General features: G+C 36.5%; 1 protein-coding gene across 3 annotated transcripts; it reads right to left on the reverse strand.

The window, feature by feature from the left end:
• Positions 1 to 1,649: 1,649 nt before the first annotated feature.
• Positions 1,650 to 41,375, reverse strand: YTHDF3 (YTH N6-methyladenosine RNA binding protein F3). Of its 3 annotated transcripts, XM_028110400.2 has the most exons (6): positions 41,084 to 41,284; positions 40,570 to 40,594; positions 37,121 to 37,266; positions 34,713 to 34,798; positions 23,484 to 25,082; positions 1,650 to 4,751 (listed from the first exon to the last, which is right to left on the reverse strand). In XM_028110400.2, the coding sequence occupies exons 3-6, from the start codon at positions 37,176 to 37,178 to the stop codon at positions 4,728 to 4,730; spliced, it is 1,767 nt and encodes a 588-aa protein (XP_027966201.2). In that variant the 5' UTR covers positions 37,179 to 37,266; positions 40,570 to 40,594; positions 41,084 to 41,284; the 3' UTR covers positions 1,650 to 4,727. The 3 variants fall into 3 exon arrangements, with proteins under 3 accessions (XP_027966201.2, XP_027966211.2, XP_027966205.2); XM_028110410.2 differs by lacking the exon at positions 37,121 to 37,266 and having other exon boundaries at positions 41,192 to 41,375; XM_028110404.2 differs by lacking the exon at positions 37,121 to 37,266.
• Between the last annotated feature and the right edge of the window lie 11,137 nt (positions 41,376 to 52,512).

Below are 52,512 nucleotides of genomic sequence, written 5' to 3' on the forward strand. Positions count from 1 at the left end.
AAAATAAAGGATGACTATTAAAAATTATATTGGTTTCCGAACTTATTTTCAAAAGACCTAATATTCACCATTGCTAGAATAAGTCATAGCGTACAAAGCTATTTAAATCATATATTATAGGGGCACCTGGGTGGCTCAGTCGGTTAAGCATCTGCCTTTGGCTCAGGTCATGATCTCAGGGTCCTGAGATCAAGCCCCACATCAGGTTCCCTGCTCAGCGGGGAGTCTGCTTCTCCCTCTGCCTTTCGTTGTGCTGTCTCAAATAAATAAATTCTTAAAAAATCATAAATTATGAAACTTGAGAACAGCAAAGAACCTTGGATGCATTCTACACCAATCTCTTGGTAAGTGCACTAAAACAAAGGAAATTTGCTCAGTGTCAACCTACCATTTAGAAGTAACTCGAAGTCTGGTCTTTCAAGTTTCAATTCTAAGATCTTCCCCTATATGGTAACTCCATTCTGATTACAGACATGTCAGATAGAGCCAATAATGTTTTTAAATGACATTCAAATATATACATCCTTAGGTGTGTTCTATGTAAGGGTGTTCTTTTGACGGGCAAGTGGGGTGGCAGAAGGGATGAGGAACCCATCAGTGTTACAAATTTCACACTTGTATCTTCCTTGCATTCTAAGTTTTACAAAAATAGTGTTTCATTTACATTTAGTCCCAATGCTGTACAGGTAACTCAAATTAGAGAGTAGACAAATTCCGAACTTAGTGCAGTATTTATAAATAAACTATTTAAACTGCTACTACCATGTGTAGGTGATATATAGTTCTACTTGTCACGAGTACACCAAGAGGAATGAGAAAAGAATACACCTCAAGATTACGCAATTTTAAATACTGTAATTAGAAAGCCTTGGGTTGGTATGTTAACTTCTGACTGCAAGAATATTTTAGTTCCTAAACTAGACTTACTAAACCTAGTATCACTAAGCAAGATAAAGCCAGGCAGGTAAGAATTAGGGTCCCAACAACAAATGCGTAGCCTCAAATATAAATATGCTGATGAGATGCAAACCCTCCCTTTAGGAAATGACCAGTAAAAAGGTGGTTTCTGATGAGGCCAGTGTGGGACACCTGGGGTGATTCTGTTAAACTGTGCCCCGATCACATACCAACAATGCTGTATGCATCTGGAAAGTTTTGACAGCACAAAACTAAACTCTGGTTTGCTTCATCAGAACAAGTGCCTTAGAGCCCAGCCAATAATCAATGCACCAGCCAGATTCATCACGATCTACGTAAGCTCTATCTATCCCAAAGGATAACATACAGACTGTTAGAAAAGCATTCCTTGGTACCAAAAATGGGGGATTAGGGTTATTAGACAGCTGGTACCACCACTTCCTCCTGTTACATGAAAACAAATAGGCCTCTTTCTCGTTTGCTCTAAGTTTAGTATTAAGAGCATGTAATTCAATAAGCTCACTGGAGCGGATAAAGATTAGGATAAACTGTTATGCTCCCTCTCTTTAATTCGCCCACTTAATTTAAATGGCCAACTAAAACAAGTGATACAATCTATTTGTACTTGAGAGAAACGTCAATCAGGAAATCCGTAATAGGACAGACAAAAATGTTGTGTTTTCTGGCAGGCAATACATATTTTTGAAGATAAAATGAAAAAAACACAGATATGAGTGAACAATTTTTATTGAAACCCTCAAAGATTAAAGAGGACCAAATGGTGAGTTTGGGTACCATAACAGAAAATCTCACCTAACTGTACCATCATTCACAGGAATGAACAAACCCAAACACGACAAAATTCAAATTCTCATGTAATTGCTACAAGTGAATGTAAATGAGCTAATCATTTTATCATAACCTTTCTTTAATCATACGAAAAAGGGAATTTACATGGCATAACAAAAGATATGCAAAACTTAATGAAAACACAATTCTCTTAAATTTTTCAAACTTATTTTTATAGGATGCAGAATGCACTTGAAATGATTAAATGACTTAAGCTGATTCTTTTTTTATTGCAAACTGTTTTAACATCAGCTTAACCCCCATGCATGGTATTCAAAAAGAACACAGCTTTTGAATTAGAAAGATCACTCGAGTTAAAATGAGGAATTAAGTATTGAAATTAGGAAAAGGCTGGGGTTTCTTCTGAAAGGAATCTTCAAGTACCAATACGTATAGAGAAAGAATACTAATTTTGGTTACATTTTCCCCCTTACTGTTAAATATACAAACTATAATACCTTTCAAAATAAAATACCCACATAAGATAACTTTAAAAAGAAACATTCAAACCAGATCTTGGAAAAATATTAAGAAGTTTACTGGGCCAATGTCTTAATTTGTGATTATTCCAACATTTGATGATGTGTCTCCTGCTGTAGAGCCCAGGTTCTCTCCCTTTTGGTCCCTACAGTTAAGAAATATTTAGTTAGTTGTGCTATTGAGACAATCTGTAATAATTTCACTTAGAGAAACTTTTTGCCATACACTGACAGACCAAAGAGGAAGAGAAGGTAGGTGCTCTGAAGAAAACTTAAATGAGAAAAAAATTACCAATTTTGAAAAGATAAAAGTTTTTTTGTTTTTGTTTTGTTTTTCCCAAAGGAATGCTGCACCCATTTCACTTAATATTAGAAATCCAGGTTAAAGGCACTGGGATGTACTCCTCACCATGAGCAGACTACTCAACTACATCTGACATCAGAGTCGGCTATTGCAATCAGCCTGCTTGCTGAGTGAGTGACACTTCTTACATAGAAACCTAATGTAAATTAAACAAGTTTGAATCCACTTATAATTTAACTAGTTTTATAAAAATATTCAGAGTTGCTAATAAAGCACCAAGAAAAAGAGAACCTCAGAGAGGACTCAGACCCGTCCTACAAGGTCACCCCTTTATAGTTTTGTCTAATAGGACCTCCAGAGTGACAACAGTCAGCTTTGACATGTCCTACCTATATAGTCTTAGGGATGTAGAACATTGCTATGGTGACTATACCCAAATGCCAATTTTCACTATAAATAGTTAAGAGACATGTTACAAGATTTCATGGCTTACTCTTAAAAAGGTAAAATAGGTGCAATTTTCCTTTAAGAAAGTCTTTATAGTGTAATATACCATTAACATTTTGATGTTCCCTTCAGTAAACACTGATATAACTACACTGGGACTACCAAAGAACTGTGAAGTAGCTACAATTACCTACAAATACTGTATTTTTTTCCACTTGAATACAGTATTTGTACATTTAAGAAAACATTGTACAAAAAAATTATATAAATGAAAGCCTCAAAGAAGTATCTGTCACTAAATTTTTTGAATCGAAGTGACCAAAGACCATAGTAAATGAAAACATTTCTAAACATGATGTAAACATAAATGGAGTAATGCAAAACATCAAGGTATTCAAATCTACTATATTGCTATTTTCACCCTTAATGTATCTTTCTACATAGTTTTCTCCTTTTGGAACAGTAATATAAGGGGCAGTACATTATCTTCATAACCTTATGCCATCAAATCAATTAATACAGATGCTTGACACATTTAATTATACAAAATCAATTTGTTTCAAGTTACAAAATTAATGTTGATATGTAATTAATGAAAAAAAATAAGATGTTAAAAAGATAACTATAAGAATACCCAGATATATGCTGTATTCCCATTTATATAGATCTGATCAATAAAACATCAACACATTCACTTAGATACTGATTTAATCCATGGATCAAGGCCATATTTTCAAAGTATTTTAAGGATGCCAGGACACTGCAAAAGCTGGAGAAAAGAGTTGAGGAACAGTATATGCTTGCTAAACAAGAACTATGTTTATTTAGCTAGTGAATACCTAGAGTAATAAATTTTTACTTCATGATAGCAATCAGGCTCGCAAACACCCAGAAAAGGAATTAAGGGTTTTAAATGTAGTTATAAAGGTCATAAAAAGTCTGATTAGACTGAGGTACATTTACTCAAAATTTTGAGATTCATTAAGTGGTAGCAAACAAAATAATTCCTCAGACAAATGCACATTTTTCAGTATACATATTATTGGGGGAAGGAGGGAAGAAGAATGTGCATTAACTGGTGAAATCCACCAAGCTGCATATCAATATTCTGTTACACCAAACAGTTTGAAGACAAGGGAAATGTTCTAATATAATTTCAGATTATGTTTCATTTGGCTAAAATAGAGCTTAAGGTTGCTTTGCCATATTAAAAGTTTACTACAATAATTTTTCACATAAACATTTAGACTTGAACTCCAGGACTAAATATGGCATGATTATTTTGCTTTTAATCTGTCAAATAGCTAAAAACTGACAATTTAAAAACTACAACAAAGAAAAAGTTGAAGCAGTGTGACTCTTACATCATTGAACCACTTCTAATGGTTAACTGTTAGTATTTAACAAATTCAAAGAGTTAATGAATCCTTGCATTCATTCAGTCTTCTGTGCCTTAGCTAGGATGCATAATTACAAAAGACAGCAGATACTGGTAAAAGCTTCAGGACAGAAAGTGCTTGACAAAGTTACAGTTCTCAAGTGTGTTTGGTGAGGGTATAAGGGCAGATGCGCTGATGAAAACCATTACAAGAAGAGTCAATTCTGTGTTAGAGTTCAAAGATGTCACCTTAAGCAGAAAAAAAGCTTTAATAACGTCTTCTTTGACTTATTAGGCATTTCCAGAGTCTACATCATTAGTGTTGTAATTCTAACAGGACATCTTCATATGGTTATTGTTTGTTTCTATTTCTCTCCTGAAAGAAAAACACAAAGAATTTTAATAATATACTATCATTATTTAAGAATTTAAATTATTTGTACTATAATGCAAACCATCTTCACAAAAACTTCTTCAAATACTAATTGGAGTAATTAAAAAAGATTTACTACTACCCGTACACACCAGAGGGATGACTACCACAAAACATTTTCAAATAAAGCAATCCAAACACAAAGACTTATCTCAGGAGAGTATGGCCCCCTCTAGAGCCCTACTTTCCCACGAGATTTTATTTAAGGTGAGAATATGAAATGTCTCTTTGGCCTTTCAGTGAGTTTTTAATGGTGAGGTATCAAATAGACTAAAAGGCCTCTGAAGCAATTTGAAAACTATTGGCTAGGTAGAGTTAGAAGGAAAGGAGGAGTTGCATTAAATTGCATTCAAGTTGCATTACATTAAGATTCTATTGTTAATTAAAAAATACTATGAATCACAAACTTCCTCTAGATCACACTCTCACATTCATCATATTGTAACTTTTTCGTAACAAGAAACATGATTACTTATTAATTCCTTTAAGAAAGTGGAAATCCCTTGAACAAAAAGTTAACCTGAGTGTTTTCACGAAGTTTATTAACCAAATATTTATCTATAGTACTTCTGTCTGTGAAAAAGGGATGACCAGCATTGTGCATGTCTATCAAGTGAATGCATCATATAGTTTGCTTGCACCATCTTGTTTCATTTTTTTTAAAGATTTTATTTATTTATTTGAGAGAGAGAGAGAGTACAAATGGGGGGGAAGGGCAGAGGGAGAGGGAGAAGCAGACCCCCACCCCCCCCCCACTGAGCAGGGAGCCTGATGAGAAGCTGGATCCCAGGACCCCGGGATCATGACCCAAGCCGAAGGCAGATGCTTAACCAACTGAGCCACCCAAGTGCCCCTAGTAAGTTTGAACTTCTAACAAGTTCACAGGTGATCCAGACACTGCTGGTCCAGAGAACACACTTTGAAAACCACCTGTGTTTAAACAAATTATAAGACTCACTCTCTCTTTTCGTTTTCACTACTCCCACTTTATTTTTCCATGAGTAATACATGTTCTATAATAAATATGAATAACTTTGCAAATGGTCAAATTAGTTTCCCATCCTATGACAGCACCAGAAAACTGTATTTTACATTCTGAAGAAAACTTTTAAGTTCTTTGTTACTAAATTCCTTTCTTTTTTATTTTAATTTACTCCTAGAACTTAAAGAACAGTATTTTATACAGAAAGCTAATAAAATAAATGCCCTACTACATGATAGCTACAAATAATTTTATACACACATCAGTGGGAGACTCTGAAATTAAATAAAACAAAATGAAAGCAGACACAAAGCTAGCTAATTAATCACATTTCAAAAGGATAAACAAAAACAAAAATCCAACAACATAAAGAAAAAAAAGAAAAAAGAGAACTGGTACCGGGAAGCTGTAGTCTAATTTTATAAAGGCCCTAAGCTCTTAAAAAAACATCCTAAACATAAAATTCAGTTGTTCTAAACTGAAGGAAACAAATAGATTTGTATGAAAAATTCTGAAGCCTGCTTTAATTAGCCAGATATAAAAAAACCAGAGAAATTCATCAACTCCACGAAGAGCCCCAGAAGTACAGACCAAAAAAAAAAAAAAAAGAAAAAAAAGGCACTATTTAAGGATATGTTAGACAAAGAGAAGTTTAACTCAAGGGAGATGATCAGCTGTATCAGTGAGGATCATGTATTATTTAAATAGAAGTTAGAGATGCTATTTCAGTTTGAACAGTAATCAACTATACACTTTTAACTGGATCAAATTTAAAATATATAAATTACACATGTATTATAATAAATCTATGTATGTAATGTGTAACTTCTAATTCAGTGGACAGAAAAAAGGGAAAATAAAAAAGAAATCAATCCAATAGAACAGATGGGTAGGGGGTGGGGGGGCTTGAATGATCTAGATTTAATTAGGAAGTATAAAATAAGACAGCAGAAATACACATTTATATCAAGCATCAAAAAAATGTATGTTCATCAATGAAAACATAACAATTCAGATGCTTCAAAAGTCCAGTTGTACATGATTACAAGAAAACAACCTAAAACATAAGGACACAAAGTTAAAAGTAATGAAAAGACAACACAAACCAAATAAAGACTGACACAACTATATTAATACCAGACAAAACTGATTTGAAGGCAAAAACCATTGTTGGGAGATAAAATGGTCACTACATACTAAATAACAGACATTTTTAAAATAAGCTGTGACAATATTAAACTAAAAAAACTTTACATATATTAGAAGTTGTCAGAATTATAAAGAAAATTTGACAGGCTTCTCATTATAGCCGAAGAATTTTACACATTTCTCTAAGTAACTGGTAAATCAGAAATATTAGTAAAAATACAAACTGAATATACATGATACAGAAAACCGAGGCAATTATAGGGTACACCCTGAACCACCACAAAAGGTGACTATATGTCAGACTAGAAAGCAAATCTCAATATAATACCAAAGAGTCCATGTCATGCAACGTCACATCTTCTGACATCAGTTTTAGAAGCAAAACAGATAAACAACAAAACACTGTACCCACATTTGGAAATTCTAAAAACACACTTCTAAAAGTCTCCCAAAAGATCATAATGGAAATTCAAACATTTTTACATCAGTACAGTGAAAATGCTTAGTCTAAGCCCCACCGAACACTTAGAAATTTACATGTGCAAAACTGGAAGAAAAAAAAAAAGCTGAAAAATAATGAACTCATCATCCAACTCAATATGTTAGGAAATGAGTAATAAGTCCCCAAAAGTAGAAGGAATGAAATAAGATAGCAGAAGAAAATAATGAAACAGAAAACAAGAATAAAGAGAACCAAAGAGAATAAATAAAAATTGGTGTTGGGGGGAAGAGCTAGTGTCTGGGGAGAAAAAAACCTAACAATAGCAGAAATATCTCTGGGAAGAATGATTTAAAAAGAAGATGCATTTAGTATCATGAAGACTGATACAACTAAAAAGTAAAAATACTATTCATGCCAATATGCAAAAATAAACTAAAAACCTTAAAACTCCCTAAAAATGTAATTTGCCTACATACAATTTACCAAACCAAACTCAAGAATAAACAGAAAACCCGACGAGACCTGTAATAACTAAAGAACATAAATCAACAATTAAAAATCTACCCCACACAAAAACCTACCAGGCTCATGTTTTTGTCTGTTACGTACGTATGTATGTATGTATGCATGCATGAATGCATGTATGTAATCTCTACACCTAACATGGGGCTCAAACTCAAGACCCTGAGATTAAGAGCCAGCCAAGAGCCCTCAGACTCACATGGTTTTGGATGTACATTTAATTAATTGTCCTAGAATTGATCATTCTAAACTTAACACCAACTATTCAAGAGACTAGAAAAAGGGAGACTATTTCCTGAGTATTCTGAAGTTATCAATACTTTGATACTAACAGTGTCAAGAGAAGAATGAAAAAGTAACAGTCTAGTCTCACTTGTCACAAAAGGATCTCTTACAGGCTATTCTGCTGGTAACAGAGTGTAGAGGAGCAAAGGTGAGAACGGGAAGGCCAGTAAGGCTAGCACAGTATTAATCCAGTTCAATAATAATAGCCCTTAGATGGGGATCAAAGATGCAGAGCTAGTGAAGAGCTTGGATTCGGGAGACATTTTGAAAGCAGAATCAACAAGACTGACTTACTGATGTATCTCAACTGATTAGATGCGGAGTGAGAAAGAAAAGTATCAAGAATGAGTTCCGTAACTGGAAGGGTAGTGACCTGTACATAGAGAAGGCTGGGGGCAGCCAAAGAAACAGGAGAGTTATATTAGATTTCAGATGCTTATTAGACAGCCATGAGAAGACAGACAGTTTGGTGAGTCTGGAGACAGGAGGAAAGCTCCAGGGTGGGCATACGAATTTGGAAATCCTCAGCATAGTAAATGTCTACCCACAAAACTCAGGTCTTCCTGAATATGGTCAATACCTTGGCTTTGAGACAACAAAACCCACATTTACATTAACAAGATCTAAACCTGAGCCTGACATTGTTAGTATTAAGTATTTAAATATAATGAGAGATCTAGGGCATGCTATCAACTACAGACCACCAGAAATATGAGACTAAACAGTATGGAGCTATCAGTGATAACTTCTTGTGCTGTTCTAAAATGAGATACATATTACAGAGCTGACATCATAAACTACTGTTGTTGGGAAGTAACACAGGGAGAAAGAAAACCTGAATTATACAAAAGGAGCCATGGTCCAGTACACCTAAAGGACTACGTTTTTAGTGATAGTTCAGAAGGCACTTTAAACACACACTCTTTAAGGACACAAACTTTCCAAAGTGACTCACAGAATTCTTACTTTTAATAATCACCGACAATTCAAAAAACAACTGGCAGAGAGATCCCTCCCTCTCTCATTTTCCATTAATAGAGCTAGGCCTTGACCAGGCAGATTTGGGGATTTGAGGGCTTTTGAATCTCTGGTATAGGGATTCTTCCCCACCTTGAGCTGAACAGATATTGGAGACCAAGGCCCAGATCCAGAACTTGGCCTGTGGAGATGAGCTCCAGGAAGAAGTTTACTTGCCAACCCATGTCTTTTTGACTGAGCATAATGGATGAGCTAAGACTTCCCTATCTAGTAAACAGCTGGAAAACGAAATTTTCTTCAGTGTCCTCAGAAGGGCCAACAGCTTGCCCTTAACGTTACAAGTAAATAACTTATTCCCTTTTAATCACTGGTAGGTTCATCACTATTAGTGATATCTCAGTAACCAGACCTGAGACTACATAAGCCACAAGGGAAAAAGCAACTGTGTATCTAAGAAGACACACCATCCAAAAAGAAAATGAGAATAAGCACCAGGAACATAATAAGTACAATACAAGAGAACTGCAGAAAGAGCCAGTGAATACCTGGGGGGGTGGGGGAGGAAAGAAAGAGAAAGAGAGAAAGCAGGCAGGCAGTCACTTGAGACCCAAATGCAACAAACACCTTTTGTCTAGCTTAAAAATCTGACTTACAAATTGAAAATTTCAGTAGATGAATTAAAAGGGGAAAACGGTCACTGCCTCATTTAAGGAGTAGAATATTAAGTCCCAGAATTACCTCAAATTACAAAGCAAGAAAAAGAGAGCTGGATATCACAAAGGAAAAAAGTAAGAGAACTGTAGGATAGATCTAAAACAAAATTAATATTCTAGAAGTAGGAAAAAGAACAAATACAAGAGCTAAATAAATAACAACTAAATAACAACAAAAAGAATTTCACAAATTCTTTAATTTTCTTTCCTGCATGAGGTGGGGGCTTGCTTTTCGTCCTCTAAAGTGTGGGGCTGGACATTCTGACTTGCTTCTAAGAACAGAGTATGCAAAGAGAAAAAAGGGATATTTACATTAGAGAAGCCTAGCAGACACAACCTTAACCAAGTAATCAAAATTAATATCACTGAGTAGTAAGTTACATATAGTAAGATGAGAAGGACACACCACTTATGCAGTATTCTTCCCATAAACTCAGTCTAATCATGAGAAAGCATTAGGCAAACCAACACTGAAAGACACCTCATAAAACACCTGACCAGCAGTCTTCAAAAATGGTAAAGCCGTGAGAGACAAGGCAAGACAGAGAACTGTCATAGCTTAGAGAAGACTTAGGAGACATAAAAACTAAATGCAAAACTGGTTCTCCAAATCTTGAACAGAAAAAGACATTAGTGGGAAAAGTGGGGAAATATGGAAAAAAGTCTGTAGTTAACAATACTGTACCAATGTTAATTTCTTAGTTGGATAAACACACTAGCATATGCAACAATATTAGGAGAAACTAGATATACAGAAACATCCTGTATTATCTTTGCATCATTTCTGTAAATCTGAGAATTATTCAATATAGTTTTAAAAAAGCATGATAAAAAGTTAGAAAAGTACAACTCCCAAATATATTAAGTATCACAGTGCTATAGAAATATGAAATACATAGACGTTGTACAGGGTATTAATTTAATGGCTGCCCAGCTTCTCTTTTTATTGTTTATGGAGGTAAGTGTTAAATTCTGAAATTTAAAGTTAAAACCAGTAAATTATCAGACTTCATTTTTAAATTAAAAAAGGGGGGGATAGGCATGTTTCAAAAAAGACAAAATTATATACGAAGAATGACTATAGTTAAAATATATACTACAGTCAATTCTTCAGGAAAATTAATTACTTACCAAGAATACAATCTACTCAGATTGGCTTACACGACTGAAAATTTCACACTAGAGAATAGAACAAGGGCAGTAACAGATGGATAAAACCCCCAGCTGTTCAAAAGCCTGTACATTTGTCCAGATCCATTAAAGTGCTTTAATACTGAGATAAGCTTCTGACCTGCACTGTCCCAAAAACATGATCAATCATTTTGCATTAAGAAAGCAAAAGACAAAGAATATAAAGGAAACAAACCAATTCTGTACTGTAAAATAAATTCAAAATTTTAAAAATCATCAAGGGAAAGGACGATGATTATGCTTTGGAAGCTCTGTTTTGGGAAGCCAACTTTTCAATAAACTTGCATGTCTATGTAACTGAGACGAACATTCTCGATCCTCTGCATGACCACACTATAATAAAAAAAACTGCTTTAAAAGATTCCACTGCCCAAGTTTGCATTTACAGAATAAAGAAGTATTTCAGGTTTGAATAAGTATATGCAGTCTGATAATTCAAAAACAATTCATCTGTACCAACCAAAGATCAAGTAATCTCAAAGTGTACTATAAAATGGAAGAGTTAAGAATAAATTCAAATAGTGAAAAATGGTGAACAGCCATAATATGTGTCAGTTTAGGTCCAAATGAGAGCAACAACGTGATTCTAAGAAGTCTTAGAATTAGGACTAATTCTTGTTTGAGCTGTGATTTAGTTTCAACAAAATAACATCACTCATCACACTAAATTAACTTTTGTGTTGATATGTAGCCTTATTTTGGTTTTAGAGTTTTCACTTAATTTCACATTTAAGTCACACTATAAAATCACATACAAAAATGAAGCATAAAGACCAAAAAGAAAGAAAATGGTCTCTATTTACACACAATGTGACTGTTAGGCAGAAAATCCTAAGGATGTTCTATTAGAACTACTAGAACTAATAGGTGAATTTACAAAAGTCACAGGACACAAAATTCTATAAACCAGCAATGAACAACTGAAAAACATGAAATGACAATTACATTTACAATAGCATTAAAGAATATAAAATACTAAAAAAATTAAAAATTAAAAAGTACATATATAAAATACTTAGAATAAATTCATCAAGAGACATGCGCAGGTCCCCAACACTGAAAAATATAAAAATTCACTGAGAGAAATTAAGTGTCTGTCAAGCAGATTGAGTTCTACAAAGAAATGGCTATTTATCTTTAGTGGCTCACTGGTAAACTTCAATATTTACTTGTCGACTGAATAAGAGATCACAGTTAAGAAAAGAACATACAGGATCAAAATATATGGTGATATGGGTTGACCAGAACACAAGATGTGTGCTAGTTTTCTCACATAAAAAGGATGGTCTGGGGACCCAGGAACAGAGGTTCTGAAAGCCAAACAAAGGAATCCATATGCAGTTCTGTTTGGGATCAGATTTTAGTCTGTTTACAATAAAATGAAAATAATAAAATTATTACATTCCAGACTTTCAGTCGCAAGTGGAATTTTTCACTAGCAGCCTTTTCATATCTTAGTTCTTTTATTATATATCCTATAATCTTTTTTATTCCCTTATGTTATTTCAAATACAAAAAAATATCAGTATTGATTGTGTAATGTCCAAGAATAGAAATACCTTTCAATAAATTCAGTTTTCTGCCAAGGAACAGTGAAGTCAGTTTCACTCAGTACTTAGAGTGCTATATAAATTTCTAAATTAAGAAACTGCACATCAAAATTTTAAAATTATAAGTAAATAGGAAAGATAATTCAACAACTTAAGTTACTTCCTGAAACTGAAAAAAGATATTTCATATTAACCTAAATACGTTCCTGCTGTTAATCATGTATTTGCTGCTCAAGAAAAATAAATAATTGGAATACCATTAAATTTGGTATCATAATAGGTATGAAAGAAATATCTCCAAAAGATCTGTAATTAATCCAGTAAATTACAGATAGTTCATTTACTAAATTCCTAAAATTCTTTATCAGCACTGGAACAAAATATAGCCACTATTAACTCTCCTATGGGGCAACAATATTAATCTGAGAAAAAAACAGAAACAAATCGGTATTATAAAATATTAAATCAAAGCACCCCTTTTCCCACCTCTGGCCTACAAGGAATATTTACCAAGTTCAAAACAGAGTCTACTACAATTAAAACTGTATCATCTTTTTTTTTTAACTGTATCATCTTGAATATACAAAATGTCAATGTTTTATCAGAGAATTTGTCACTTAAATATGCAATATAAAAGTTTATGGTATCCGGGTACCTGGCTGGCTCAGTCAGTATAGCATGCAACTCTTAGGGTCATGAATTCAAGCCCTATGTTGGGTGTGTGGAGCCTACTTAAAAAAGAAAAAGAAAAAGAAAAAGGAAAAAAAAAGCTTATGGTATCCAGGTGCCAAAATCTACTTTCCAAAGAAGTATTCTCTAAATTTTACAGTAAAGATCAAAGGAAAAGCAAGATTTTATGTACTGAATTTGTTTCTGTTAATCATAATCAACTCATTCAATAAAAAGGAAGTCCATCCATAAAAAAAAATTTACCAAAACGTAGTTGAGCACAGACTTTGATTCATTCTTGAGCCTAAGCACTATAATTTGATTAATGGGAAAGCATTAAACTAAATGTTCTACTTGAGAAAAAGAAATATAGAACTGTCAGGGAAATGCTTACTGTTGTCACAGGTACAGTTACTGTTGAAGTGACTTTTTTTTTTAAAGAATTATTTTATTAATTTGACAGAGAGACACAGTGAGAGAGGGAACACAAGTAGGGGGAGTATGAGAGGGAGAAGCAGGCTTCCCGCTAAACAGGGAGCCCGATGCAGAAGTCGATCCCAGGACCCCGGGATCATGACCTGAGCCGAAGGCAGATGTTTAATGACTGAGCCACCCAGGTGCCCCTGTTGAAGTGACTTCTTGTATATTAACAATATCTTGGTTACTCTGAGACAGACCTATCATCTCAGAATTAAAATTATTCCCATTATGAAAAATACTGTATGAGGTACAAAAACTTACTCTTTCAAAATACCTAACAATATAAAATAGTATACATGACTAAAATTCATAGAAGATTCTAGAAATTAGAACCATTTATTAAGGATTTTATTATAATTATGCCTGGCTTAATTCTATATAAACTGCAGGTTTTCATCTCTTTCTGTGCAACTAGGTAAATGCAATATTTTGGAAATCCATCTCAAAGTTACAGGCAACTGAAAATCCTAATTTCTATATAGAGATCAAAGAGCTATTAAACAAAAAGTTTCACTTGAGATTATGTTTCCTGGTCAATAAGGATTTATAAAAATGAGAGAAACTGGGCGCCTGGGTGGCTCAGTTGGTTGAGCGACTGTCTTTGGCTCGGGTCATGATCCTGGACTCCCGGGATCGAGTCCCACATCGGGCTCCCTGAGCGCCGGGGAGTCTGCTTCTCCCTCTGACCCTCTTCCCTCTCGTGCTATCTCTCATTCTCTCTAATAAATAAATAAAATCTAAAAAAAAAAAAAAAGAAACTAGTAGGATCTAAATGACTTACAATCAAGTGCAACAAAAGTAAAATTTCAATAAAAGGATTATCTAGTCAAAAGTAAATTCTGTCGTGCAGATTACTTAAATTTATCTGTATAAATATACTCAGAACATTATTGGTTCTTTGTTTTCTTTCATTTTCCAATTAAACTAGCTTTATCATTAGAAGTAATACAAACAAATAGCAAGTTAAAAGTAAAAAGTAAGCTCCCCTATCCACCTCTAGCCCTTTCTATTTTAAGTTCCTCCTATGGGTTGCCACTGTAACTTTAAGTAGCATACTAATACATCAATTTCTTGTTTTCTCAGGGCGCCTGGGTGGCTCAGTTGGTTAAGCGACTGCCTTCGGCTCAGGTCATGATCCTCGAGTCCCAGGATCGAGTCCCGCATCGGGCTCCCTGCTCAGCAGGGAGTCTGCTTCTCCCTCTGACCCAACCCCCTCTCATGCTCTCTCTCTCTCAAATAAATAAATAAAATCTTAGAAGTGAGAAAAAAAATTTTCTTGTTTTCTCAATGGAGACACTATCAATTCCCATTGTAAAGAAGTAATTTATCACAGTGGATGGATATGTTATATTCACCTTCTCTTCTCCCTCCTTACACTAGAAGCCACAATATTTTTAGTTTTAGTGGTCTTTATGACTCTAAATAATATGGAAGGCACAAGTGCTTGATATATCATCTTTAAACAATTCATTGTTACCTTCAGAAAGATGAGAAAAATACTGCATTTATTTACCCTTCCTCAAATCTTTCCTTCCCATTCCATCTCATAACATTTTGTTCTAACTATAATTAAATCTTTTATATGTTAGTGTCCATTTCTACAGATGGAAAAACCAAGAGGGAGCATTCATTATGTAACCTGAATGATCAAGTACATAGTTCCTAAATTTAAAAAGTACAGCAATTTAAACCAATAAATAAAAATTCAATGACATTCAAACTTTCCAAAGGGAAAGAGATTCTTCAAAGCATTTACTCATTTAACAAATATTTAATCACCTACTTATTTATCAATCATTAGGTGCTAGGGATTCAGCAGAGAACAAAGCAAGCCCTGCTCTCACAGAGCTTATGTTCCAATGAGAACATGATTAGCTAGAAATCTTATTTTCTTTTCAGCTTCCTTCACTTCTCCAAGGTCAGTGGTTCCCCACTGAGGGCTCATTTTCATTTGTCAGGCTTCAAAGACCACAGTGCCAATTTAACAGACTGAGTGGAGATGCTTATAGTCCTGAGATAAACTACATACAATGAAGACCTATCTGATGCACAGTCCCTGTTGAGAGATACTTATTCTAGTGTAACCAGTTACCAGGTGTTATCTTTCTTGAATTCCTTTTTCTGCTGAAAAACCTCTTCAGGTTACTTTCTCATGAAGGATAATGTGGCTACTCCTGTACACCTGAAATCTTTATTTTGCATTTCCCCTTCAATGATAAAATGTGACACTCATCTTTAAGAACATAATTCTATATACCCCATTCCCCTCCACTCTGAAATAAGATTTTCCCTATGAGTATCCAGAGTTGTAGATGGAAAAATTCTGATGATAATCTGATTCTCCTTTGTCTGTAGTAGGTAATTTGTCTTTTGCTCAGGAAGCTTAAGATTTTCTCTTTATTCTGTCTTTAGTTCTTTTCAATTTGAAATAATCCTGCTACTTACTCAGCTTGAGCCCACTCCTTCTGAAAACATACATCTTTTGTCTTTGGGCATTTTTCTCCAATCATTCTTCCCTTTGTTTTGGGAAATTTCTTTGATTTGAAATTTCAGATTAACTGGATTTAAAACATTAACATTTTATTATCCGCTACGCACCGATTGTTTTTGACATTCATGTCTGTCATTTCCAAGAAAATTTTCTAGTTATTTTTTCTTTTTACATATGAATCCTCCCTAACAAATTTTGTTATATTTTAAATTATCTTCTGCTCCCTAAATTCTTTGAGTTTGTCTTCACTGTTCTGCCATTAAGCTTGATTTTAATCAAATATATCAAAAGTATGTGTTCAAATCTAAGAATGAAGAACTAGGCAAATACTCTGATAACTAGCATGGATTCCTCTTCCAGTTTTAAGTTTCACCAATATCCCTTACTCTAAAAGACAGAGCATGACGTTCCAAGTATTATATAACCTGACAGGATGTCTAGCAGACTCTTCCATGGGGTGCTCTGATGGCAAGGTAACCTGGGGACTTACTCCACTGTCAAAATAACCAGAAGAAAAAACAAAAAGAAAGTCAACTAAAGACCCAAGTGATGAAAAGATGGAATTAGCTTCTTAAAGTCCTTGTCTTCTATCACAAGTAGGCCCAAGAACTTAATGGAAAAACATGAACACACTAGGAAGAGAAATGAAATTACTGTAACCACAGACCCAAAAGTAAAATTTAAAACTAAAAACCCTAGGAAAAACCACAGGAAAAAAATCTTCCCAAACCAAGAAAAGGCAAAGATTTGGGGTCAGATTAGTTTAAGCCTTCTAAAATTGTTTTTACTATTTAAAACTCTTTTGGCTATTCTAGGACCTCTACCTGATCTTAGCCTAGATCTTATACTAGAAAAAAGGCATAAAGGACACCGCAGATCAACTGATAAGAGCATCATACTTATGTAAGAGAATATCCTTATTCTTAGGAAATATACACTATACTTTTTGGGGGTAAAGAACCATGATATATGGAACTTACTCTCAAATTGTTAAAAAAAAAAATAAAACAAACAGGGAAGAATGTTAATAGGTAAATCTGGATAAAAGGCATATGAGTGTCTCACATATTATTCTTATTCTTCCAAATAAATTAAAAATTATTTCCAAACAAAAAAAAATGAAGGAAAAAAAGATTCGCGAATATTGTTGCATGCTCAATCATTCCACTATATTACTAAGGCACCAATGTATTTTGGCTATTTTCCTACTGATGAACATTTAGGTTGCTACCAGTCTTTTTACTTCATTCTATTTACTTCATTCTCGTGTGTCTTCTGGAGTATTTGGGAAGTTTCTCTTGGGTATATATCCAGGAAAACTGCTGAATTATAAAGTATATGAAATGTTCAGTTTTATAAGACAATGCAAAACTACTTCCCCACATAGCTATTATCAATTTAATGCTCCTATCTGCAACTGCAGAAGAGATTTTGTTGATCTAGTTTCTCCAATACCTTATACCACCAAATTTCTTAATTTTGCCAAATGAATGGATATAAAATATTTTCTCATTATAGTCCTGACTCATATTTTCCCTAATTATAAGACTTTTTATATATTTATTAGCCATATTTATTTCCTCTATCATGAAATGACTATCCATCTTTTGCCCATTTTTCAATTGGGTTCATCTTTTTCTTAAACCGATTCACAGGAGTTCTTTACATATTCTTGATACTAATTTTTGGTAGGTTACATCCAACATTCTTGCAGTGCCTAACATGTCTTTCTACTTTCTTTAAAGCATCTTTGGATGAACAGATTTTTATTTAAGTAGACTCCACGCCCAACGTGGGGTTTGAACTCACAACCCAAGAGTCACATGCTCTACTGACTGAGCCAAGTAGGCGCCCCTTAATGAACAGGTTTTAATCCGGTCAAATTTTATCAATCTTTTCTAATTAGTGCTATTGTGTGTCTTAAGAAATCCTATTTTACCCAAAGACCGAAGAGTATGCACCTGGGAAAATGTGACCTCCATATATCAGAAGGTTTGAAGAATTTCAGCAAAATACCAGAGGGGTCATGTTAAAAGAGAACACTAAACAATGACTTGCAAATCCTTTTATTTCAAAAAGAAAAAAGGCATAACAAGTAAAAAAAAATTCTACCAAAACACCACTAATTTATCCTTCTTGATGGAATCAAGGAGGACCTACAACAGACAGGGAACAAACACATCCTTCATCACTGGGATGCCAAGAGTATTTAAAAGCAGTTATGCTGGAAAGCTAAGTTAAAGTGCAAGCATGAGCTTATCTAAGAGAAAATCTACAAATAAAAGTCTACACATTCTTCCTGGACAAGGGATAACAGCACCAGGAAGAAAACTGGGCAAGGATATATGATACCGCAAATGCTAAACAGTTAACAAACAGGGAAAACTGTTTTCTGACATGGTGGTTTCAAACTCAAAGCAAAGTTAAAGTACGCCTACTAGCATATCCATTGTACTGGTTCTTCCTTCTTACTCTCACAGGCTGATGAATCACTCTTTGACTGGTAAAGTCGACAATCAACATGATTCTCTCAACTCCACATGTGCAGTGTGGGAAGAGAACGTGTAACTAACATGAAGCACTGAAAGGAAGAAAGAAAAAAACACCACAAACCTGTTTTGCAGCAAATACCTGACCTGGATGATTCTCTTCCAGGTTCAATGGTGACAGAAAAAAAAGTCAAAATGAGTCTTAAAATATCGTTTCACAAAAAAGGATACTAATAAAACTATAATGAATCAAACTAAAAAGCTTCTGCACAGTGAAGGAAACCATCAACAAAACTAAAAGGCAGCCCCTACTGAATGGGAGAAGATATTTACAATACAAATGACATATCCACTAAGGGGTTAAAGACCTGAATGGATTTTTCCAAAGAAGACAGATGGTCAACAGACACAAGAAAAGATGCTCAACATCACTAACATTAGGGAAATGCAAACACGAGATCTCACCTCACACCTGTCAGAATGGCTAGTATCAAAACAACAAGAGATAACAAGTATTGGTGAGGATGTGGAGAAACGGGAACCCTTGCGCAGTGTTTGTGGGAATGTAAATTGGTGCAGCCACTGTGGCAAACAGTATGAAGGTGCCTCAAAAAATTAAAAATAGAAATACCATACAATCCAGTAATCTCACTTCTGGGTATTTATCCAAAGAAAACAACACTGTTTTAAAAATATGTATACAGCCCTACGTTTATTGCTGCAATATTTATAAACAGCCAAAATATGCAAGCAACCCAAGTGTCCATCAATAGATGAATGACTAAAAAAGATGTGGTGTGTATTGTATATGTACACACACAGATACAACAAAAAGAATGAAATCTTGCCAAATGTGACATGGATGAACCTAGAAGGTATTATACTAAGTGAAATCAAAGACAAGTACCATATGATTTCACTCACTTATATGTGGAACCTAAAAAACAAAACAGAAACGGGCTCATAAATACAGAGAACAGTACAGGAGTGAGGGAGTGGGGGGGAGGGGTGGGTAAGGATGGGTAAACCAGGTGAAGAGGATTAAGAGGTACAAACTTCCAGGTATAAAATGTCAGAGATCAAATGTACAGAACAGGAAATAGCCAATACTGTTAATTACTGTACTAACTTTGTATGGGGACAGTAACTATACTCATTGTGGGTGAACATTTTGTAATGTATTGTAAGTGTCGAATCACTAAGTTGTACACCTGAAACTAACACTGTAGGTCAACTATACTTCAAAAAAAAAAAAAACAAAAAACTATATTGAGTCCAAATCATGGCTGCCAGAGGTTAGACACTGGGGAAGAATGCAAATACAAAGGTATAGTACAAGACAATTTTCTGGGGATGATGAAACTACTCTGAATCCTAATTGTGGTGGTTATCTACAAATGTGTTAAAATTCATTAACTGCCCACTCCAAAAAAGTGAATTACACTGCATGATTAAAAAAAAAAAAAACTTTTAAAAAGGATATGTACACGAATTTATAGGTGCTTCATTTACATTCTCCAAAAACTGGAAACAACCCAGAAGTCCTTCAAAGGTTGGATGGATAAACTGTAGTAAATCCACACAATGGAGTGATGCTCAGTAATTAAAAGGAACAAAGAACTGATATATAAAACAACATTGATACATTGCAAAGATACCATGCCGAGTGAAAGAAGCCAGTCTTAAAAGATTACACATTGTGTAATTCTGTTTATATAACATTATGGAAAATGCCTTATAGAGTCAAAGAACAGATTAATCAAAGGGGGAAGGAAGCATTTGACTACAAAGAGGCAACAAAAGGGAATGCACAATTTTACTGTATGTAAATTTCAAAAAAAAAAGAAACAAATTAAAAAGCATATGAAAGAGGAAGTTTCAAAAATGGTAATTATAGGAAGCAGAAATAAGCTTTAAACAATCAGCTTTGTGCTCAATAAACAAGATGGATTCTGAATCAAATAAAAAAACCATCAACGGATGTAAGTGGTAGCTAGATGTAATAATGCAAGCAAACTAATATTGTCACTGAAGAATTCAAAACTTGACAAATGACAAAATCAACACAAAGGAAACCAAATTAATGACATGGAAATTCAGTCTCCAAATGTAGAGAAAAATGATAAAGAATCAATAGCACCCAAGGACAAAGATGCACTATATTTTTCGACATAACCAGAAAAAGGAAAATATATATTAAAAATTTGGCCTATAGACAGATTAAGGAAAATTATAATAGAGGTCCATACTAAACACATTCCACACAAATGTTCATACTCCAAGAATAATCTTTTGTGTACACAAACAGAAATAGCTATTTCCAAAGAAAGAAAATTTAGGCTGGCCTCAGACTTCTCCATGATATAAAACTATAAATAATGTAACTATAAGTCTAAGTCTGAATAAAAAGCCTGTGACCTAAGAACTTTATATCCAGGTAAATTATTGTTCACATATCATGGTCAAAGAAAGACATTTTCTGAATCTAGAAGGACTTAATACATTTATTATAAATATTTATATTCCATATAAACAATAAATATATATACCAAATTACTCCTCCTAAAAAAAAGTTACATAAGATTAAAAAAAAGGATTCAAAATAAACATGTCAAAGGTGGGTCAGACATCATCAAAAGACTGGCAGTAAACCATGAAACAATTTAAATGCACAATTTTAAAGTTTAAAAATTATTAACTTTAAATCACTATGGTATGTGATTGTAAAACAATATATAACTGTCATAATTCCTGAGACAATTATATAATAAAAAAATAATAAAACTAGGACTAAAATTTTCAGACTGGGTAGGGAAGAAATGTGGAAGACATACAAGGGTGACCTCTCCTTAGTAGTGGGAGGGAAGAAAAAAGTTGAGAAAATAATTCCTTGCCATGCATCTTTTTTCCCTGAGCAATCTCATCCCACTTTCGCAGAATCAACTATTTAAAAACAGAAAGCTCCCAAATCTGACTCCCACCTCTAACTGCTTAATCAGAGATTTCACTGTCTGTATTTCTCAAAAGCATCTTACAATCAGCACATCCTAAAAGGAAAACCTGTACCCCACTTTTCATACCCCAAATCCATTCTCCTGATCCACTATTTGTAATGGCAGTTATAATATGACCATTTACTCAACTGCTGAGCTCAAAAATTCAGGAGCTACTTTCAATCCCTTTCTCCCACATTTGACTGGAATCGCTAGCACCAGAATCAACTAAGTGCGCTCATTAAAAATGTACACCACCAGGTCCCTTATCAAATTACAGGTGACCCTTGAACAACATTGGGTGTGAACTGTGTGGGTCCGCTTATGTACAGATTTTTTCTGTCAAATACAAATACTGTCAAATACAGTACTCTCTCTTCCTGATGATTTTAATACCGTTTTTTCTCTAGCTTACTTTAAGACTACAGTATACAATTCATGTAACATACAAAATATGTGTTATCAGCAAGGCTTCCTATAAACAGTAGGCTATTAGTAGTTAAGTTCTGGGTGAGCCAAAAGCTATATACAAATTCCAAACTAGGAGTTTGGCACACATAACCTGTACATTGTTCAAGGGCCATCTGTATATCAGATTTTCCTGCAGTGGGTCTCAAGAACCTGCGTTTCCAAGAAGCACCTCAATAATTTTAGTGCCCTAAGGTTTACAAACGACTGCTCTAGAATCATTATTTCAATTATTATTCACCAGTGAGGAACGTTCACCAAAATAATTCCCTTGTCTGCACAGACCAAGAAGCCACAGGACATGCAAGTTCACACACAGAAACAAATTGTTGACATTTTACAGAGTTAAGTTCCCACTTTACCTTAATTTCTACATAAGAGCTTTCGATAGTAACCAACATAATTTATTAGAAAAGCTTCTACCTTTATCCCTGCTGCATTTGAAAAGAAATTTAAATGTGCTACCTATGGAAAAGTCTGCTAGTTGTCTACTCCCTCCATTCTTTCTTTTCCTCTTAAAAATAGGACCCAATTTTCTTTTGTGGTTTGAAACAGGAAACATTCCCCAACCTGTCTTGCTCTGTGTGCCCTGTGATCAAATTCTGGCCTATATCATGCAAGCAAAAACAGTGCATAACTTCAGGAAAGTCTCCCCTAAGAGTCCCACAGAGGGTCAATAACGGAGTAAGAAATCAAATTTACAGTCAAAATCTAAAAGTCCCTGCCTTCCCAACTCTAAGCTGCGTTCCTAAAGTCAAATCCTTACTATACTTTGTACAAGTGCTTTAAGTGTACAAATTACAAAAACAATTCAGGAAAGAGTTTCAGGGAAAAAGTCTTATGTTACGTCTCATAAATATGAAATAGTCAAACATTTACAAAAGCTGTTTCAAACTCCTAATATATTTTTGCACAAAATTAATAAAACAGAATTAGTACTAGAGTCCCTCACCAGTTCCTAAGTCTGCTTAGTTATAAATGCAGAACTTATGGAACTTTGATGAACACAACTCAATGACCTTTATCCCCTGAGTATGAAGAACAGGCAAATTCAGAGTCAGGATGACCCTTGGGAAGAGAAAATGATGCCCATGTGCCATGAGAGACCCTGAAGGGAGTTTGCAGGGTTCTGTTTCTTAAGCTAAGTAGTTGGTTTCCTTCAGAGTAAAGCTCCTAAACTCAGAATGTAATATTTAAAGGCGTTAAAGAACACCCATCCATACACACCACCCCAATAAAAAGACCCTACACAAAAAAATTACTGTACTCTTACCCTACGCATGGCTTCCTCCTCTTCTTGACGCTTTTCATAATGTGCAAAGTCATCAAAGATTGAGGTGGTATGCTTGAAAGTAGCAATTATTTTAAGCACTTGCTTAGCTTTTTCTAGGGGTACCTCTTGAGTGTCCCTTGAATTGGTTACTGGTTTGTTGTCATTATTTTCTAAGCGAATATGCCGTAATTGGTTATTGGGAACATCTTTGACAAAGATCCATTTAACTTCAAATTTGCCCTTCCACTTATCCTGAGACCAGACACCAGCATATGCATTATAGTCCACAACAGACTTCATTTCAGCCACTCCACAAAAATGTCCACTGCCATTCACACTGAAGAGTAAATAGAGTGGGCCTTTCCCATTCAGGGAACGGTAAGCTGCATCCAAACGCTTATTACCATGCTCAGTACTACACCAGATAGAGTACTTAATTGAACGGTGTATGTCATCCTCAGAATAGCTTTTAATTATAAACACACGTCCATTCTTCAGGTTCCAGTCAAAGTCTTTGGGATTATAATTGTTTATGGCCTTTAGCTTTTCCAGCACTGGATGCACTTCTACGCTAGAAGGTGAAGCACTGACAGGAACAACACCTAAACCAAAGTTTTCACCGCCCACTCCATTGTTCTGGTTGAATCCAGCTCCCCTATTCCGAGGAGCTACCCAGCGATTCTGCAGCTGCTGCTGTTGTGGCTGCACTTGGTGAGGCTGGGCCTGTGGCTGAGGTCCTTGTTGCTGCTGTGGTTGTGGTGGCTGAGGCTGCTGTTGAGGCAGTTGGCTTTGCACCAATGGTGGTGGTTGAATTAATGGCTGAGGCTGCTGGATTATAGTTTGAGGAGGCAAAACTGGTTGGGTTGGTGGAGCCTTTACCACTGACCCCTTTTCATCCCAAGTTCCAATATTCATGTTGTGTTTTATAGGAGGTGGTGGCACAGCAGAACCCCCAATTCCCACATTGCCCTTGGGTTTAAGTTTCGGTTGAGGTTTGGCAGGCTTTCTGGCAATGGCAGCCCAGGAGGTTGGTTTCGGCGCTGCACTGCTAACTGGGGGCACACTATTGGTTGCAATGCTAGTCATACCACTGCTGCTCAAGGCTGTACCTACAGTTTTTGTCACTGCAGCTGTCAGGTCACCACCAATTTTCAGTCCGGTCATGCCTTGCTCAATACTACTAATGCCAGGCACCTTACTCAAAGTATCATTGCCAAATCCAGCCTGTCCATCTGTAATAGCTCTCCCAAGAGAACTAGGTGGATAGCCATAACTGCTACTATAAGCAGAACTTTGTGTTGATTGTCCCTGAGATCCACTTGTCCCCCATGTAGAGAAATCAGCATTACCAGGAAAAAAGTTAAATCCATGTTGACCAAGAAATGGAGGGGTATTTCCTAATGCCCCAGGTTGACTAAACACACCATCTGGTATATAATGATGTTCTCCATTACTCATTTGTCCATAGGTTGTCAGATACGGCATAGGTTGGTCTCCAGCCGTGGACCATGCTGCTTCCCCAAGAGAATATGGAAATCCAATGGATGGAGCATAGTAACTAGGCATGTATGGATCTGACATTGGTGGATAGCTGTTACTCTGGAAGACAAAAGATCAGAATCAGGAGCGAAATATCCTCTGAAGAGCAGGGGAAAAAAAAGACTCTGAAAGATTAAAATCAAATAGTTTTAAATAAATGAAAAACTGACGTGCCCATTCCAGATAAAATAAAAATCTCAAATCCAATTTTATCAAGACAAAGATTTGCTGGTATTTTTATTTTAAAATATTTGTTATAAAATTGCAGGATTTTTGGGGGGGGGAGATGGGTAGGATGGGGATAATTTTTAAGAGTCAGATCCTCTGGCACAATTTAAAAATACCATCATTTCTACAAAAATCTGAATTATAAACTCCGCACACACGAATTGATCATTTACAGCCAACTCTATTTTAAGCAGCTGATGTATCCAAAAATTTATATGCAAAGATTAAACAATCCTGGAAGCTATGCCAAATAATAGAGGAACTATAGTATACCTATCTATACGATGGAATCCAATTCGGCAATTAAATTTTGTACTTTTATTAAAATGCTCAAACTGAGAAAGAAAATGATTCAAGATTATACTTATGCCATGATCTAAATGTTTGTTTTGTTTTGTCTTGCTCGTTTTGAAAAAGAATCAAAACAAAATCCTTACTTACTATGGTTTCTTAATGATGGGATAACAGGTGCCTCTTTTCTTTGAACTCTAATTTCCAAATTTTACCCAATAAAATCACCTTCCTGGTCAGAATTTTAATTTAGAAACAGTGAGTTTCTGTATTTTTTTTCCAGAATTACTGCAATTAAATCTCGTTTGTTTTGAATACTAACTAATCATTTAGTAATTTGCCAAAAATGAAGGCACTAAATTCTATTTAAAGGAAAAAAAAAAAAAACTTTGTTACTAGCCAATGTAAAAAATAAGATATTTTAAGGATTTATTTTGAAATGGGTTTCTTAGGCCAAAAACACGTCTGAGAATAGATTTTCACTCTGGTTTAGCTGTGATTTTTCAAGCGTTGGACAGACCTTTAGAATGTACAGAATTAAGCAAAATTTAAAAATTAAATCCAGTCAGGGCAACTAGTACTCATCCTTATAAGGGTGAATACCATTCTGAGGGCTGATAATTCACTTAATATACAGAGGCATTCTTATCCTAAGTCCCCTGGAGCAAAGTATTTAATTTTTTTTTTTTCTGTTACTCTCTCAGAACTATGCTGCCACTACTTTCCCAGCCAAGAAGGTGTATCAATATAAACATGTAACAGTAACTTCAGAGATACTACCTGGAATTCAACTGAAATTTCTTTTAAAGGCCCATCAATGAACACTGAGATATTGTCACTATTAAGTTACTTTGACACACTTCATAAATGTTGAAACTGTCCACTGTCTATGAGAAAGTTAATTTAAGATTTTGTCCTTTGAAATGATTCTGATAACTGATATAAAAATAACATGAGAATCAAATAAAGGTTGCATTTAAATTAATAACTGTGACATAGATTTACTATTTCCAGCAAAGCTTGGACTTAAAAACAAGAACAACTCTGTCACTTAGTACTACTTAAAAAATGACTTTTTAAATATACTCTCAATACATTTTACTATATTCAAAATGGGAAATAAATGGGTTACTGTTTACCAATCTAATTGAACATATTCTTTAACGGCATTACATAATTATTAACTACATTTAAAAATATATTCCAAGAATGCTCACAATATTAGTATAAAGGAAATAACGAACATTTTCGGAACCACAACAGTACTGGCATCACCACACAGACCAACACTGGAAATACTGACTGCCATATTTAATAAAAGAGAAGCCCAAGGAAAGCTCACAATCACCAACAATGTTATTCAAAGAAAAAATCTTTCAGAAATTAGTAATGATTAAACTTTATTAGCCATGAAGAGCGTGCACGCATGCGCACACACACGTGTAACCCGATCACTAAATTATTTGCTAAAAATAAAAGTACTCAAAGGGCTTCACACTGACAAGGAGGTCCCTGTGATATAAAACTCTTCAAAAGCTTAATAAAAATGAATAGGTCAGCCAATATAACATATATAATAGATTAACATTTTTTTTCTTTAAGATATTCACTTGAGAGAGTACGCAAGAGAGAGCACGCAGGGCGGAGGGACAGAGGGAGAGGGAGAAGGAGACTCCCCATTGAGCAGGGAGCCTGATGCGGGGCTCGATCCCAGGACCCCAGGATCATGACCTGAGCCAAAGGCAGACACTTAAGTGACTGAGCCACACAGGTGCCCATGATTAACATAGTTTTAAAATTATCTTTTTTTGAAGTTGCTAAAAAGATCCTTCTATTACTGTATTATTTATTTCAACCACTTACTGAATGCCTACATTGTGAAAAATGCTGATACATTCATTCTAAAAGAAAACCTACAGTTAAAGAGACACAAAACACAGGGAAGTGAATAAATTCCACATGGGGGAAGAGCAAGAGAGCTGTGCTGAACAGGGAGGTAATCAGTTTCAAAGTTCTAATTTAGAATGCTGGCACTGAAATCTGGACTCAGCACGTCCTTACCTGGATGTGAGAGTGGAAAATGAGACCAGGTAGAAAGTTTGTTCGTTTGTTTATTTATTTGAGAGAGTGAGAGAGACAGAGAGAGCACAAGCAGGGGGAGAGGCGGGAGAGGGAGGGGGAGAGGGAGAAGCAGACTCCCCGCTGCGCAGGGAGCCCCATGCGTGACTTGATCCCAGGACCCTGGGATCAGGACCTGAGCTGAAGGCAGACGCTTAACCGACTGAGCCACCCAGGTGCCCCGAGGTAGAAAGTTTTTAAAGTTCGTTCCTCATAACCAAGTTTTTGCAAAATTACACTCCTAACTTACGTTGAATTTATTTACTTATTTGACAGAGAAAGACACAGCAAGAGAGGGAACACAAGCAAGGAGGTTAGGAGAGGGGGAAGCAGGCTTCCCGCTGAGCAAGGAGCCCAATGCGGGGCTCGATCCCATGACCCTGGGATCATGACCTGAGCTGAAGGCAGACACTTAACAACTGAGCCACCCAGGCGCCCCATGTTGAATATTCTTATTTCACCATCACAAATGCTGAATTTTGCAGTTACCTATCAAGTTCTTAACTTATCTATATCACTTACATCATAATAATTCAGAGGTTAGCAAACTAAAGGTCAAAGAGTAAATATTTCAAGCTTTGCAAGCCAAGTAATCTCTAGTTGCTGTCAGTCATCTTTCTTTTTTTTTTTTTTAAACAACCCTTTAAAAAGCTACTAGCTTAGGGTTTTTTCCAAAGAAAACAGGGCATAGACTGGATATGACCCCTAGGCTAGTTTGTCCACCCTGTTTTAACTGATTATCTAATCTGTACTAATTCCTAAAAAAAGGAAGCCAATATTCTCTGGGGAATGGGAAAACAAATTCTGCCAACTCTGTTACCCATGGGGCTGGACCAGGCCCAAACTCTTTAGGGTATGGGGGCTTTTATCAGGTAACTTTTCAATTATTTTTTTAAATCATAATTTTTACTAATTCACCTGTAAATTATTGATTTTATCAAAATAATAAGTTTAAATTACTTTAAAGTGTATTCCATTAGTCACACCTGCTATCAAACAGACAGCTCTGGCTAATAAGCAGAGATACAGTGCTGTCCCTATCTGACTATAGAGCTGTCCAGTGTTACTGCTACCACCTATACTTGAGTATATTGGATAAGTGGCGTTCTGCACTTTATCAAACAACACTACCCATTTATTTTTCCAGTTTTTTCAGTAGTTTCAGCTGAATAAGATGTGTTTTTTCCTTAGCTCCATCAAAGTATTTAACCAGCTTCTAAAGGCAAGGCTTCATTTTGGGTTCTAGTAAGAACAAAGCTATAGGAAACTTTCAGAGTTTCAAAGTAAGATATGGTCAACACATTTTGAATTAGTAGAGCTTCAACTGTAACTGGAAATGTTTAAAAATATGTTCTGCTAAATTTAAGACTATTTTTAATTGCTAGCTATGTGGAATATCAACCAGAGGAATCTACCTTAGTAGTGAAGAGGAACAAAAGTTCCACTTACTGATGATGCAAAATAACAACTAAAAACTTACTTTCACCTTTTACTTCAAACCTGGTTATAGTGAGACATAATCAGTATAACAGTTTATGTTCAAATAATCACTTTAATAGTATACTCATAATTTGGAAACTGGTTAGTTATAGTGAAATTTTACTATATTCTTTAAAGATATGCAAACTTTAAACCAAACGATGTGAAATGTTTGAAGTTTCCCTCACAAAGTACTATTTGGAAGAGGAAAAATTACATCAATATATAAATATATAAAGTGATTTAAAAAAATCAATGAATATAATGAAACATACTTGTAACAACAGATCCACAGACCCTTTACCCACAGAAATAACTTAGAAACACAATCTGGGGAGGCCATTTAACATAAGGTTGAAGTGAAGCCATGAGATGTCTAAACTTTAATCCCAGCCCAGGTACTTATCAGCTATGTGAAAGTAGCCAAGTTACTTAAACTGTGAACTGTTTTCTCATCTACTAAAAGGAAATAAAGATACAGTGCCTAAGACACATGAAGTATTCAATAAACAATAGTTATATTTGTTAATACAACTTGCCCCTTTTAAAATGTAAATTAATCCCCAAACACAAGATATAATTTCAGACCTACGCCAGATCTTAAAAGAATATAAACTCATGGTGTAATGTAGTAGTCAAGGATATGGACTCAATTCTTTAATCTTTTACTTTCTATGTCAGTGATCTCATTAGATCATGTAATTTCTCTAACCCTGACTTCGTTGGTAAAATGAGGATAATAGCTGCTGGTCTTATCAGTTGTAAAGATTTTCTAAAATCTACCGCGCTAACTACAAAGTGCTGTATGAAAATATAGGAGTAAGGCCTTTTACCTTTAGTTTTTAAAAAAATATTTTTTAAGATTTTATTTATTTGTCAGAGAGAGCGAGCACGCGCGCGCACGCACAAGCAGGGGGAGCATCAGGCGGAGGGAGAAGCAGGCTCCTCTCTGAGCAGGGAGCCCAATGCGGGACTCGATCCCAGGACCCTGGGATCATGACCTGAGCCAAAGGCAGACGCTTAACTGACTGAGCCACCCAGACATCCCAATTTTTTTTTATTTTGAAATCTAAAATACAGAAAAAATTAAAAGATCTTCCTTATAATTTTAATATAATTTATAATTATTTCTTAGTCTTATGATACACATCAATTGTTTTTCTATTATCTCAAAGAAAACTTGAACAAGAAGTTCATGACTACTGCTGACTTGAGACATTTTAATACAACTCAATCATAGCTAGTCTTTCACACAAAAACTTAAGATCCGTTTTTACTTTCTTTCCAAGAAAGAAGCTATAAATATCCCAGAAGTTCAATTAGAAAGGAAAAGGCGTAATTCACCAATAAAAGCACTTCTGTACAGAGAAAAACAAAAACTGTTTTCTATTAAGAACCTGAGGTACTTCAAACTCCAGAACAGTTTAGAATACTTTTCTTTTTTTTTAAAGATTTTATTTATTTGACAGAGAGAGAGATAGCAAGAGCAAGAACACAAGCAAGGGGAGTGGGAGAGGGAGAAGCAGGCCTCCCACAGAGCAGGGAGCCCGATGCAGGGCTCGATCCCAGGACCCTGGGATCACGACCTGAGCCAAAGGCAGACGCCCAACAACTGAGCCACCCAGGCACCCCAGTTTAGAATACTTTTAATGCTTATATGTATTTTCTTCTAAAACTTTAAAAATATTATTATACTTTTCAAAAAGAATACCCTACACATATCTAATCACAAGGATGTCACCAAAAACTGTATTATATGTGGTACCCAGTTAACCTAAATATTTCAACTGTAATTCTTTGTTCCCTAATTCTAGCAGATAAAGCAATCAATTAATTAAATACTTAATAAATGCCTACTATGTGCCAGATACAGTGCCAGTCACTGGAGACAAAAAGATGAAGAACACGGACTCTGACCTGGAACACTTCCCAGGTCTAGTGGGGAAGACACATATACCCTGCAATTTGATAGGTACTGTAATGGAAGTACAAGCAAAGCAAAACAACCACTCTAGTACAAAGAGCAGGGAAGCAAGTAACTGGGAGAATCAGAAGAGACTTCATCAAGGGATAAATATAGGAGTCTGTATGTGTGTACAGATCATACAAAGAGCGAGATCATGAAAGAAAATATTCAGAAAATATTTATATTCTTAGAAAATAGTGACTCCTATATCCTCAAGCAAACTGGAGAAAGCTGACCAAAGACAAGACAGGGAGGGAAATGGAGCAATTTTAAGGGCACTCATAGAACAGATGTATCCACTGTTGTGAAGCTGTGGTAACTCTATAACATGACAGTGGCACAGACTTGGACTTTAGGAAGATTGCTGAGTGGCAATATAGAATTACTAGTTAGAAAATCACTCCAACAGGCAGAGATAATGGAAACCTTAACTAAGGGCAGTGATGGCGAGGATGATAAATAATAAAATTCAAAATATTCTTTACTTTCTTAGTTCTCTATTCCACTTCTCTGACAAACATGGCTAGGAATTTATCTCCCCATATAGACAAGCAGACAAACTCAAACATAATTTTTCCAAGTTATTCTTCAAATTTATATGTACAAATTACACGGCATCTTTAACAGTACCACTTAAACCTAAATCTTCCAATCAACTTAATTACCCGATTATTCTGAGGAACTTTAGAGAACTAATTTTAAGACCTGAAGGATGAACAGTTACTTTTCAAATAACTATAAAAATTATCCCTTAAGAAACTGAGCACTAGAAACTAGAATATGCTACCACGGAAGGCCAACAACCTGTTTTTAAAGTATCCCTGGATTTGATCTGAATTAGATCTAAGTATACAAAACAATTTAAGTCATTAGCCAAAAAATTAAACACTTTTCCAGACGAAAGATTCATTTTTCTTATTCACAATATTAAAATCAGATGAAGGAGTTTAATTTAAAGACATACTACACATTTAATTGAAAAATTTTTTAATTGAACATTGAACTATAAATGCTCACATAATTTTAATATGTTACTAATGGGGCTCCTGGGTGGCTCAGTCGTTAAGTGTCTGCCTTCAGCTCAGGTCATGGTCCCAGGGTCCTGGGATTGAGCCCCACACCGGGTTCTCTGCTAGGCAGGAAGCCTGCTTCTCCCTCTCCCACTCCCCCTGCTTGTGTTCCCTCTCTCTCACTGTCTGTCAAATAAATAAAATCTTTAAAAAAATAAAAATAAAAAAATAATATGTAACTAATTACTTGAGATATTTCACCAATATTTCTAGTTTTCACTAACCTGCTATAAAAGGTCAATTTTTAAAAATTTTCTCTTTTAGCTAGGTGTTATGAGTAACTTAAATTCTTATACAAATCATCTCTAAGATTTCAGATAATTTTCAATTTTTCTCTCCAATAAGCCCAGTTTTCAACATTCTATAGTGTGAGTACTCCCTCAAAGGTAAATATGTGCTCTGGTTACAGATAATTATTTTTAGTATTACAGAAAGCTAATTGCTAAAAACCTATTCATTAGTACTGACAAGGGGAGGGAGGATAGTACAGCCTCAGTGGCATCAAATTTTAAAACTTCTCTTTAAATAGCACATGAATATATATTCAGATATCATAAAAAACCTATTTAATTAATAGAAAGCATAAGACTATTTAAACATCACATTAAAACAAATCTTTTTTAGATTATTTTTGTCCCAAAATAAGGAAACTTTTATAAATACAATTTAAAAATTGGGTTCACTAAACAAATCTCTTCGATTGTTAAAAAATAACGGTTTTCTGACACTTCTAAAGTTTTTTTTTTTTTACGAGTGCAATCTTATGCAGAATTCCAACATATAAAACAGATAAAAAGCAGAGCACAGCTCTGGCTGCTGCAGGGGATGGGATCAAGAGTACTCTCCCCTGGTTTTCCCTAGGCAGACCTGAAGCCTCTCTGTGGAATGCCAAAAAGCAATATTCTAAGCCCCTGTGACAAATAAATTATATAATCTGTTACCACGTAAAAGAGGATCCTTATTGGTTACAATTCTCAAACATTTACATTCCATTAAAATTCCTTAAAAACAGAGATTGTTTGAAAACAAGAGGATCTTTGTAACTATATCCTCGTCTTAGAAAATCATTTTACATTGTAACACATAAAGTATGAAATCAAGTAGCAAAAAAATTCAATTATTTAATATTTAAAACAATTTCCCAAACTTATCTGATCATGAAGACCTTTTTGAGAAAATATCTACTATACTTCATAACATCAGAATTTCTAAAAAAACTGGAAACACTGCCATAAGAGATGTTAACTGAGATTACTGTATGGCCCCAAATAATAGGATACTGAACATTTCTTTTAAAACTTGCACTGCAATTCAAAACAATGATCTTCCTAATTTCCAGTTATACATTTCTTTCACAACCTTTAAGTGCAAAGTAAATTTGTTACCAAGATCATAAAGTTAGATTATATAAGTATGAAATAATTTTTTCATTCTCTTATGAGCAGCCAAACATTCATAGATTTTATCAACCGTTTTTATTCTTTCTCATTTATTTATTCCCTCCCAATACAAGCTAGGAATGTAGATCAACAGATAGAAGGGGGTGGTTAACGAGAAATGACCAAGGGGTAGATCAAGTTGAACATAACCATGGCTCTCCACACTCCTAAAAACAATCCTACATACCACAAATTGGGAACTACTTCTTTTCAAACTTTCCCTACAATTCTAAAGGCCTACAATGATATTTGTTTCCTGGTTCTTTTACAATTTCAAAAAAATCTAAGAGATTTCCTGGTACATTTTTCATATACCTTTTTTTAAGCAAAACAACAAGAGCAATTTTAATATTCTTTCCCAAAAACTGGTTAATAATGAAAGTTTATTTTTTTAATTTACATTAAAAAATGAATGCAGATATATGCGGATGTATATAGAGACCAAAGAGACCAAAGAATACTCTTTCGTTTTTCAATGCTTAAGTCTAAATTATACCTGTATACAAACTCACACAATTATCCGTGAAAACTCTAAACACAAAAGAACCCCAAAAGTCACCAGTTTATTTGATTTTATGAAATTCTCCAAGCCTACAACACAGAAGGAAAGTGTGTTTATAAATCTTCTATTCCCTACGTTAACTGGTTGTATTAAAACTTTAATTCTCAACGAAATTCAAACTTGAATACCTTACAAAAGAGAAAACACTACATTTAACCAGAATTTCAGGCATAACGACTCCTTTCCCACAAACGTGTAGCTAATTAAACCTTGTAATTTGCTTTGGCTATGAAGATATGGCAGCAACATTAAAAGGTTAAATTCTTTCAAAATTCAAAAAAAAAAAAAGTCTACTATACCATATACAAATAATGTCCATCTTCAAATCTTTATATTTCACAATCATCTAGTTTCAGCCACCTAGAATTTCCAAAGAATTCTCCTGTACCACAAACCTGCTACTGTTACTCACTATTATGCAGGCACACTAGATTGATACATGTTATGGTTAGCCTCATTCAATTAAAATATCTATTTGAAAAACCCATTAATACTAATGTAAGTTTAATTCCCTAAATATGGGACTGTCAGACTTACCTGATTTGTCTGGCTACTTAAGTATGGCTCAAAATCATCATCATTTACAGCATCTTTTTGATGAATCGAACCGTTTTGTACTGAAACTAAAAAATATGTTTATATTAGATGTATGGTAATTATCTTTATGAAACTGACAGAATAACCTAACATTTTCAATATTTTTTGACCAACTCAGAAAAAGTTGTCCTGAGTCGTTCTTTTTTTAAAAATTTAACTTAATATAGGTACAAATATTTATGTGCAACCAAAAACTTAACAAATCTTGTATATACCCAAGATTACATAAACTATATATACACTTCCCATTACCAAAAACATAATGTAAATATCTCAATTTCAACATTGTTGCAAGCAGTTAAATTGTTGGAAGGGTTCCCTGATACTATATTTGAATCTAAAATAAACACTTCAAATAGTGTTGTAGATAATCGATTGCTGAATGTTCTCTACCTTTGTTAAGTCTCTACATAATTTAGCACAAGAAAGATAAGTAAAAAAATGAAATAACTTTCCTTGGTAACTTAAGTTAGAGTAAATGTCTTAAATGTTTCCAGTTAAAGAAAGTGGCTAAAATTCATTGAAGCAGTTATCACAAGGAATAAATTATAAAAAATCTAAATAAAAAGGCCCTTAATTCTAAACCAAAAAATTACAAAAACTTTCACTTGAAAGTACAAAGACACTAAAGATAACCATGATTATTCTTCAAACCCATAAGAAAACCAGAGAATAATTTATAATGCTGTATTTGTTCAGAGATCATTTCCAAAAATGCTTTATAAAGTTATTATTCTCTGAATGCTGTCTCAGAGTGCTTTTGAGCACAGACTAGAAATCAAGTCCTGGGTTTGAATCCCAAGTCTTACACTGAGAAGTGGGGTGATCTCTAGTTAGTGGCTTAGTCTCTCTTAACTCTACTTCTCTGTTCAAGGAGGTAATTAACAGTACCTACCTCATTTCATCTGAGGATTCAAAGACAGTATTCAATAATCTTGGCTACTATTATACATAAAATATTACAAGATCCAAAAAAAGATTAAAAATTACTTTAGGACCACATAAACAGAAGTTTTACAAGGCTAACACTTGACATGATGACACTGTCTAAATATACTATTCTACTTTTGAAACACGTGAGATGAAAAAAGCTGAAAGTTGATGTTTGTTGACTAATCCCTCAGAAACAAAAACAAAAACAAAACCCTTTCTGAATCTGAAAATTCACTGCTTAAAAATACAGTGTCACAAAGTTATTATAAATTAAGGCTGGGGGCAATGAATTTAAGTTGTGTGTTCCTCTAGAGCATCATTACATTTTTATTTTCCCTAATTTTCCAAGAGTTTAGATCACCAAAAATGTATTACAAGCTGACAGTGGCATGGGAGCAAAGACAGGTGAAATCCCTTCATTCTTTGCCACTAATGATCACTCAGAGAAATGATACTACTCTGTGAAGCCTTCAAGGTAGACCTCTTATGATACTACATTGCCCTCAAATCACAAGAGCAACATGAAGGTCACCTTGATCTTGGCTCCACTGAGGTGGTTTAACTGTATTTGGTAAGGATTCCAAGAACCAGAGTTGAGCTACATGTGCTCCCTGGAATTTAAATATATAACAGCTACTAGAAACAAAAATAAAGAGAAGGGTACCTTAGGTTATTTCTGGTGGGCTAATCATTTCAGCCCAAGAGATTCTAACATACCTCTTGTCCTTCACCACTGGCTTTACCACCCCTTTATCAAAGGTGCTTATGCATGGTCTATTACCGCTAAAAAAAAAAAAAAAAAAAATCCTCACTACACTATTGGACTATGACACTAGTATATGTTACTCTCTGAAACAGCTACCCATTTCAAAATCACAACTATCTATTTCTTGTATTCATGATTCTCAGAAATTTAGTCCATGCTGCTAATAATAGTAAAAAGTACCCACTTAAAATCTGTCTGAATCTACATTATGGTGCTATTCTTACTCATTTCCTCTGTTCTATTCTTTATCTTCTAATTCTAAGATGCTGAGACTAAGAACAAAATATTCTCATGCACTAAGTAAATATACAGTCTACGGTCTGTGCATAAATGATGCATAAATATGTCTAAAAAGTTCTAAAAGAGTATTCAAGGAGTATGTCAATCTAAGGAAAAATATTTAAAGTATTTCATGAATACTAACAAGCAATTTGCATTAAATTAGAATCTGAATAAGAAGCTAGCCCTTGAATTTCAGAAGCATACCTTTCCTTAAGAAATTCAACTGTCTTTAAAGACTTTAGTTTTTGAACATTACTTAATGACAGTCTAATGTCTTGGAGACTGAAAGCCATTAAATAGCAAAGATATCCAAGCCAGTCCCATAGTCTGTACAAGTTCTTCAGGGAAAAAAGAACAGATGACTTACATGATTCTTCGCCTGTTTCCTCTGCTCTATGAAGCAGAGTCAAATCAAGATAGAACATGGGCCTTAGGAGCCAGGTGATTCTTTGCTCTGGTCCTGACTACATCAAGTTAGGAAAGTCAACAGATCTGTGCATCATGTTTTCCCACCTACAAAAACAGCGACAATACCATATACCCTCTATCTCCTTATAGGAATGTTTTGAGGATTAATAATAAAATGAAGCCTAAAACGACAATAAAGTGCTTTGCAATCATTTCCAGAGGGAGTGTGGGCACAGGATACAAAGGAACACTGCCAAAACACTGCATTTTCCACTACTTTTCTGAAGCACTAAATAAGATACAGCCAAATTCAACCTAATTCTTTTAAACTGCAGTTTTACCAAACAATTCTGTCTCTCTGTTGGGAAGGGATGGGGGGGGAGAGAGGAAGGAAAACATAAATTCCTTTCCATATATTTGTCTATTTATACACTTAAGGCACAGGAGGAAGCTGATGGCAAGGCTGCTAGGAGTACAGGATCTGACACTTTTATCTGTGGCGCCTGCAGGGAGAGGAGAGGTACCCTTTTATTCTGGCAAGCAAAAATTCTGGTTATTAATAAATAAAAGTGATATAAAATCCGTTTCAAATTATGAACCAATAAAAATAAATAAATCATGGACCAATAGTTAAATTATCCTTAAATTTCTACTATCCTTCAGTACTACCCTAGCCAAGGATAATAAAGAGTTCTAATATTTAACGTAAGGAAAATCTAGTAACTAAAAAGAACTCAAACTTAACCAAAAAAAGTAAACCTAGAATTATTACTTATACTACGAAAGCATTTTTGCCTTACAAAGAGATTGCTATAGAATTCCTTTAAAATTTTAGCTGTTAGTGCACTTAAATCCTTAAGGATATACAGGAAAAAAGAGACACTAAGACAGGTGTTAGGCTCAGTGTCAAATGAAGATAATTCAGAAAGGACATACAGCATCTCTGAAATTAAGTCATCTGAAAAGGATTATGCTTTCAGAACTTTGACAACTCCTCAGCAACATGTATTTTTCATGTTTGAGAAGTTGAATTCAAGTTTAATACTCATATTCTTAGAATATTCACGCTGTAGTTCAAGAAAAATAACTGCTTTCTGCTTCACAAAAGTAAACAGAACTGTAAAACAATTCTACTAGCTTGAAAACCAAGTCAGCTAAGGCACTGTAGTTTTTCTCAAACACACACATAGCTACTTGTATCAGTTCACTGCAGGTGCTGCCTTCGCCTTGTAATTCTCCCTGCAGGGGCATAAAAATACAAGTGATGTATATGTGTATTTGTGCACTTGCAGCATCTACCATTTTAAAGCATCTTAAATGATTACCAATACTCTTAGGCCAGTAGAGTTTTTCCCTCCTGCCATGTCTTAGGCAACAATCTCCCTGCATCTTAAAAATAGATGAGGTGAGGAAGGTGAAAATAAATCCAGCAAATAAAATGGCAACTAGAGCAGTGGACTACTGTAATTGTAATTCAGCATAACATACAATAGGATTTACAGCTAGAATTATCACTTTTATTTTGTAGATAGAGAGGAAATTCTGACCAAAAGGTACAATGTGTTCAAGCTCACTTGGCAAGTGAGTAGCCACAGGAAGTATTAGAACACAGGTCTCCTAGGAATCCCAGTCCATCATTCTATCCATGGATAAAACCATGAATGGAACAATAAGGGTGAAAGAAAAGAAAATTTCTTGGAATAAAGAGCTATCCAAATAAATACTCTGTGTGTGTCTAGATACATCTAAAAAAGGCTATGCTGATGGATCAAAAAATTTTAACCCAAAAAATACTTATTTATAAATGTCAATATGCAATTATTGTCATAGATAACTTATATCTATACCAGAGCTATCACTAGGACATACCTAAGGGAAATGACTAAATCGCAATCAAACTTAACAGTAATTCAGTAATGGCTTACAATGCTGCAGATGATTTTGTTTTGTCAAACAAGTAAGTACTTCATTGAACTTGCATACTTACCTTAAAGCAGGTAACACAAAACACTTAGCATTTCAAATAGCCTTGCAAAGTGCCACCTCCCCACAGATCTAGGATAAAATAATTTATGCTAGGCAATAATGACCACAGATTTCACATATCTCCAAGTCTATATACTTCCTCATGAGCAGACTAGCAAAAAAAAAAAATTAATGGATCACGCTTTTGAAATTTACAATATTTTAAAACATTTAAAATAAACAGTATCAAACACTGAGGTTTATGCTTACAACGGAAAACAATCCTAAAATTGAACTTTTAACTCTAAAAATTAAAACTTCTAAATGTGCATATACTCCCCCAAAATACATCTTTAATCAAGACAAAACAATAAATTTATGCTACCCGATACAGTGCCATTTATCTGGTATGTACAAATTCTCAAACTGTACTACAACTCAAAATTAACTGACCTGAGTACTCAGAACCTATTCTTTTAAAATCTGCGAAGGCAAATAAAAACCCTAAGAATATAAAGAGCACCAATAAAGACCTTGAACTTACATCTAAAAAGCTTATTTTCTAGGTAATACTTTACTAACTGAAATAAAAAACAGGAAGTATAATTCTATTTAGTCTAATTTCAAGCCCTATTACAAAATGTTATGAATATATAATTCATTGTAATGTTAACTGGCACTATCCCAAGAAAGCAGTTATTGTTCTATACTTACTAATGTCACATGATTAATGTCATAATGTTTCAGTTGACTATTGTTCCATATTAACAGACACAAAAAACACATTTTTTTAAAATGCTTTACTTTCAATGGTTTTTTGTTGTTTTCTTTAACTGAAGAGTAAATCATAGAGCCAGAGCAGAAACCTCACAAATTATTTCCTTCCCAGGCCTTTCTAAAATACCAGATTGAGTCACACCTTGCAATCAGGGCTACACAGCTAGATGACATGCCTGTTCAGTTTTGATCTCTCTCATGTTGTAACTGACTTCACTAGAACCAGTGGTTAACAGTACAATTTTCACTAATGTGACATGGAATACAACTTGAGTTGCATTTTTTAACATAACCCAGCAATGCCGAACAAAATGTCCACTTATCTGCACGCATTTGGAGAAATTTTTGTGGTAGAAGTTACATAATACAGATAAATTGCAAAATTAAAGAAATGTCACCACATTCATAATACCTCCTTAACTGAAATACAACTAAGAAAACTGTTTTTTTGGTACAATTTGGTTTCTAAAAAGGTAGCTTCAAAGCAAGGAACTACCGAAGTTTTGGGTAGCATTTGGCTGGTTTGGCCGTGATGAGTATTTCTCTAAACATACATTTCAAAAACAAACAAAAAACTGGAGCAAAAACAAACAAAAAGGCCCTGGCAAAGTTTAAAAGTGACATCAGACGAACATTAGGAGGCAAGATAAAAATACTCAAACTCACCTTTATTTCCTTGCCCTTTAGGTCTCTGCGCAGCAAGACGAAAGAGGTGGTAATGAGAAGAAAAAAGAGAGAGAGAAAGAGAAAGTGTGTTAATCAAAGACATTATCAAAGACAAGGTATTTTCAACAATCCGCGTAGGAGGAAAACCCACCACATCCTCCATAGCCTCCAATTTCCCAACCACCCCCAGTCTTTAAACCTCCTACCCGCCACTCGAAATCCGTCTCCCAGAGGTCGCCTGGTCTCAGCCCCAGGTTTGCCGCCCTCAGATTGCCCTAAGGCCCCTAGGAGCCGTCGTTCCCCCACCCACCGCGGCTCCGCAGCCGCCCGCCTCGGCCGCAGGCTCCGGGGCAGGGCGCACGCCCCGGCCCGGGCGGCAGGACCGCAGCAACTTGCGCCCGAGGCACCGTTATGGGGCCGGCAGCGGCGGCGACGGGGAGGAGCCGAAGCCCCACGCGAGGGTGGAGCTCTAGGGCTCGGGCCTTCGCCGAGCCGGAGGCCTCTGCTCCCTCACCTGATCCACGCTAGTGGCTGACATTCTTCACCGCAACCCGAGAGCTGCTGCCGCTGCCGCCGCCGCCGCCGCCGCCGCCGCCGCTTGGGCCTCTCCCCGTGCACTCACAGCAGTTGGCTGCCGCCCTCCGCCGAGTGACCGATCCAGCCGCCGCCGCTGCCGCCGCTCGTTCAGAAACCAGAAAGAGGGCCTCGCGCTCGGGGGTCCTTGGAAGGGGCCCTTCTTTTCGGCGTGCAGGCTCCTCTTCCCCCTCTCGCTCTTCGCTCCTCGGGTCCACAATGGCGGACAGACTCCCTAGTCTCACTTCCGCTCCGAGCCTCCCTGACCTTCCGCTCTCCACTCTGACGTCCCTGCTCACCTCGCTCTTCCTCCCCCACCCGCGCGCCCGCCAGCTACCGACCTTGGCTCCGCCTGCACATCGCCACGTCACCGGAGACGGGGAAATCGCTGGTAGGCCCCTGGACGCATGCGCCGGGGAGGGAGTGCGCCTGTGCGGCGGCGAGCGCCACCTTCCAGGGACGCTTCGGTGGCTGCCTTCTGGGCGACTCCCGGGATGCAGGGCGCGCGGCGGGCGGAGGCAGCAGGAAGCGGGCCCGAGCGGGATGCCCTCGCACTCTGGGCAGGAAGTAGGCCTGGGAGGGAGGTGGCGGCTCCCTGGGAGTAGAGCGGGGCCGAAGGCGCAGTGCCGGCGGCGCGCTCCTGGTGGCGGAGCGGACCTTGGTGGGTTGCAGCGTCGCAGTCGCACCGGGTGAGCGAGCAACGGTGGCCGGGCCTCCTCCAGAGCCTCCTGAGGCCATCCAAGGCCACGTGGGCGGGTGGTTTAGTCAACCGCCCTCGGGACAGAGATGCTGGGCTTTCTGCACAAGCCAGCACGTGCAGCGAAAGTGACTGGGTTAGAGCTCTGGACACTGAAGCAGAGAGGAGGTGCGCCCGCCAAGTGTTCCTTCTCACCAAAGCCCAGGCACATGCTCGGAATAACTCATAATTAACCCATAACCTCTGGAGTCAAATTTATCACCCAATTCCTGCACTTGCGTTCCTCTCCCGTCAAGTTATAATCTCAGGAAAGATACACACAGTTACAGGAGGTTTTTCAGTCCTAAAAGTTAGTTTCAAAAGAAACTGGTTAAGTTACTTTTTGCAAACTGGCAAAACCAAAGCAGCCGATTTGCAACATTTTGAAAGTTTTGTTGAAATAACATCTTTGCAGTAAAGGCAAAGATTCCTTGCCTAACAGGTGTGACGTGGACTCTAAAAAAAAAAAAATAATTTCCATGACTAAATCCTTTCTTTACTTCAAAGCCATCAGATAAGTAATAATTGAGAAAGTATAAAATTGTTGAATTATAGGATTCATTTTGTGTTTCACGATGCAACAGTATTTTAGAAGCACTGAGAAATAGAACTGAAACGTATCTTGAGAGTCCACTGCTTCATACAAATCACCAAGACGCATTTTTCAGGTCTGGTCAGCTTCCCATGCTCTCTCATTTTGCCACAGGGCCCAGGGACTCAGCCGAATTTTTGGCTCAGGCTGAACACTCTTGCCACTTCCCAAGACTTCTCCCACCCTTCCAGTTCTTGTTCTCAGTCTCTCCAGTCTACCCATCCTCCACTCCTTATAGTGTGAAAGAGTTTGCTGCCACATTTTATGAGTGGGGAAAGAGTATACAAGAGGAAGCTTGTGAAAACTTGCAGGCCTTGTCCTTAATTATCTTTGTTAAAAACCATGGCTTTGGAATCCAATCTATCTGAGTTTGAATTCTGGCTGGGCTAGAATTAGTTGCATAACATTGGGAAAGTTACTGAATTTTTCTAAGTCTCAGTTTCCTGGTAACGAAAGTAAGGTCAGATATGTACAATTCCTGGCAAAAAAAAGCTTTCGACAAGCATGGCTAGTTTTGTGTTTCTTTGCTAAATAATTACCAGAATGGTGGTAATACCTTACGCTCATTGAGTGTTCATTGTGTGTCAGACACTGTAATAATTACTCAAATCCTCACACCATCCTGGTGTGTTAGTTCTGTTACAAAAACTGGCCCACAATAAAGTTAAGGAACAGGCCCAAAATAACACAGCTAGTTACAGAGAGCCAGGATTTAAACACAGGCCTCCTGGCTGTGTTTGGCTCCAGAGCTTGTATTCTACCCACCATAAAGTACTGCCTAATGACATGATGTTTGATGAGCTTCTGTTTTCTTTCATTCCTGCCCCTCAATAGTCTCCTTCCTTGCTTCTTGCCATTTCTAGCATTGAGGTCTGAACTTGCAGAATGGAGTGGTAACTACCATGAAATATATAAGCCCATTTAATTTAGTATTAAATTAAATTTTGAAGTACATTAAAGAGACTACCTAAAATCATTTCCAATGCCTCCAGGAGTATGCAAATGAAATTTTGGAAAATGCTGCTCTGGAGTTTTGATTCTAGACAAAATTTCACTTTTTTCTACAAGGCCACCGGTATATCAGGCTCTTGGTAAACAAAACACTGTTCAAAGCTTGGAAAGGAGAGGGTAGGTTGGGTTTCAGCCCCCATTTACCCGTCAGCCATCTTGGTGCCTTATCCGGTGGACCTCTACTCTATAACTCTAACTAAGCAATGGCCCCATACTTCTGCAAGACTTTTTGTATCAGTTAAAATGAGTTTTGGCTGCAGGTGACGTCAAGTTCCAAATAACAGGAACTTAAGCTAGAGGTCTGTTTTTCTCTCATAAAAGAAGTCTGGAGGTTGTCAGTCCGGGGCTTGGGCTATTGTCACAGTGTTAGGTATCCAGACCTCTAGCCTGTTGTTCCACCGTCCTTGTGATAACACTTCCACCTGTGATCCAAGATGGCTGCTCAACGTCATAATCACATTCCTACCAGAGAAAGCAAGGTGAAGAAAGGCATGCCTCTTTCCTTCATGGACATTTTGAGAAATTGTGTTTCCTACTTCAACATACCTCCTGGTTTTTCTTACGGAAATACCTGGTTGAAGGAAACCTGGAAGCCATTCTGGGTGGCTATGTGCCAGAAAGTTTACTACTAAGGAAGACAGGGATGGTAGATCATGAGAGATAGCTAATTAGTACTAAACTGTGTATGTGTAATTACACAGATTCACTTCCTTACTAGAGTATTGATTATGGGGTTACAAATAAATTTTAACTGAGTAGGCATTTGCAAATACAGAATCCAGGAATAATAGGAATCAACTGTATTTAAAGTGACAAGAATAGTGATTGACACAATGTCAGTAAGAGTTCTTTTCTTGTGTAGGTACATACTATGATACTGAATTATTAAAATTTTATATGAATACTGCGATTCTCTGAGTAAAATATATTAGAAAGCAATGTGTAGATTAAACAAATTTTATGTCATTTTCAGTTGATTAAAAGTAGTGGTTAAGTCATAGAATGTGAGACATAGCCTTCTAGCCCATGGGAAAATCAGATTTAGCTTAAATGTCTTAAAGTTACAATATTTTTCTCAAAAGATAAACAATCCAATTAAAAGAAGGCCAGAGGACCTGAATAGACATTTTTCCAAAGGAGATAAACAGGTATCCAACAGACACATGAAAAGATGCTCAAATGCAAATCAAAACCATGATGAGCTATCACCTTACTCCTGTCAGAATGGCTAAAATCGAAAAGAGAAGAAATAACAGTTGGCAAGGATGTGGAGAAAAAGGAGCCCTCATACACTGTTGGTAAGAATATAAATTGGTGCAGCCACTGTGGAAAACAGTATGGAGGTTCCACAAAAATTAAAAATAGAAATACTGTCTGATCCACTACTGGGCATTTACCCCACCCAAAAATGAGAACACTAACTCAAAAAGATATACACACCCTTATATTTATTTTAGCATTATTTACAATAGCCAAGATACGGAACTGACCTAAGTGTCCATTGATAGATGAACGGATAAAGAAGATGTAATACATGTACACACGTGCACACACAGGAATATTACATAACTGTAAAAAAGGACAAGATCATGCTATTTGCAACAACATGGAAGGATCTAAAGGGTATTATGCTAATAATAAGTTAGACTGAGAAAGACTAATATGATTTCACTCAGGTGGAATCTGAAAAAAACGAATAAACGAAAAGCAGAATCAGACCTATAAACAGAGGAAGGGGTGGAGGTATGGGAAAAATGGGTGAAGGGGAGTGGGAGATACAGGCTTCAAGTTATGAAATGAATAAGTCACAGAAATAAAAGGCACTGCATAAAGAATATAGTCAATGATATTGTAATAGTGTTGTATGGTGACAAGTGGTAGCTACACTTGTGGTGAGCACAGCCTAATGTATAAATCTGTCCTGTCACTATGTTGTGCACCCAAAACTAATGCAACATTGCATGTTAACTATACTCAAAAATTAAAAAAAAATAAAAATACAACATTTTTGTCAATACTAAATCCACCGTAAGGTCAAAGACTGAGTACATGCTATTAAATGGGTTTTGTACTTACCTGAATTTCACATATATATCAAATAAAAGATTTTAAAAGGAAAAATATTCATTTTTAATGTGAAAATGTTGAAAAATTCCAGTTTTATTTTGTTTTACAAGTGGGTTTTTTTGGAAATCAGAAACTTCAAATAGAAAATTTTGATATTTCTGACAAATCTAGCATAAGCAGTAAAATTAGATTTGGATTGTAAAAGAGTACAAAAAGACAATACTTGTTTGTAAGTGTCATTCAAAAATCAGAAAAATCACGGGATTTTTAAAACATTGAATGAATATGTAAATTAAATTTCATCTAATAATAGAGTGTACAAAGCTCCTGAAACTGACCAAAACACCTCTTCGTTAGTAAAAATAATACTATTTCTTATTAATTGACAAATACGGAATGCTTTCTGTGATTATAGCACATCATGAATCATTTTGGGAAATGCAAAAAAGACATGATCCTTATACTCAAAAGAACCTGTCTAGTTATGAAGATAAAATATGCCACATTAATGCCTCAGTTGGACAGTGATTTACAGTTTGTGATTCACATTCTTATATGAACATCACCTCAGTCCTCTGAGGTAGGATAGGTAGTATACAGTTCATTTGCCAAAGAAGAAACTTAGACTTAGATCATAATAATAGTAGGTGATAAAATGCTAGAGCTGGAATTAGAACATCGTTTTTCAGATGATTAGGCCAGTTTTCTGAACAAGCTTTAGGCAACTTTTTTGGAAAGTCCTCTGCCTTTTCCAAAAAATTAATGTGTTCAGTGCCATGGAAGTTTTAGGAGATCAGTAGATATTAGGAAGTGGGCCTTGAGGAGTGGATAACAATTACATGGGCAGTAAAAGAGGAAAAATCTCGACAGTGGGAGCACGGTGAACAGGAGCATGGATAACTCAGCAGTGGTATAATGGAAGGGAGGGGGGCAAGAATCCTGGAATTGGTGACTTGTAAAGAAATACTGATTCTCTCAAAGTGACCTTGATAGTCATAGCAGTTTTACCCCCTCCCCTCCTCCAATCCCAATAGCACAATGGGACTAGACAAGAGAATTCTCTCCCAGGCCAATGAGAAAAGAGTTACCACTGATTTCAGCCCAGCAGGGTACATGTGGAAATAAAGTAGCTACTCCCCCACCAGCTCCAAACTGAAGCGCTCACCTCTCCATTATGGGTACGGTGGCTCACTGGTCTCAGGCTGCAGGTGTGACAGTTGTAGAGAAGAAAAGCCTCCCGTACCTCAGGCTTAAGATACAGAGGGCCAGTGCAGTGGCTGCATCTATTTCTGCCACTACAAAAGTGACATGGGTAACTGGCAGTGGTCCACACATGTGAATACAGAATTACAAACAGTTGATAGCTGCGGAAGGGATGTTTTTTGAATTACTCATCAACACTGGTGGAACTAATAGATGTGGGGGTCACAGTTCCCATGATTTCATATGAAAGTGCTCAATATTGTGATCCCCATTGTTCTTCCAGGCAGGGGCAGCTTGCAGAATCATCTATTTCTAAAAGGCTTCTGTGCCTAGAATGTCCTGTCTGAGTTCCTTCAGGCCGCTGTAACAAAATACCACAGACTGAGTAGGTTAGAGGGAACAGAAATTTATTCGTCACAGTTCTGGAGTCTGGGAAGTCAAGACCAAGTCTCCAGTTTGGTCACGTTCTAGTGAGGGCCCTCTTTCTGGTACATAGCTGGCACTTTTTTTTTTTTTTTTAGATTTTATTTTTATTTATTTGACAGAGAGAGAGCACAAACAGGGGGAATGGCAGAGGGAGAGGGAGAAGCAGGCTCCCTGCTGGGCAGGGAGCCCGATGTGGGACTCGATCCCAAGACCCTGGGATCATGACCTGAGCCAAAGGCAGACGCTTAACCGACTGAGCCACCCAGGTGCCCAAGCCAGCACAGTCTTGCTGAGCCCCCACTAGCACAAAGGGTGTGGGATCTCTGGGAGTGGGGGGTTATCTTTTATAAGCACACTAATCTCTTTCACGAAAGCTCTGACCTCATGAGTTAATTACTTCCAAAGGCCTCACACTTCCTAATACCATCACATTAGGCATTAGGATTTAGACATGAATTCTGGGGGACATGAACATTCAGACGATAGCATGCCCTTCCTCACCTGTTAACATTTTCCCATTAAGATCTAACTGTTACTTATCCTGTAACACCTTTGATATTACCAGTCAAAATCAATTGCCCTCTCCTCCAAAACCCCTGAGTACCTTTTAAACAATCAACTCTCCTATCAGTAGACTCATAAATACAATAAACTGAATGTCTATTATGTGGCAGATGTGTACCAGGTCATTTACATATATTATTTAATTTAGCTTCACTCTAGTATATTTCCTTTTCACGTGAGAGACAACTGGCATTTGAAGATATTAAGTAACTTGCTTAAAGTCATTTGGATGGTCATACATTGATTTGTAATGTGCCAATAAACCCTCTTAAGTTGGTTTGTAATAGTGTAACAAGAGCCCAAGTGACGAGATCTCTGAAATGGAGACTGTCTAGGAAGGCTTCACAAGGTCAAGGAGGTCACATAGAAGTGATTAAGAGGGCAGACTCTGGAGTAGGACCTCTGAGTGTGTATCCTGGCATTAGCATTTACGAGCTTTGTAGCCTTGGGCTAATTTCCCTCCATCTCTGTGCTTTGGTGTTGTACCTTCCTCTTAGGGTTCTTGAAAAGATTAAATGAGAGATGATTATGTGCAGTGTTTGCCACTGTCCTCCAAAGATAGTAAACATTCAGTAAGATTAGCAATTATCATTATTACCATCTTCTTTATTACCGCCGTTAAATATAAAAATGTACCAAGCAAGATGTGTGATAAGAGCTCCAGTATTTTACTAACAAAATCTTGGTTCATATCCCAAGAATGCCTCTTCAGAAGGCATGTCTTAAACAAGTATGTAACACTCTCAATGCCAATTTCTTAATTTCTAAAATGGAGAAAAATATGTTAGGGTTGTTTTGAGCGTTAAGAAATCATGTCCAAAAATATTTTGTGAAACTGTTAAGTGTTTTTGCAACAATGGTTTTTATTATGAACTGATCAGTAAATATTTTGAGTATTTTATACACTGCTTGAGCACTTAAGTTTAAAAAAATTGTGAAATCCAAAAATGTATGGCTAATGATGAAAAATTTAAGATATTCACATATTCACATTTATGTTTTTCTTCTCACTTTATGAGATGTTAATGACCAGGTGGTTAATTCTCTGTATGTAAAATGGTAACTGTGTTCTTTAAACTGTGACAGTTCAGTCTTTTTTTTTTTTTTAAGTAAACTCTAGGCCCAACACAGGGCTTGAACTCACAACCCTGAGATCAAGAGTCAAACACTCCACTGACTGAGCCAACCAGGTGCCTCTGTGACAATTCAATCTTAAAGTACTTAGAACATACTTATTACGGATTGAATTGTGTTCCCCAGAAGGATATGTTGAAGTCTTAACCCCCAGTACCTTAGCCAAATAGAGCCATTGCAGGTGTAATTAGTTAAGATGAGGTAGGAGTAGGGGAGACCTTTAATCCAATATGATTGGCATCCTTACAAGACAAACACAGATACACACAAGGGAAGAACAGAGTGTGATGACAGAAACAGAGATTGAAGCTGCAAACCAAGGAATGGCAAGGATCTCCAGCAAGCCACCACAAGTTAGGAAGAGGCAAAGCAAGACCATGAAACTTCTGACACCTTGCTTTTGACCTCTAGCCTCCAGAACTACAAGACAATAAATTTCTGTTGTTTTAAATAACCCCCCCCCCCAGATTGTGGTACTTTATTACAGTAGCCCTACCAAACCAGGACAATACTTTATGAATCCCTTTTAAGAATATCAGATGAACTTAATTTAAAAAAAAATCAGAATTATCTTGGGGAATTTAAAAAATCATAAAAAACTGAAAAAAATAATAAAATACTATCTTGGACCAAAGCGATTCATGAATCCAGAATTCTGTGAGAGGCAATGAAGAATAAAAACACATGGATTTTTCCAGTCATATGTATTTGGCTTCAAATTCTTGCCAAGCTACTGAATAGCTGTGTGAACTTAAGTTATTTAACACTTGCTCAATTTCCTCATTTTAAGAATGGGATCATCATGCCTATGTCACAGGGTTGTTGAGAAGCCTTTGTCCAGCATCTGGGCCAAGCAGGCACTTAGCCAATGTTCTTTCCGAGAAGATGCCAGGGGGTTTTCTATACAGCACCATGGTGATTGCACTTTAACTCATTCTGAAATTAAGAAATGCAAATAATCCTAAATTCCCCTTTAGTAATCCATGAGAAATATTTCACTGGAGTCAAGATTTTACTTATGAATCTGAAGTAGAATGCTAATCTTGCAATATTTATCAAGTGTTCACCCAAACCCTCTCCCTTTCGTCAATACTTCCTGTCATCTTGGTCCTTTCTCCATATTTAAGCAGCAGCTAGGTTTTTCTGTTTGTTCTCAGGGAAGGAATGTGGCTGTGGAAAGTTGGGGGGATTCTCTTCCCATCTTTGAGTTTTTTTAAAAGCAGAGGGGCGCCTGGGTGGCTCAGTTGGTTAAGCCTCTGCCTTTGACTCAGGTCATGATCTCAGGGTCCAGGAATCGAGGCCCTGAGTCTGGCTCCCTGCTCAGCGGGGAGTCTGCTTCTCCCTCTCTCTCTGCCACTCCCCCTACTGGTGCTCTTTCTCTCTGTCAAATAAATAAATAGAATCTTTAAAAACACACACACACACACACACACACACAACAAATGAAAGCAGAGACCTAGAGATAACAAGAAGATCCTAATGAACAGACAAAAGAGTGGAGAGATTACATCAGCAAGAACACGGCTTCTTCTCTCTCTTCCACAATCTCTCTGTATACCCTGGCAAACGAGAATCCCCAAGGTTGAAAGGAATTTCAGGAGTTGGAGAGGATGCATGTTGCTGGGGCCCTAGAGAAAAGTGCTGTCCCTGTTGAGAGATAGATGTAACACCAAGCGGGTGGTTGTGAGAGGTCCCAGCTCCCTGGAGCTCTGTTCCTTACCTCTGGGCCAGGCTCCAGGGAGGCAGCAGGGCTCAGAGGAAGCCTTAAGTGCCCATTGCAGTACCGAGGTAGCAGAATGAGTCCCATGCGCCCAAGGATGGTGAAAGGTAGAGGAGAAAAACCCTTACTCAAAAGAGTCATAAAATAGGAAAGAGAAGTCTCCAGAGAAAACTTCTTGGACTAATTCAAAGAGGCCAGATGGGAATTGATATCTTAAGTGACTGAGGGGACAGATGATACTAGAAATAAATGAGCTTTCATCTCAATATCCTGGCTTTATGCAAATATTAGAGAAACAGAGGGAAAGATACTGAATAGACCAAGACTAACTTTGTGCTGGCCGGGTAAAAGGATGCTTTGAAATAGAAATTAAGGGGCGCCTGGGTGGCTCAGTCGATTAAGCATCTGCCTTCAGCTCATGTCATGATCCGGGGTCCTGGGATGGAGCCCCGATTCAGGCTCCCTGCTCAGCGGGGAGTCTGCTTCTCCCTCTGCCCCTCCTCCCCATTCATGTGCATCCCCCCCCCCCCGCAAACAAATAAATAAAATCTTTGAAAAAAAAGAAAAAAAGAAATAGAAATCAAGTTGAATTGTAAAAATTAAGTTTCGTTTCTCACACATAAGACTTTGTAAATGAAGATTCTGGCTAATATACCTGATTTGTAGATTTGGCCTATATAGCTCAATTTCATTCAATTAATATTTATTGAGTGCAAATCATGCCCAGCAGTGAAATCCAGTACAGCTAGAGAGTAGTGGGCATAGGGAAGAATAGTCTTGGGCTTGAAGGAAGTTTTGTTTTTAGTACATGATTTCTTTGCTAGGTAAGTTGGCTGGAAGATAAAGTAATGTAGCCTATTTAGGTCTAAAGCAAGAGGGAAAGTTTAGCCATTTTTTAAAATAGCATTCTATCACAATGTGCCAAGTGAACTTGCAATGACTGATAGTTTTGGAGTAAAAATGTTTCACTCCTACACCCTGTGCCTATTTCTAGACATTATCTGTAGCTTTATATTGTGTCTAGATGGGAGCTTTCTGAAGGTTTTAGAGACTCTGCTCATAATTATGTCACTATCTTTCACAACATTTTATGGTTTTTACAAGTATAAATGAATTCAGAACTCTAAACCACTTCCACTGGAATTCATTACATTTCAAATGTTTCTTTTGATTAGAATATAATATGTGTTTACTTCTGGGTCGAGCAGTCGCCAACAACACGTTTATTGTGTCATATCTGTGGGGGCTGGAAATTTAGAACTTCAAATGCATTCTTGCCTTAAACAAATATTACCAACAGTGACTTACAGCAGGATATGCATCCTGTAATATCGCTGAATTAATGTTTTCTATGTTTGACTTTTGATTTGGTTTCTCTGTTGTCATTGCTTCACACAGCATCCATCCTTTTCTTTCTGTTTCTGTTATTTCTATTCATTTTCCCTCTGCTTTGCACAAAGCGTCAGTTTACCAAGCTCTTCTGAATCTCGTCAATCCCACCAATCCCCAGTGATGAGTTCAGGCTCTTATCATTTCCCACTTTGACTAATGTCTCCGAACTGCCCACGTGCTCTCTCCCATCAACCATCCTCCACCCTGCTGCCAAAGTTTCAGATCTTGTTGTCATTCCTCCTTCCTTCAAGCCCTTCATGGTTTCCCTTCCCCTAGAGCAGTTGTCTCCACGTTTTACCAAACCCAGAAAAACAATTTCGAGCATTTATCTGCAATACAACCAAATTTATTTATATATTTATTTGTGTTTGTTTATTCATTCATTCATTCATTGTAAGCTCTACGCCCAGGGTGAGGCTTGAATTCATGACCGTGAGATCAAGAGTCCCATGTTCTACCCACTGAGCCAGCCAGGCGCCCCCCAGCCAAGTTTATTTTTAATAATTTGTGTATTTGTATTATTGC

This window comes from Eumetopias jubatus, unplaced genomic scaffold (assembly GCF_037043125.1).
Source record: "Eumetopias jubatus isolate StellerSeaLion01/CBP00866 unplaced genomic scaffold, mEumJub1_p1.0 scaffold_4, whole genome shotgun sequence".
Taxonomy (NCBI): domain Eukaryota; kingdom Metazoa; phylum Chordata; class Mammalia; order Carnivora; family Otariidae; genus Eumetopias; species Eumetopias jubatus.

Bases quoted from the DNA above. Each gene is read 5' to 3' on its own strand.
- YTHDF3 (XM_028110400.2), bottom strand. From the start codon at position 37,178: ATGTTCTATCTTGATTTGACTCTGCTTCATAGAGCAGAGGAAACAGGC. The intron at 25,083-34,712 runs GTAAGTCTGACA...TTTGTCTTCCAG, and splicing joins TAAGTAGCCAGACAAATCAG to AGTAACAGCTATCCACCAAT. The intron at 4,752-23,483 runs GTAAGAGTACAG...TTTTTCTTTCAG, and splicing joins AGGAGGAAGCCATGCGTAGG to GAGAGAAATAGAAACAAACA.